Consider the following 70,136-nt stretch of genomic DNA (forward strand, 5'->3'; position numbering starts at 1 on the left):
CGCCCAGGTTAAACCGGCCGTGAAGCGTGCCTTCGTAGGAGTCATCCATGGAGGAAGCTACGAGGATGGATCGGAATCTCGCGGCGAGGCCGTTGTTTATTCCGGAGACGAGTCATCAACCGGAGAAACCGAATCTCTATATCAGCTACAAGATGGCCGTATTGGGGGCTGTTCCAATGGCGACAGTATTCCGGGCCCCTCTGATCTACCCAACCGAGTTGGAATATTCATGGCTGGCACACAAGCAGCACTCCATTCTTCGACCGCTGCGCCAATGACCTCCGGTTCAGTAGCAGCAACGGCTGCCGGGGCAGGAGGCTCTGTACGCCCGTCGGCCCAAGCTCTATCAGATCTATTTGATGCATTGGCCGTGCTCATGGCAGAAGCTAACCCGGCGGATCAGGACGCCCACAACGCGGAGATAGAAAAAGTGAAGGAACAGATCACCCAGGCCAGGGAGGTCCTGGCAGCTGAGGATGCTAGGATGACCGCAGAACGTGCCGCTTTATACGCACAAGCCTACAGGCTCATGTTGGACCAGAACGCGTCGCATGAAGTCATGAAAAGGAAGTACCAATCCCGTTTGCCTTCGGTTTTCAAGGCCAGAGACCTTTTCAACACCCCAGGAGCAGGAACCAGTAATCCGCTGGAGGTAAACCGGGCGGAAGCCCCTGCGACCGGCGCGCCGGTTCAGCCCCGTCGGACGGATCTGCCTCGTCAAAACACTGTTATACCTCAGGCTATTTCGACACCTCCGGGTCACTACTCCAACCCGATGGACAATCTCGTTGCTGCTGCTGCACGGCTGGAGGCCATTCCAATTGAAGGTGACTCGCCGCAGGCAGTAGAGACGCGATGGGTCAAGGAGCTGCTGAGGACAGCTTTGGTCCAACAGGAAGCGTACTCGTACAGCCGCGACCGGATCCACTCGACCCCCCGTCCAAGCCGAAGCTATAGCAGGCATATGGATGAACCGGCAGTGTCGAGTAATGAACGACGTGGAGCACCCCGTGGCAACAACCCGGCGGGTGGTGCTGATAATGCTCAGGAAGTGGTGGACCGGGCCCGAGCGCGCAGGGAGGCCGAGTTAGCCGCACAATATCAGGCTCGGCAGCTTACGCCGGTTCGTCCAACTATCTCGATCAAACCGGGTGTTACTTCTAGTTCTTTGGGGGTGCCTTGCCTTGTCCCCGCCTTACGCAACGTGCGCCTGCCCAAGGATTTCAAAGGCCCGCGCAAGGTACCAAATTACACGGCGGATCAACCTCCAGAGACATGGGTGGAGAGCTATGAGATGGCCATGGAGATGCTTGATGTGGATGACGCGGCGTGTGCGAAATACTTCACCATGATGCTTGAAGGAACGACCCGTACTTGGTTAAAAAGCTTGCCGGCTAATTCTATCAGTTCATGGGCCCAATTACAAGCCCGATTTATCAGCAATTTCAAGTATACATGTAAACAGCCTATGTCGATAGTGGACTTAGCTGCCTGCGTCTAGGAGGAAGGAGAATCGACAACTCATTGGGTGCGCCGGGTCTCACAAGTGTTACATTCATCAGACCGCATCAACGCTGACACCGCAGTCTTAACCCTAGAAGGCAACTGCCGGTTTGGGCCCCTAAAGCTGAAGTTGGGACGGATGAAGCGCCATTGCACTGACATGGGGACCCTCATGGCTGCTTTGGTAAAGTATGCTGATTCTGATAGTACCAAGGATCCCGAATCTGACGATGACAAGGCAGAGAAGGGAAAGAGGAACAGCAACTCCAAAGGTCAGCAGCATCACTTGGCAGGCAATGGTGGTGGAGGCAAGCGTAAAGCGGATGGTAACATGGACTTTGTGGCTAATACCAACACGCAGGACAAGGGCCAGCGACGTAGGGGTAAACCGCCAAATCTCAGTGGGGCACCCAACCCTAACCCGGACCGCCTAAACTATCTACTGAGCCAGCCCTGTCCAAGACATGGGACGAAGGAGGTGCCAGCAAACCACCTTTAGAAGGATTGCTTCATTATGCAGGAGTTCAAGAATTCTAATGCTTTCCGGTATGATCATGGCTCCGGCGGTGGCTCAGGATCAGGGCCAGGTTACGGTGGAGGAAATTCCGGTTCAGGATTTAATGGTAATCCGGGCGGACATAATAATCAAAATAATCAGAGCAACCAGGGTGGTTCCAACCAACAGCAGCAACAGTCAGGTTACCAGAGCAACCCAAAGCAGTTGAATAGTGGGCAGTACCATGTCTTCACCACTAGCTTGGACAAGCGATACCGGAAGGTTCAGAGGCGGGCAGTCAACTCTGTTGAACCGGCTGTGCCTCGTTATCTGCGCTGGTCTGAACAGCCAATCATATGGAGCAGAGAGGATCCCCCCCCCCAGGTTGATAATCCGGGTCAGTTGGCTCTGGTGGTGGCACCTCAGGTGGGAGGTTACAAGTTCACCAAAGTACTCATGGATGGAGGGAGCAGCATTAATATCTTGTACTATGAGACCTTCTGTCGTATGGGACTAACAGATAAAAATCTCAAACCATCTAATACGGTGTTCCACGGTGTGGTACCTGGCAAGTCAGCATATCCTGTTGGTAAGATAGCTCTGGAAGTGGCTTTTGGAGATGATCATGATTCCAGGTCGAAAACATTGACGTTTGAAGTGGTGAAAATCCAAAGTCCATATCACGCCCTGTTTGGGCGACCGGCCTACGCCAAGTTTATGGCACGGCCCTGTTATGTGTATTTGTAGCTCAAAATGCCGGGTCACAAGGGGACCATAACGGTTCACGGAAGCCGTAAAATCGCTTTGGAGTGCGAGGAAGGAGATGCGGCCTACGCAGAGTCGGTTTGTGCCACCGAGGAGCTGAAGTATTATAAGGACAATGTTGATCCGGCGAACATGACTCCATTAAAGAAGCCAACTACGGAGCATGATCCGGCCCTGAAGTTCAAATCGGCAGCAGAAACTAAGCTTGTTGACTTCGTACCTGGCGATTCGTCCAAGCAGTTCAGCATCAGTGCCAACTTGGATCCGAAATAGGAAAGCACACTCATCGAGTTCATCCGTGAGAATCGGGACATTTTTGCATGGAAGCCCTCTGACATGCCAGGTGTACCGAGGCAACTCGTTGAGCACACCCTTAATGTGGATCCTAAATACAAACCGGTGAAACAGTTCCTCCGCCGGTTTAACGAAGAAAGACGCAAGGCGATTGGAGAAGAGGTAGCCAGGCTCTTAGCAGCTGGCTTTATTGTTGAAGTTTTTCACCCTGAGTGGCTTGCCAATCCGGTGCTAGTCCTCAAGAAAAACGGCACCTGGCGCATGTGTGTGGATTACACAGATCTTAATAAGGCTTGTCCAGCAGATCCTTTTGCCCTCCCCCGTATTGATCAAATTATTGATGCTACGGCGGGTTGTGAGCGTTTAAGTTTTTTGGATGCATATTCTGGCTATCATCAGATCAAAATGGCAGTTAAGGACCAGGAGAAGATGGCATTCATAACCCCCTTTGGAGCCTTCTGCTATGTGTCTATGCCCTTTGGGCTCAAGAGTGCCTAGGCAACTTATCAACGGTGTGTACAAAATTGCCTTCACAAGCAGATTGGCCGTAATGTACATGCTTACCTGGATGATATCGCGGTTAAATCTAGGGAGAAGGAGACTCTGGTTGACGATTTGAAGGAAACCTTTGATAACCTGAGGACATACAAGATGATGCTTAATCTGGCCAAGTGTGTCTTTGGTGTACCGGCAGGCAAGTTATTGGGTTTTCTGGTGTCCAACAGGGGAATTGAGGCTAATCCGGAGAAGATCACAGCCATCACCTCCTTGGCTAAACCAAAGTGTATCAATGATGTTCAAGGCCTGGCGGGCTGGATTGTCGCGTTAAGCCGGTTTATCAGCCGCCTTGGTGAGAAGGCAATCCCTTTGTATCAGATGTTGAAGAAGACGGATTAGTTCGTCTGGAGTTCCGCTGCTAATGAAGCATTTGAGGACTTAAAGCGGCAATTGGCCAATCCGCTTGTGCTCGCCGCTCCCATTGACAAGGAGCCGTTACTACTATATGTTGCTGCTAATGCTCGTGCGGTTAGCGTGGCTATTGTGGTGGAGCGAAAGGAGGCAGGGAAGGAGCATCCGGTTCAATGTCCGGTCTATTATATCAGCGAGGTACTCATTGAGTCCAAGCAAAGGTATCCGCATTGGCAGAAGCTGGTGTACAGAGTTTTTATGGCAAGCCAGAAGCTTAAGCAATATTTCCAAGGACACCCAATTACGGTGGTCAGTTCTGTTCCTTTGGGGGATATCATCCAGAACAGGGAAGCGACTGGCCGGATTGCCAAGTGGGCTATAGAGCTTGGGCCGCACGGATTGAAGTATGTGCCTCGGACGGCGGTTAAGTCTCAAGCACTTGTTGATTTCATTAATGATTGGACGGAAATGCAAGCACCTGAAGAAAAGTCGGATCACACATATTGGACCATCCATTTTGACAGATCCAGGCAATTGGAAGGCTCAGGGGCTGGAGTCGTATTAACTTCCCCACGAGGTGATAAGTTTTGTTACGTTCTCCGCTTAATATTTCCTTGTACTAACAATGCAGCTGAGTACGAAGCCTTGCTCCATGGTCTCTGGATGGCTAAGGAGATGAACCTAAGTCGAGTTAAGTGCTTCGGTGACTCGGACCTCGTGGCTCAACAAGTATCTGGCACTTGGGACTCCAAGGACCCGCTCATGGCAGCATATCGTCGTGAGGTGGATATTGTTGCAGGTCACTTTAAAGGCTATCAGGTGGACCACGTGGACCGACGGAAGAATGAAGCGGCGAACGCTTTAAGCCGGCTGGGCTCTCAGCGCAAACCGGTCCCTCCCAATGTTTTTCTGGCTGTGCTGGACAACCCATCGGTCAAGCTCCCTGGTGAAGCGGATTTGGCTATTCTTGATCCGGAGGCTCAATTGGTGGCAGCTCTTCATGTTATTCCGGATTGGACGTTTCCTTACCTGGCGTACAAGAACCGGGGCGAGTTACCAGAGGATGAAACTCTGGCCCGACAAATAGTCCGGCGATCCAAGTCCATGACTATTATCAACGACGAGTTGCATCATTGCAGTGTGTCAGGGGCGTTTCAACGTTGTGTGTCTCCTGAAGAAAGCCATGAAATTTTGCGTGAGATCCACGAAGGAGATTATGGTCACCACGCTGGTTCAAAATCTCTGGTGGCTAAAGCGTTCTGCCATGGCTTCTATTGGTTAACTGCTCATGCTGATGCGGAGGATCTGGTCAGACGATGTGATGGTTGCCAAAAGTTTTCAAGACGTGCTCATGTGCCGGCTCAAGAATTAAGAATGATTCCAATTACTTGGCCGTTTGCGACTTGGGGGCTGGATATGGTTGGGCCTTTCAAAAGGTCCAAAGATAAGAAGACCCACCTCCTAGTGGCGGTTGACAAGTTTACAAAGTGGGTGGAGGCAGAACCTGTTAGCAAGTGTGATGCGGCCACGGCGGTTCAGTTCATCAAAAAAGTGATTTTCCGGTTTGGCTTTCCACACAGTATCATCATAGATAATGGTACCAATTTGTCCAAGGGTGCCATGAAGGAGTTCTGCGAACGGGAGCACATCCGGCTCGATGTTTCATCAGTGGCACACCCACAGTCTAATGGTCAAGCAGAAAGGGCTAATCAAGAGATCTTGAGAGGCATCAAGCCCCGGCTTATGGTTCCTTTGCAGAGAACACCGGGTTGTTGGGTAGAGGAGTTACCATCTGTGTTATGGAGCATCAATACTACACCCAACAGATCAACAGGATACACACCGTTCTTCATGGTCTACGGAGCGGAGGCGGTTCTCCCTAGTGATAGCCGTCATGACTCACCTCGTGTGGCGGCTTATGTTGAAGCGGACAACGAGACAGCATGGCAAGACGCTTTGGACCTGTTGGATGAAGAACGTGACATAGCAGCTGCCTGTTCGGCGATTTACCAACAGGATCTTCGTCGATATCACAGTCGACGAGTCAGAACCAGAACCTTTCAGGAAGGAGATTTGGTGCTTCGGCTCATCCAAGATCAGACTAATATGCATAAGCTATCCCCACCTTGGGAGGGACCTTTCGTGGTCAGCAAGAATCTGCACAACGGGTCATACTATCTGATCGATATTCGAGAGCATAAAGACTCACGTACATCAGAGGAGGAGACCAACAGGCCGTGGAACATAGCTCATCTTCGGCCTTACTATACCTGAGCCAATGGCTCTACTTATGTACATATTATGACGATGTATATATATATATGATTAAATATAATAAACCGGAACCTCAGCTAAAGCGGGGTATCTGTTCTTTTACATTATGTGTGGTTACACGGAGTTGTTCTAAAGTGGGCTCCGGTTTACCCCTTGAGTTAGCTTTTCAAAGCATCATCACTTGGGGGCTTGGTCGTGTCCGAACCAATGCAACACCTCTTGATAGGCGAGAGCCACCAGATCACTTGGGGACTTGGTCACGTCTGAACCAGTCACGCCTCTTGATCGACCTAAGGCCACAGAATCACTTGGGGGCTTGGTCGAACCCGAACCATTGCCACGCCTCTTGATCGACATAAATGCCACGGTTTCATTTGGGGACCTGGCTGACTTGAACCATAGCTACACCTATCGGGAGCTTGGTCGTGTCCGACCATGGTAACGCCATCTGATCGGCTCAAATAAGCCTCTCTTTTTTTACAAACGGTTTTTTATCATTGTCTTTGCTTCACAACCTTCTTTGATAGATATTTCTTTCTTTTTGTTGCGTTTTTCAAACCGACAAAGTTTTAAACCGGTTCAAATTGTCAATTGACGGAATACGGTCCATTTTTGGATCCGGAGACTATTTGCCCGGTTTAATTTTTTATTAACATCCTATTTTGGAGTAACACGGTGTTTTCTTATAACCCGGCACGGTTTACATGGTAAACCGGCATTATATATATACAGGAGCTGCTATCTCCTCCAACAGTGTGGGTTTATAAACCTCCGCTTCAAGATTGGCTAAGCCAACTTCATGCCCAACAATGGCAGATTTTTATATGGCAGGAAATACTTTGGAAAGTTCATCACCCAAAGGAAGAACAAGTTTCAGTAATTATGCACGAAGGCATATCAAAATCAAGAGTATCGGCTAGCCTATTACAAGGCAACACGGTGCCCAAAACAAGATCATTGTTTTTTTCAAAGGAGAAGCAGTTTAAACCGGCTTCCGGTTCAAGCTTGGTCACCAGCCTGGCCTGATGGTTGTGGGTCATCCCGCGCCGCTTCAACTTCAGTTTGTCTACCCAGCGGCTGGAAATCAACAGTTGTCCAGTCGATTCCCATTAATGCTTGAAAGACAGCTTCATCATGGATCAGCAACGACGGTTCAATATCGGGAGCGTAAGTATGCTTACGGATTGGAGGGATAAGATTTTCGGCTTCATAAATTGGTGCAGCTACTCGCTTGTTTTGATTGTCATATTGGGCTTGATAATGAGACAAGTCTGCTTCTTCAGCCAATTGACAAGCTAGCGGATGCACCTCCTAGTTTATTGCTCGCAGATCCGCTTCACTAAACTCTGACCCGTCTTCTTTCAAGTTGGGATAGCCCTGAGCCGCTTCAATAGGATCAAAATCCGGCACCCAAGCTTTTGCCCGGATTAAGGCATTGATCGCACCGGTTCGAGCAGCAGATTTCTTCAGCTCTTCAACCCGGGCAGGAAGCACCGACAGTTTCTGCAGAGTGTCCTGAATCAAAGTGGGCGCCGGCTTGTTGTGGAATGTAGTACAGATGATCCGTTGTGCACCAGTGTACAGTTGTTCGATCAACGTATAGGCGGCTTTCAATTTTTTCCGCACATCTGACCCCAAATGACCAATGCGTGTCCCTGAAATATCACAAAGGGTTAACAAACCGGCAGCCCTGTCAGACGGCAGAATCAATTCAGAAATCAAACTAGCTTACCAAAGATAGCAGCGGTCATGGCATGCACGTGCCGCTTTAGGCTGGTCAGTTCATCCACCACCAGTTTTAGTGCAGCCTCGGCGTCTTCTGCTCGTTTGGTTAAAACGGATTTTTCAGTAGCTCAATCCGCCTGCTCCTTCTTGAAATCCTTCTTAAGCTGTTCCATGACGCTTAAGGCGCTGGTCAACTCATCTTTTGCTTTTGAGGTTTCAGTCTGTTGGGACTTCAGATTTTCTTGGAGATCGGCGATTTGGGTCTCTTTTGTCTTCAGCTCAGCCTGCATATAGATAGTTATATGATTCAGCAAGCAGTGCAAGAATTGAAGCACCAACCACATAACAAGTTATGCACTTGGCGCTTGGGGGCTAATGCCTATTTGATCTTCATATTTCACTTGATTATAAAGTCCCAAGCTCAATACAAGTATTCAACTTGGCACTTGGGGGCTAATGGCTATTTGTTCAAATAAGTTCTGATGCGGCGATATTAATTACTTAAGTCCCGGTTTAACTACACTAAGTTGAACCGGCCCTTGGGGGCTACATTAGTGAATTTCGAGGCATTAAGATTCATGTTAGTAAGTCCCGGTTTGACAGAAGATTACAAACCGGTCCTTGGAGGCTAGGCGAGTCAGCAAGAATTGAAGCATACATGCAGGAAAGAGCATATGGAGGTTACCTCATATTTATCTTTCATCATGTTAACCAGACCGGCTTCATAGTCACAACTGATATACAGCCGGTTCAGATAGCCGGAATGGATGTCTTGGGCGTTCAGAGCAGCGTAAGTCGCCAGATCAACATTCCACTTACCCTTGCCAAAGGCAGCAAATTCTTCCTTGGCAGTATGTTTAGACAAAGCGACAGGATTGCTTGGCTCTGTTTGGCCAATGCCAGTAATAACAACTTCATCATCCTTGGCGTTGCCGGTTTGCATTGGGGCCGTCAGTTTATCAGTAGACTTGGATGGACTGGTGGTTTTCTCAATCTGTATGGGGCTTCTGGGCTGGTCAACAGGACCGGAGGTATTAACATGTCTCGCTTCAGTAATAAAATCATCATCTTGTGGTGGTGGGTCATTTGGCACATCCTCACGAATGGCCGCTTCAGGGCTGAGTACTCTGTCCGGTTCAGGAATAGCATCTTCTTCAGCTGCTTTATCTAGGCGAGCCTTCTTGCTTGGCTTAGGCTTGGCCCTGAAAGGAGTAACAAAGGTCAGTACAGTATATGCTACAAAGTAATGTACCAGAAGCATTATGATAAAGCATGGCTTACCCAAGCACCATTTTGAGCGGCGGTGGCTGGGTAGCTGATGACTCGCCAGATGATGAATGGGAAGTGACCTGATAATCGGAGTCAGACGGATTAAGAGGTTGACGAAAACAGTCCATTTTAGGACAAGCACTGACAGGCAAATTAGAGACCTCTGAATGGCGTTTCCGAACCGGACTATTCGGTAAACCGGCGGAGGTAACTACCTAGCCACTATGCCGGGTCGTGCGGCGAGCTTCGTGCTGTTGAGTCTTCATAAGAAATTTGGGATCCAAGTAAGCAAGAGGATGAGAAAATTTAACCTTCCGGTTTACCTGACGGATTTTTAGTGAAGGCAAAGGATCTAAATCGGAGGAAAGAATAATTACCTCTGCAACATCAGCATGACTGGCTTCGGCATCATCCTGACAAATATCATCATCAATAAGGCGCGTGAAATATAAGCCAAGTGAATCAAGTTCTACCTCAAGGTCTGGGTTACCCACATCGTCATCAGCGGCCGGATCAGAGGATGCAGTGGTTCTTTTCCTGTGGGTAGTCTTCTTCACAACTTTAGTCTTTTGCCGGATTGATCTTTCTAGTTTGTCTAGTTTTTGTGGTTTATCCTGCGGCAGTTTCTTGCTCCAAAACGGATCATTGCCCTGTTTAAACAGGTATTGATATTAAACAATGACCAGATATATCAATAACAGGTTCAGAAAAAAGAACAATCAAACTCTTACAGCTGGCAGTTTGTTGGTGGCACAGAAGGGAAGCAGGCCGGTTCGAGCGCAGACGTGTTCCGGTTCATTCAGCATTTTATTCACAGCCTCTGTGATTTCTTCGTCAGTAAGATGGATGTTACAATGTCACAGTGGGTCATCAACACTGCCAGTATACTCGCACATCAAACCGGAGCGCTGACTCAGGGGCAGTATGCTCCACGATATCCAACAGCGAGCGAGATCAACTCCTGTTAAACCATTGGCCATGAAGGCTCTGAGCTTGGACAGTTGCGGAGCGTATTTGCTTCTCTCCTTGGCAGTCAACCTTTGCGAAAAGGGGTGTGTATTGCTAAGCCGTTCCGGACAAAAGCCAGGCAAAGGATTTTCACCAGCAGGGGAGGTGTCTTTGCAGTAGAACCATGTTTGATTCCACTCTTTGGGGTGGTCGTGCAGCTTGGCGTGAGGGTACGTGACTTCTTTCCTTTTCTGAATCGCCACACCTCCCAATTCCGTATTGGAACCATCAGAAAATTCAGTACGGCGGTTTAGATGGAAACAGTCTCTGAACAACTCCACTATGGGTTCCTCTTGAAAGAACACCTCACAGAGCACTTGGAAGTGACACATGTTTGTAACAGAGTTGGGGCCAGTGTCTTGTGGATGGAGTTGAAAATCGGCTAAAACGTCCCGGTAAAATTTAGAACCGGGCGGCTTAAAGCCCTGGGCTAAGTGATCTAAGAAGACGACGACCTCTCCTTCTTGAGGTGTGGGAGGGCATTCTTTGCCAGGGACCATCCAATGGATGGTGTTTTTGCTGCCTAAAGCGCCAATCAAGACTGAATTGTTCAGTTGAGTCTCTGTGACACGAGAAGGAACCTAGTTGCACTCATATACTTGCTTGGCCATGATGAAATCTACAAGATAGGTGATTCCGGTTCAAGAATGCATTGATAAAAGTACACTGGCATGTACAATGTTAAACCAGAGACAACTCTATCTAAACCGGAGTTTTCTGAAGCAACAGCATCTGGCGGTTCAACAAGGGGACTAATGGTATATACCGGTTTGGCAATTTTTTCCTACAAAGTTAAACCGCCGGATCTAAGCAGTGAAACAGTTGAGATTGCGGATGGGTAAGTGTACAGAAACAGATTTCACAAGATTTCTTTACATCGACGGATCTGAAGCAAGTTCAGAAAAGACGAAAAATATTCAGGGGTCAAAAAAGAACAGTGCCGAATCAATAGGCAGAGATACAAGTAGATCTATGGTCTTGAGGCATGTAAGTGAAGGCGGATGCTAAAAACTACCGCTACACAGAGCAAAGGTTTATAGGTTTATCTAAGATCTATCATATGAGTACGAAGTAGACGATGAACACGGCAGAACTTGGAAACCCTAGAGCGGATCTACGGAGGAAAAGGTGAAGAACTCACCGGAGCCAAGGAAGAAATAGAAGGTCGCCGCGATACTCTGGAACAATCAGGGTGATGCAGCGGCCAAGGTTGGAGCAGAGGTCGTCGACGGCGGCGGAGCTCCGAAGCTGGACGACGCGAGGAAGACGAAGCAGAAGGGCACGAAGGGGAAAAAGAAATGACCCCTCAGTCCTATTTATAAAGAAAGGGACATGTGTCAGGCGCGAGAATCAAGGGGCCGCGAATTTGGAAATGGAGTTGTCGCCTTAATTGTCACAGATCTATTAAACAAGAAGGTATCATGGATAGTTTCTTTATGACAGATGACGTCACTCCGGTTTACAGCAATCGGAGAAGATGACATCACGACGGTTCACCAAACTACAAGGAGATGTTGAAGACGAAGTTTTTTGCTAAAGGATTGACATGAACCTGTTCAAATCAATCTGGGGCCTAATGTTGGGGATATTACTACTGGGCGTAAACCGGCCTACTTGGGCCAGATTAACCTCATCAGTAGTTAAGTATGTTAAAGCCCATGACCGGTTTAAAGCCCATAGCCGTAAACTGGCGTCGGTATGTAAGCTTGTATTGTAAGTTAGGAATAAGTAGAGACCAAACCGAACACGTATATGAGCCGGTGTTGGGACTCTGTAAACCGACAGGTGTCACTCGTGTATATAAGGGGACGACCCGGCGGCGGTTCAAGGATAGACAACAACTCGAGACTTAGGCGAAGCTTGTTTGCTCCCTAGTCATCGAAACCCCATCAATTCCATCACAACTAAACGTAGGCTTTTACCTTCATCGAAGGGGCCGAACTAGTATAAACTCTCTTGCGTCCCTGTGTCCGCTTTAACCCCTTCAAGCTAACCCGTTGCGATGGCTCCATGACTAAGTCCTTTCTCTAGGACATCTGCCGTGACAAAACCATGACAGAAACCATTAAGGAATGCCGTTTTGACGTCCATTTGTCATATCTCATAATCATAGAATGCGGCAATTGATAACATGATTCGGACGGACTTCAGCTTCTCTACGGGTGAGAAAGTCTCATCGTAGTCAACCCCTTGAACTTGTCGATAACCCTTAGTGACAAGCCGAGCTTTATATATGGTCACATTACCATCCGCGTCTGTCTTCTTCTTAAAGATCCATTTATTTTCTATGGCTCGCCGATCAACGGGCAAGTCAGTCAAAGTCCATACTTTGTTTTCATACATGGATCCTATCTCGGATTTCATGGCTTCCAGCCATTTGTCGGAATCCGGGCCCGCCATCGCTTCTTCATAGTTCGAAGGTTCACCGTTGTCTAACAACATGATTTCCAAGACAGGGTTGCCGTACCACTCTGGTGCGGAACGTGTCCTTGTGGACCTACGAAGTTTTCAGTAGCAACTTGATCTGAAGTTTCATGATCATCATCATCAACTTCCTCTCTAGTCGGTGCAGGCACCTCAGGAACATTTTCTTGAGCTGCGCCACTTACCGGTTCAAGAGGCAATACTTCATCAAGTTCTACTTTCCTCCAACTTATTTCTTTCGGGAGAAACTCTTTCTCTAGAAAGGACCCATTCTTGGCAACAAAGATCTTGCCTTCGGATCTAAGGTAGAAGGTATACCCAACAGTTTCTTTAGGGTATCCTATGAAGACGCATTTTTCCGACTTGGGTTCGAGCTTTTTAGGTTGAAGTTTCTTGACATAAGCATCGCATCCCCAAACTTTTAGAAACGATAGCTTAGGTTTCTTCCCAAACCATAATTCATACGGTGTCGTCTCAACGGATTTCGACGGAGCCCTATTTAAAGTGAATGCGGCAGTCTCTAAAGCATAGCCCCAAAATGACAGCGGTAAATCGGTAAGAGACATCATAGATCGCACCATATCTAATAGAGTGTGATTACGATGTTCGGACACACCATTACGCTGAGGTGTTCCAGGCGGCGTGAGTTGTGAAACTATTCCACATTTTCTTAAGTGTGTGCCAAATTCGTGACTCAAGTATTCTCCCCCATAATCTGATCGCAAGAACTTGATTTTGCTGTCACGTTGATTCTCAACCTCACTCTGAAATTCCTTGAACTTTTCAAAGGTCTCAGACTTGTGTTTCATTAAGTAGACATACCCATATCTACTCAAGTCATCAGTGAGGGTGAGAACATAACGATAGCCACCGCGAGCCTCAACACTCATTGGACCGCACACATCAGTATGTATGATTTCCAATAAGTTGGTTGCTCGCTCCATTGTTCCTGAGAATGGAGTCTTGGTCATTTTACCCATGAGGCATGGTTCGCACGTGTCAAATGATTCGTAATCAAGAGACTCTAAAAGTCCATCTGCATGGAGCTTCTTCATGCGTTTGACACCTATGTGACCAAGGCGGCAGTGCCACAAGTATGTGGGACTATCATTATCAACCTTACATCTTTTGGTATTCACACTATGAATATGTGTAGCATTACGCTCAAGATTCATTAAGAATAAACCATTCACCATCGGAGCATGACCATAAAACATATCTCTCATATAAATAGAACAACCATTATTCTCGGATTTAAATGAGTAGCCATCTCGTATTAAACGAGATCCTGATACAATGTTCATGCTCAAAGCTGGCACTAAATAACAATTATTGAGGTTTAAAACTAATCCCGTAGGTAAATGTAGAGGTAGCGTGCTGACGGCAATCACATCGACCTTGGAACCATTCCCGACGCGCATCGTCACCTCGTCCTTCGCCAGTCTCCGCTTATTCCGCAGCTCCTGCTTTGAGTTACAAATGTGAGCAACCGCACCGGTATCAAATACCCAGGAGCTACTACGAGTACCGGTAAGGTACACATCAATTACATGTATATCACATATAGTCTCGGGCTTGGGTCCATTCTTTGGCTTCTTCCCGGCAGCTTGCTTACCGGGCGCGGAAACTCCCTTGCCGTCCTTCTTGAAGTTCTTCTTACCCTTTCCTTTCTTGAACTTAGTGGTTTTATTCACCATCAACACTTGATGTTCCTTTTTGACTTCTACCTCTGCTGATTTCAGCATTGAATATACCTCAGGAATGGTCTTTTCCATCCCCTGCATATTGAAGTTCATCACAAAGCTCTTGTAGCTCGGTGGAAGCGACTGAAGGATTCTGTCAATGACCGCATCATCCGGGAGATTAACTCCCAGCTGAGTCAAGCGGTTATGCAACCCAGACATTTTGAGTATGAGCTCACTGACAGAACTATTTTCCTCCATCTTACAGCCGAAGAACTTGTCGGAGACTTCATATCTCTCGACACAGGCATGAACTTGAAAAACCATTTTCAGCTCTTCGAACATCTCATATGCTCCGTGTCTCTCAAAACGCTTTTGGAGCCCCGGTTCTAAGCTGTAAAGCATGCCGCACTGAACGAGGGAGTAATCATCAGCACGTGTCTGCCAAGCGTTCATAACGTCTTGGTTCTGTGGGACGGGTGCGTCACCTAGCGGTGCTTCTAGGACATAATCTTTCTTGGCAGCTATGAGGATGATCCTTAGGTTCCGGACCCAGTCCGTATAGTTGCTGCCATCGTCTTTCAGCTTGGTTTTCTCTAGGAACGCGTTGAAGTTGAGGACAATGTGGGCCATTTGATCTACAAGACATATTGTAAAGATTTTAGACTAAGTTCATGATAATTAAGTTCATCTAATCAAATTATTCAATGAACTCCCACTCAGATAGACATCCCTCCAGTCATCTAAGTATAACATGACCCGAGTTAACTAGGCCGTGTCCGATCATCACGTGAGACGGACTAGTCAATATCGGTGAACATCTTCATGTTGATCGTATCTTCTATACGACTCATGCTCGACCTTTTGGTCTTCTGTGTTCCGAGGCCATGTCTGTACATGCTAGGCTCATCAAGTCAACCTAAGTGTATTGCGTGTGTAAATCTGGCTTACACCCGTTGTATTCGAACGTTAGAATCTATCACACCCGATCATCACGTGGTGCTTCGAAACAACGAACCTTCGCAACGGTGCACAGTTAGGGGGAACACTTTCTTGAAATTATTACGAGGGATCATCTTATTTAAGCTACCGTCGTTCTAAGCAAATAAGATGTAAAACATGATAAACATCACATGCAATCAAATAGTGACATGATATGGCCAATATCATTTGCTCCTTTTGATCTCCATCTTCGGGGCTCCATGATCATCGTTGTCACCGGCATGACACCATGATCTCCATCATCGTGTCTTCTTGAAGTTGTCTCGTCATCTATTACTTCTACTACTATGGCTAACGCTTTAGCAATAAAGTAAAGTAATTATATGACGTATATGTTGACACGCAGGTCATAAATAAATAAAGACAACTCCTATGGCTCCTGCCGGTTGTCATACTCATCGACATGCAAGTCGTGATTCCTATTACAAGAACATGATCATCTCATACATCACATATATCATTCATCACATCCTTTGGCCATATCACATCACAAAACACTTGCTGCAAAAACAAGTTAGACGTCCTCTAATTGTTGTTGGAAGTTTTTACGTGGCTGCTATAGGATTCTAGCAAGAACGTTTCTTACCTACGCCCAAACCACAACGTGAATTGCCAATTTCTATTTACCCTTCATAAGGACCCTGTTCATCGAATCCGATCCGACTAAAGTGGGAGAGACAGACACCCTCCAGCCACCTTATGCAACTAGTGCATGTCAGTCGGTGGAACCGGTCTCACGTAAGCGTACGTGTAAGGTTGGTCCGGGCCGCTTCATCCCACGATGCCGCCGAATCAAGATAAGACTAGTAGCGGCAAGCAAATTGACAATATCGACGCCCACCACTGCTTTGTGTTCTACTCGTGCATAGTAACTACGCATAGACCTAGCTCATGATGCCACTGTTGGGTAACGTAGCAGAATTTTAAAATTTACTATGCATCACCAAGATCAATCTATGGAGTCATCTAGCAACGAGGGAGAGAGGAGTGCATCTACATACCCTTGTAGATCACGAGCGGAAGCGTTCAAGAGAACGGGGTTGATGGAGTCGTACTCGACGTGATTCAAATCACCGATGACCAAGTGCCGAACGGACAGCACCTCCGCGTTCAACACACGTACGGTTGGGAAGACGTCTCCTCCAACTTGATCCAGCAAGGGGGAAGGAGAGGTTGATGAAGATCCAGCAGCACGACAGCGTGGTGGTGGAAGCAACGGTGATCTCGGCAGGGCTTCGCCAAGCGCAGGGAGACGGAGGAGTGTCACGGGAGGGAGAGGGAGAGGCCAGGGGCTTGGGGTGCGCAGCCCTCCCTCCCCCCACTATATATAGGGTGCCTAGGGGGGCGCCGGCCCTAGGAGATCCAATCTCCTAGGGGGGCGGCGGCCAAGGGGGGTGCCTTGCCCCCCAAGGCAAGGGTGGCGCCCCCACCCCTAGGGTTTCTAACCCTAGGCGCAGGGGGAGGCCCAAGGGGGGGCACACCAGCCCACTAGGGGCTGGTTCCCCTCCCACTTCAGCCCATGTGGCCCTTCGGGATAGGTGGCCCCACCCGGTGGACCCCCGGGACCCTTCCGGTGGTCCCGGTACAATATCGGTGACCCCCAAAACCTTCCCGATGGCCGAAACTGGACTTCCTATATATAAATCTTTACCTCCGGACCATTCTGGAACTCCTCATGACGTCCGGGATCTCATCCGGGACTCCGAACAACTTTCAGGTTACCGTATGCTAATATCTCTACAACCCTAGCGTCACCGAACCTTAAGTGTGTAGACCCTACGGGTTCAGGAGACATGCAGACATGACCGAGAAGCCTCTCCGGTCAATAACCAACAGCGGGATCTGGATACCCATGTTGGCTCCCACATGCTCCACGATGATCTCATCGGATGAACCACGATGTCGAGGATTCAATCAATCCGTATACAATTCCCTTTGTTAATCAATATGTTACTTGCCCGAGACTCGATCGTCGGTATCCCAATACCTTGTTCAGTCTCGTTACTAGCAAGTCACTTTACTCGTACCGTAATGCATGATCCCGTGATTAACCACTTGATCACATTGAGCTCATTATGATGATGCATTACCGAGTGGGCCCAGAGATACCTCTCTGTCATACGGAGTGACAAATCCCAGTCTCGATTCGTGCCAACCCAACAGATACTTTCGGAGATACCTTTAATGTACCTTTATAGTCACCCAGTTACGTTGTGACATTTGGCACACCCAAGGCACTCCTACGGTATCCGGGAGTTGCACAATCTCATGGTCTAAGGAAATGATACTTGACATTCAGAAAAGCTACAGCAAACGAACTACACGATCTTTGAGCTATGCTTAGGATTGGGTCTTGTCCATCACATCATTCTCCTAATGATGTGATCCCGTTATCAATGACATCTAATGTCCATAGTCAGGAAACCATGACTATCTTTTGATCAACGAGCTAGTCAACTAGAGGCTCACTAGGGACGTGTTGTGGTCTATGTATTCACACATGTATTACGATTTCCAGATAACACAATTATAGCATGAACAATAGACAATTATCATGAACAAAGAAATATAATAATAACCATTTTATTATTGCCTCTAGGGCATATTTCCAACATATAAATAGCCGCCCCCTACAACCACTAGCTGGTTGGCTGCTCCGCGAGAAACTGACACTTTTAATTGAGAGCATCCCATCCCCCGAGGACTTTGAGCGAAAATCATCAAGTGAGAAAAACCCAAACCCAAACACCTACAAACCCAAAGTGATTGAGCATCACTGAAGAGATTGTTCCTGTGTGGAACCGACGCTTGTTACCTTTGAGGACTATGCATCCTCCAGACGAATAGGCGTCATGGTCTAGAGCATCCAAGAGAAAATTGTGGATTGCCGGGTGACCAAGTCTGTGAAGGTTTGGAAGTCACCTAAAGACTTACCACGAGTGATTGGGCGATGTCTGTGTGACCTTAGCTCAAGGAGAATACGGTGAGGACTGGGTGTCCTCAGGTTTAAATACCTAGCCGCTCCAACCAAACGTACAACTGTCACAACAGTTGGAACTGGTCTACCAAATCATTGTCTTCACCGAGCTAACTGGTTCTATTTCCTCAACCCTTTCATTTCCTCATTACTGTGTTGTGTGCTTGTTCATATCTGTTTAAAGGCTTTGGCTGAAGACTTTCTCAATTTCCTCAGTTCAATTTCTTCAGTCTGTTTGTCTTCACCTTGTTGTATCCTATGCTTACGCTTTCTGTACTATGTGTTTGTTTCCAATTCATCATGATGTCCATGCTTATGTTATGTCATGTCTGCATCTGAGTACTTATTCCGCTGCAAGTAGTTCTTCGCTTAGAAATTTCCTCACCGTGAAATTCCTAAGTGAAGAATTCATAAAAATCGTCCATTCACCCCCCTCTAGTCGACTTAACGCACTTTCAAATTCCTATCTTTTGTTCTCCGCTAATAGGAACTCAGGAGTGATTCTTCGTTACACTTTGAGGGATAATCATATGATTCAACTATGTTAGCATTGTTGAGAGATTGCACTAGCGAAAGTACGGACCCTAGGCCTTGTTTTTAAGCATTGCAACACCGTTTTTGTGCCCGTTTACTACTTGTTACCTTGCTGTTTTTATTTATTCAGATTATAAAAATATATTTCTACCATCCATATACACTTTTGTCACCATCTCTTCGCCTAACTAGTGCACCTATACAATTTGCCATTGTATTGGGTGTGTTGGGGACGAGATTTCTTGTATTTGGTTGCAGGGTCATTTGAGAGAGACCATCTTCATCCTACACCTCTCACAGATTGATAAACCTTAAGTCATCCACTTGAGGGAAAATTGCCACTGTCCTACAAAACTCTGCGCTTGGAGGCCCAATGCGTGTCTACAAGAATAAAGTTGCGTAGTAGACATCAAGTTCCGACGGCCTCATGCAATCAACAAATTCATATAAGATTACTGCATGCTTGCTAATGTGCCAAGGGGATCCTTCCCACACACAATCATGATCTCTCCGTGTAGCAAACTCAGCAATAAAGATGTTGGCCCCTATTGATTTGAAAACCAAACCTTTTGGGTTTCCCCATGCCGGGTGAAGGGCATTGGTGATGGTCTGGATATGGAGTATGTTTATGTGAAGAACCTTTCTAGCCACCATCCACTTTCGCTATTCCCTGTCACCGCGATCATCTATCACCAAAGGAGTGACTTCTTCAGCTGTGATATCAAGTTTCCCAAGTGCTTTTGCGAGTCGATCCCTCCCGTCTTATGCGACAAGGCACCCGCCTCCCTCACTCCTCGTGTCCCGATGGACCGGCCATCGAAATCCCGACAGAAAACCTTGCGCCCCACCGACCAGATTGGCCGGAGCCATCAGCACCCCCGCGTGTAACCCTAATCGCCTCGAGAAGGTTTTCGGGTTTTCCGGAGGACAAAAGGTATTGTTTGTGTGTGTGTGTGTGTGGGGGGGGGGGGTTATGTAGAAGGTAAAACCTCTTTGGAAAGGCTCGTATGTTTCGAGCACCGTTGGCGCTGCCTCGTAGGATCGTCCATGCATCAGCCACAAATTTGTCATGTGTATATAGCAACACTCATCCAAATGAGATCAGCCATTCAACCATCTGATCCAAGGTGCCACGTTCGTCCAATGTTGTATCAAAACATACAGTCTAAAAAAAGGGAATCGTTTGGCAACGGCGCACCGGCCGAAGATTCGACCGGCCGCGTCCACGCGCAAACGCGCCCACGACCCGCCTAGTGACACGTAGGATGGGGGGCCCACCCACGTGCGTCTTCTCCCTCCTGCCTTTTCTCTTCTTCCTCTCGGTTATCTCTCTCTTCTCTCTCCCTGTTGCCATGGTCAACCCGTCACCCGCGCCGGAGGCCTCCCAGGGGCGTCGCCATCATGGGAATCAGCCGATCTGGCCGCCCTCGACCAGATCCGCGCGGATCCGCATGCATCGGAGCTCTACCTACCTCGCCGGAGCTGCAACCAGCCATGACAGGACTACACCCCGCGGCGAAATTTTGCTAGAACCGGTTGTAGCAAATTCAATCGCCGGTGGTAGCAAAAATCTACTACGGTTGCAGCAAAACGGCGTCATCGTCATCGCGGGGTCGCAACTGAGATAAGAAGTTTGAAGCTTTTTTCAATGCGGTTGTAACTTTTATAACTGTCGGTTACAAGTTTTCGTTTTTCGTCCATGGCTTCATTTCCACGGTTGAAACTTTTTTTATAGTCGGATGAAGCTTTTCCTGTCACCGGTCATAACTTTTCTTGGTCATCCATAGCTCCAGTCGTATACTGGTTGAAGCTTTTTTCGTAGCCGGTTGAAGCTTTTCCTATCGCTAGTTGCAGCTTTTTTGGTCGTCGGTTGTAGCACCGGGCATCTCCCCCGGTGCTCGATTTTTTGTTGCAAGCTGCACACCGGGGATGAGCGGCGACGAGCATACCGATGAGCTTCAGTCGTCGCAACCAAAGCTACAACGGTCTCAACAAGAGCTTCAACCGCGGGGTGCGGCTGTTGCACGGGGCAAAGCAACAAGGACGATCGGCGGTGGTTGGGGCTGGTGACTAGGATGGTGGCCGGCGGGGACGAGGGTGGACGGCTGCGATGAGGACGATGGTCGGCGAGACGAGGGTGGACGGCTGCGACGAGGACGGCAGCGTCGTGGACGAGGGCGACCGGCGAGCTGGCTGGCGTATGGGAGATCACGAGACAGTGGGGATGAACAGACGACATGACTTTTTTTTTACCAGCGAAGCAATTGGGGAAGAAGCAATCGTGGGGCTATTATGGAACGTATCGTACGTCCACGGTACGACCGGCCGTATTGTTCTGCCGGCGCATCGGCGCACATCAGTGCCCCTAAAAAGACCCTCTAGATCTAACGTTCAAAATTATTGGATCATTTACTAGGCCAATTTGAAACTATGCAGCCCATTATCTTCTAATGGATCAGGCTCAGCCCAATTCTTACAGCCCGAAGCTCGCACTACAACAAGCCTCACTGCCGTCTGCTCCCTCTACCACCACTCCCAGCTCCCCACCGAAACTCTAGGGTTTCCCAACCACCCCCGCAACCGCAAACCCCCACCCAGCCACGACTCGATCCGAAAACCACCACCCCACCACCACCGGCGATGTCGACGGCGGCGGCGCAGGGCGGCGAGAAGCCGGCGCTCAGGAAGCCGGTGTTCGTCAAGGTGGACCAGCTCAAGCCGGGCACCAACGGCCACACCCTCATCGTCAAGGTCGTCAGCGCCAACCCCGTCCCTGGCCGCGTGCGCACTGGTGCGCCCGCCTCCTCCTCCGCCCGCGCCCCCCGCATCGCGGAGTGCCTCGTGGGCGACGAGACCGGCTCCATCATCTTTACTGCCCGCAACGACCAAGGTGATTGGGTTGCCACTCCTTGGCCTTGCATATGGTGCCTTTGGTAGATTTCTTAGGGCCCGGTCTTCTGGCGCTAGTCTGTTTGGATTCGTAGATGATGGTTAGGTCCTTCTAAATTTGTGTAGCTTTATAGTGGCGACGATAGGATAAGAGGTGTAAATCTTGTGGTTGTCACTTCGTTTTACAGTTTAGGCCATCTGGCCATATGTTTTATGGTGAATTATCTGGATGGTTGGTATTACAATTTTAGTAGTCAAACTGCAGATTATATTTTGGAACGGAGGCAGTACATTTCAGATGCCAAAACAGCAGAAAGGGAAAGCGCCTTTCTGTGTACAAGGCACTACAATTTCCCAGCGTTGCGAATCAGATTACAAGTTCCTGGTGAACGTTTCCTGCACGACCTGAGACAACCGCCAGGCCCGTTGCCACAAAATGCGGCGATCAGTATCTGCCCAGTAATTTATCCAATAGCTTCTTAAAAATTTCTCTGCTGAAAATAAACCAGTTTTTGTTGGCCTGTACCGATTGAAGAGAAGCTTGTCCAACATCGTCTGAGTTGGTTTGGGCATATTCAGCGCAGGCCTCCAGAAGCTCTGGTGCATAGCGGACGGCTAAAGCGTGCTGAGAATGTCAAGAGAGGTTGGGGTAGACCGAACTTGACATGGGAGGAGTCCGTAAAGAGAGATTTGAAGGATTGGAGTATCACGAAAGAACTGGACAGGGGTGCGTGGAAGCTTGCTAGCCATGTGCCAAAACCATGAGTTGGTCGCGAGATCTTATGGGTTTCACCTCTAGCCCGCCCCAACTTGTTTGGGACTAAAGGCTTTGTTGTTGTTTATTGTTTGTTTGTTGGCCTGTACAGAAAATTTATTAGGTTTCATTCTGAAGTAATTATGAAAACTAAATAGCAAAAATAACTGATGGATAGTTAATTAAAAAAGGCTGCATGCCAAACAAAAGTAGTTCACTACCATTACCTGCCATTCTACAGTTCTGCTGGCCAGTGGCCATCTGCGCAGTTGGATTGACTTGGACCTTATTGTTTTCCCAATTTCCGAAACAGCACAACACTCTTTTCCAATCTTGTATTGTGCTATTGTTTATTTGAATCCAAGTGAGGGTACTATATTTCTATATGTGCAGGTGGTGCATTCTTTTTCAGTGTCCACTTGAGCTATTATTTCACCATATATGCATGAAGTGCATCTGACAATATTTTTGATACTAGATCTTCCTTTGTCTCCATGTCTTCAACTGGAAACAACAGTCTGTCATACCATATTGATAGTACAAATTTCTTTTTCCTTTAATGTCATGCATCACAGAGAAAAGCATCCTAATAGCTTCACTTCTTTCATCTGTTAATTATAAATTGCATGGTGAACTTACAACCCAGTGGCTATTATAAGCAGCAGTAGGACTACCACCTTTTGATGTTATGCATGCTAGGAATCCTGTTTCAGTCATTTTCAGATCTTATACATCTTCTTAGTTGCTCATGGTCATTGAAGAGTATAGGGGATGGGGTCATGATTCCTACTCTATTTCATGATGATGCATGTACTATGGACTGATGGTATGCTCTTCCTGTGCAGTTGACCTGTTGAAGGCTGGTGCTACAGCCATCTTGCGCAATGCTAAAATTGACATGTTCAAAGCTTCGATGAGGCTTGCGGTGGACAAGTGGGGGCGGGTAGAAGCTACAGAACCTGCCAGCTTTACTGTGAATGAAGAGAACAACTTGTCGCAAGTAGAGTACGAGCTGGTTAACGTGGCCGAGTAATTGTTGAAGTTTCCCTGCCCTTTTCCCGCCATAAAAACGAAGCACTATGAATGAATATTGTCAAGCCGTTGGTAAGCTTGTTTATTTCTTATGGTGGTAGTAGATAAGATCAAGATTGTATCACTTGAGCTAGAATGTTCGATGGATCAAACTGAGCTTTCCATGCATCTTACTGGATTGTGATTCCTCTTGGCACTGCTTGTATTGCTGTTGTAATGGAACAAGCTCAGCGTGGCGCCATGTTGCGCTGAGCTTTAGAGATCAAACGGAATGAACTGCCATTACATGTTGTGTTGAATTGCTGTTACGTTGTGTTGATGTTATATTTGCCGTGTCCAGAACAGAATTTTCGTGGAGATCCGGTAAAACAACAGTCATCTGCTGTTCCAGACATGTTACGGCTATAAAAAGCAACGCTTATGTTGGTGACAGTTAAAAAAAGGCAAGGCCAACACTTTTGGCGAACGTGCTCTAAACGAAACTAGCGGCTGAGGCAAGGCCTCAGGCAAACATGGCTCCCGTCGCTGGTCACCGGCATCCACGGTCATCGGAGGAGGCAGAAACTGCAGCAGCCGTCGCTGCCGGACAGGATGGCGAAGAGGAGCCATCAGTGGAGGTGGCGTTCGCGGGCCAGCCGCCACCGCCGTGGTGGCGGCAGGTCACGGTGCGGTCGGTGGCCGTGAGCACGGTGCTGGGCGCCGTGCTGAGCTTCATGTCGATGCGGATCGGGCTGACGGCCGGCGTCGGCCCGACGTTCAACATCGTGGCGAGCCTCCTCGGCTTCTTCGTGATCAAGTCGTGGACGCGGCTGCTGGCCCGCTTCGGCGTCGCCTCGCAGCCCTTCACCAGGCAGGAGAACGTCGTCCTCCAGACCTGCATCATCTCCTGCTCCACCCTCTCCTTCTACGGTATCGTACGTCCGCCCGTCCACGCACACGGCCATTTCCACCAGGTTTTTGCTCAGCCGGCGGCCGTGATTTTGCATTTGCAGGTGGTTTCACGACCTACCTGCTCGCGATGACCGAGACGGTGGCGAAGTCCGCCGGCGGGACGGGCACCGGCAAGGACGTGTACACGCTGCACACCGGGAACGTGGTGGCCTTCCTCGGCCTCGTCACCTTCGCCAGCCTGTTCTGCACCCTCCCACTGCGGAAGGTGATGAACTCATTTCCGATCACTATTTTGATCCATGCCTTTGCTATAAAAAAAACTGAGACATTTCGCCATTGTTTGGCAGCTCATGATACTGGACTACAAACTGATGTATCCATCTGGTTCAGCTATCGCCGGAATCGTCAACAGCTTCCACACGCCAGCGGGAGCCGCAACAGCAAAGTAGATACAATGCCATTTTGTAACCTGCTGGCTCTTCACTATGCCGTTTGTAAGCTTAACCGGCACTAATGTTTTCTCTCCTCCCCTCCTTAGGAGGCAGGTGCTGGCCATGTCCAAAGCCGTTGTTGGGAGCTTCATGTGGGCATCCTTCCAGTGGGTTTACACGGGAGGGAGCGGCTGCGGCTTCCAAGTTTTTCCCTTGTTCGGATTGAAGGCATACAAGCAGAAGTTTTACTTCGATTTCTCCGCGAGTCTCGTCGGTGTGGGCATGATCTGCCCTGTCCTCATCAACTTCTCCATGCTTTTCGGATCTATCATTACCTCCTTCTTCCTGTGGCCAACCCTCCAGAGCAAGAAAGGGGACTGGTACAATGATCCTTCGCCGACAAATTTCAAGGGAATCAATGGATACAAGGTTAGTGACAGAATTCCATCTGAACTTCACCGTGGTTCGTACTTGATCAGATGTTTCAGTCTTCGCACTTCGCTGACCATGTTTGCTGCTTCCATGAAACAGGTGCCCATGGGCATATCGATGGTGCTCGGGGATTGTCTGTTCCAACTGGGTTCAATCACCATAAGGGCTGCCAACCACTTCCACATGAATCGCCAGCAACGGAATCCCGGCGGTACCAACATACCAGCCGATGGAAATTCAGATAAACAAACAGCTCTTAGCTACGATGAGCGTCGCAGGAACAAGATCTTTCTGAACGAAGGACTGCCGGGCTATGTCTCGGTTGCTGGCTACATCCTCTTCGCAGCCGTCTCAGCAATCTTTGTTCCACGTATCTTCCCACAGATGCGATATTACCATGTGGCCTTATTATACGCTGTCGCTCCCATCTTGGCATTCTGCAATTCATATGCTTCTGGACTGTGTGACTGGTCCCTGGCATCCGTCTATGCGAAGCTTGCTATATTCCTTGTTGGGGCATGGGTTGGTGAAGCATCTGGTGGCGCCATTGCCGGTCTTGCTGCCTGTGGTGTCATGTTGATGATCATTGGCAATGCTGCTGAGCTCATGCATGACTTCAAGACAGGATACCTAACACTCACCTCGCCGCTGTCAATGTTCATAAGCCAAGTAATTGGGACTGCACTTGGTTGCTTGATCAACCCGCTTGTCTTCCTGTCCTTCAAAAAACTTGTTGGCAAAGAGCATCTGGGAGAAGCTGGATCGGTATTCTCGGCGCCCTTGGCCACCGCATACCGTGGGCTCGCAGTTTTAAGTGTTGAAGGAACCAAGATACTCCCAAAGCACTCCATTGAGTTCTGTATAGCTTTCTTCCTTATGGCCTTTTGCTTGGATTGCCTGTCAGCAGTAGCCAAAGCAAGGAAGTGGAAGGCAAGTAACTACATTCCAAACGCCATGGCTATGGCAATTCCATTCTTAATCGCACCGAATATTGCAATAGACATGGCCTTGGGGAGTCTACTGTTAGTTATCTGGAAGAAAACAGATAAGAAAAACGCAAATATGCTCGCAGTTGTAGTAGCATCAGGTTTGATATGTGGAGATGGACTTTGGGCATTGCCATCAGCATTACTTTCAATTTTCCAAATCGAGCCACCCATCTGCATGAAGTTCTTTTCTAGTCATCAGAACAAGATAATGCGGGAGCACTTCCTACCCAAAGTGACTACCTCACGATGATACAGACAAGTACTGACAGAAATTGCTTGTAAATGATTTCAGATCATATTGTTATAAAGTTATTTAGTGCACAGCTACACATGTGAATTCCTTGAGTCGCATACTTGCCTTTTTGCCTATGTAATTTTTTTTCCAGTGTCTGTAGGAGCATTATTGAAACAATGATGTTGTACAAGATAAATGGGATTCATAAGTGAAGACTAAAAGGATCAAAATATGCTTGACACCAAGCCACATTGCCAGTAAAAGAAAGGGAACAGGCTTTTAATCACCAGATCATGCTGACAAACCAAACAAACAGATACAAAAGGTCAAGCATAGTATTCATTTTGCCAGCGATTCAAACTTCTACACCCCTAGCACGGTTCTCATCACATAACCATAATGATTCTGGTTAATGAAGATGAAGGTGGGAAAATGAAGTTTAAGCAATATCAAACATCATTTATTAAAAATTTCATCGTAGTACACATACAGAAAAAGAAAAGCATGCTTCCTTTCTTTGTCAACTCATCCTGAAAGACTAGTAATCTCCTGGCTCCGTTGGCAGGTCAGCATCATACCCCATCAATTTCAGCTGTTATCCAACAATAATAACTCATCACGATAGTTATACAAATTTAAGAAGAATGTATAAATTAAAACATTACATATGCTACTTTTCCAGGGTGTTTCATAGTACTCCCTCCGTAAACTAATATAAGAGTGTTTAGATTACTATTTAGTGATCTAAACACTCTTATATTAGTTTACAGAGGGAGTACGTCATAGCCAAATGTTAAAAAAATCAGTTTCTCTACGATATGAACGGAAAAAAACAAATAGATAAAAATTCCCTATGGAAATAAATCATTATAATACTGTATACTCTATGTTAAGAAACAGTGCCCTGCAATTTAGGGGGGGCTCAAACAGTATACTAGGTGAAAAAATCGCTACTTAAGGCACAAAGTTTCAGCGAGTTGTCCGCTTAGAACTTTTAGATATTTGTCAATTTGTTCTCTTCAATACTGCCCCAGTCAATAACTAGTAACACCTATCATCATTTTTTATTTTGCGCCCCAATGCACAAATTGTAGATCATGTAACTAAAATATGAGCATATTCATTCTTTCCGGTGGAATTAGGAGCCTTAATCACTAAGTTTACAGGAAATCCTCCAATAATAGGAACCATTATCATTCCTATGTTTTATGTAGTAATTATTATCTATCAATTGTTAAACATGGTTTTAAAAGGTGTAGGGAGTCCCAGAGAAAGTTATGATTCATATAGCAATAAGTTGGCACGGAAGCACTTCTACACATACTGGAGCAAGGTTTGGTAGTCGTTTAAGATTGGTAAGGGACATAACATTTACTCATATTTCAACGAAATGGTGGAGATATTTTAGTGGTCACCTTTCCCAAGTTGGTCTTCATCTAGTTTCGTCTTTCCCTACAACAAAGAAATAAAAAGAAAAACAGAAAAGTGGGTCTCTTTGGTCAATAAGACTGGAAACAGGACTGGAGAATGATGTTAACATGAAACTAAATGCTGGAAACACGGCCAGATAGAATTGTGGATTGCATCCATTGATTTGTGTTTGAAAGTTCATATAGTATGATGCAGATGTTGAAGGAATTGGGCGAATGATACAGAGAAATTGTTATGCGCATTTGGACCAGTGTTAACCAAGACTAAGGTAGTGCAAGTCAATGCTCTTATGCACACTGGGATCAACTATGGCAGGTTACTGCTACTACAACGTTTAGCTTGAGTTGGATTGTTGGTGACAATAGGCACACTACTGACATATGATTTATATCAAAACAAATCTACTGTATTGTCTCAATTACACCGTAACACATGAATTTATATACACATTTTTTAGACTAATGTACGAATTAATAACAGATTTGAAGGGGAAGAGTAGTTTCAGTTTCACCTTCCGTGAGCCACCCGAGGCCTCGGCCAGGCACGGCCAGCATAGATGTCATCCGCGCCGCTGCGGTGGCGCTGTGCAGTGGCAGCAGCGACTCCACGCAGAAGCTCGCCTCGACGGGCGACCTGCACAACGAACAGCGCCATTACAATCATCAGCCCACATCTGGCTAGTTGAGGGGGGCACGGTCGACTGGTGGCCGAGGTCGTACCTGAGGAGGCGAGGGGGCGCGCCCAGCGCGCGGCGAAGGGACGGCCGCGCCGCAGAGGAAGAGGCCCTCGCCGGAGCAGCGCGGAGGAGAGAAGCGGACGAGCGGAGCATCGACCTGGCGGCGGCGGCGGCCATCGTGGCTGACTTGGTGAGACGGGAGGAGGAGGAGGGGAGAGATGGTTTCCGGCTAGCTAGCGCTCGAGTCACACAAACAGACGGAACCAATGTGGGTGGGCCTTTCATAGGTCTGCTCGGTCCATTTCTTGTTGGGCTGTTTGAGATGGGCCCAATGGGCCCTTAAACGTTGAGGGTAGCCCAGTTTCATCCTGTTGTTCTACGGCCGCCGACCCTTGCTTCGTAGCGTTCTACTCCTCTCTTTTGTTTCCCCTCGACGGCGGCGGCGGCAACCAGGGTTTAGAGGAGGAGAAGCTTGCTCGGCGCAAAACCCTAGCCCCGCACCTTCATCTACGGATTCACCGCGCCTCTGCAGCGCATCCTTGCCGAGTGCCCCGCCTCGCTGCATCGGCGGTCGCGATGAGGGTGAAGGTGATATCGCGCTCGACCGACGACTTCACGCGCGAGCGCAGCCAGGACCTGCAGGTGAAGCCCTCGTTGCATTCGTAGTTTCTATTGATTGTGCTCCCGCTCATGTCGGTTGCGACTCGTTGTTCTGCATCCGGTATAATCATCATACTCGTACTGTAGATATGGTAGGATAAGAAGCGAGAGCTGTTTCCTAAGCATGGAGTGCGTTTGCGTGCAGTTACAGATGTTGGTAATACTATCATTTTATCCAGTTAAATTGATAGGCCCCCTTTCAACTGAAAACGAAAACAAAAACGGCCGAGTTCTCTTGAGGGGTCGTCAAATTGATTCCCTTCTGCTAGAGCTATTTTCCCCTTCCCCCAGGTTGGGGGAACATCTTAACATTTTATAGCCATCAGATATCTAAGTCATGTATCGACTGAATAATACTTCTGGCGGTGTGTTAGCATGGTAGCTGCCATGTAAATTGAAACATTCACAATATAGCTGTTGATGCTATATTCCCAGGTTCAAGTCTGTGTGGTCACTTGCTTAGGCCTTTTATTATATATTTTGTGCCAACAAATGACAATCTCTATTGCATTTGTTACTCCCAACAGAAAGTATTCCGCAATTATGATCCAGCACTCCGTAGTCAAGAGAAAGCTGTTGAGTACACTCGAGCCCTTAATGCTGCAAAGTTAGAGAAGGTACGTCTCATCTTCCTTATCTGCATTTATGTTTTATTTTTACTGTATATTTTCATGCGACTTATGCTGCTCCCCATTTCAGATATTTGCCAGGCCATTTATTGGAGCAATGGATGGTCACATTGATGCTGTTTCGTGCATGGCGAAGAACTCCAATTATGTGAAAGCTATGTTTTCTGGTTCGATGGATGGGGGTAATTATCATACTTCTGCACTAGCGTGCTGCTTTCGTCTCTTTGAGTGTGTTCAATGCATTTTTATTTGCTCCTTCAACGAACTAGCTTACTAAGCTCAATGCAGTAAATTATAACATACAACCTTTCACTGTTCTGCTTTTTAGTTTGCACCTCAGGGGTTGCTAAATATTGTTTTTTTTGCCCGGATGCATTATAATCTCGTATGGAGCTCAAAGTGAACTCTTGCCTCAGTCAACATGACTCACTTTACATGTGAAATCTAGAATATGACCTGTAATATTTGTGTGCATTTTCTCTGGGTTGCTAAGAATACTTTATGTTGACCAATCAAGAGTATCATCTAGTTCTAGTGATCTGCAATTTATGTGTTGTGATCCAATCGTATCTGATGGTAACACACTAAAATGGTAAATTCGTAATAAATTGTTGTGTTCTTAATATCATAGCGTTCTCAGGAATTGACATCTGGAAAGGGAATGGTTCGTGTGAATGGCAGAGTAGCCACATTGATGTTACTGCCAATTGTAGTGTTGGCACTTGTTTAGTCATTGGTTGAATTGTTCAGTTAACTCAGGATTCAAAGAGTAAGAAGCTCTAATGCTATACTCCCAAGTTCGCAGAATTTTTTTGCTTTCGGCATTAGCATTGCCCTGAAATGCATATTTGAGCACTAATTTTTTTGGAATATATTTATAAAACCTAATTTCAGTGGAAGTACTTGTTCAAGACAAATCTACACATATTGTTTTCACGTGTCCAATCTATGTGCATGGGCATATGGATAGGCAGTTTGTAATTTTTGGCTGCATGTAACCAAAATGCCAGAATGACCAGTTTATTTGAACCGGACAGAGTATCACTTTGAGTGGCGACACTTCGAGTAATAATAAATTTGTTAGTACTGGTTGAATGTTTTGGCACTGCTTTATTATTTTTACCCGTTTCTAGTGAATATATAACCCTGCCCTGTTTGTGAAACTATCGCATGGCTGCCAACCCCCTTGTATTATGCATTTGCAAGTAACATCTGATTTGTTACGCTTCAGCAGTCTGTGTGATCTGGCCACTATGTGATACCGATTTTTTGGTTCAACCTTTCTAGTATATCTTTTTTTTTATGAAAAGGGGTTTACCCCCACTCCATTTTGTTAGAACGAGGCACCTTTCTAGTATTGAAGCTGATGTTTTCCCTTCATTTATTTAAATTTACATAAAAAATTAAGAAGTCTCAGTTATGCATTACCTTATTCATCTTCTGATCAAGTTCAAATTTGTACTGGAAGTGGTAAACTGTGCCTGTTGTTTTGTTCACAGATATTCGACTATGGGACATTGCTGCAAGGTACCGCCGATGAAATATCAACTGAGCTGTTTGAAATAGTTTACTACAACTTGTGACTGTAATTTTAATTTCCTGTGCAACAATAAAAACAGGAAGACAGTCTGCCAGTTCCCTGGACACCAGGGTGCTGTGAGAGGTTTGGCAACATCTACCGACGGTGATCTTCTGATATCCTGTGGTGTTGATTGCACGTAAGTGAACTTGTGGGTGCCACTTCTTTTTGCTTATTAGACACAGATTCAATTCAAGGCATGCAACTTAACCCTTGAGGTGTTCTCTCACTGCTTATGTTTTGCATTAAGTTGGCTCTAACCCACAGGTGTATTAATGATCACCATGTCCCAGGATCTGTTTGTTATCTTTCTTGAATATATATGTGTAAGGCATTTTGTGTAGGACTTGAGCTTTATCTTAAAATTCCCACAAGATTAAGCCCCATTAAACACAAATAACAGCCCTTTTAAAATAAGTTACTCCCTCCGATCCAAATTAAATTGACGCAGCCTTAGTACAACTTTAAGTTGTACTAAAGCTGCGTCAATTTAATTTGGGTCGGAGGGGGTAATATAGGTTAAGAGCAATTCCAGTGGCATACTGACTTATGCGTTACACAGGCAAAAAGTTGTGGTAAACCATTTCAAACAGGTTTTGAAAATAATAATTAAACTTCACTTCATCAAAGTCTACTTCTTTAAAGTGTAAAATACAGAAGTGGATTTGTGAATATGTATCTGTGTCCGTGATCTTACTATGCAGTTATCCATCTATTGATTGCAGTGTTCGACTCTGGAAAGATCCTATGCGTAAGATGATGGACACTAATGATGCTATTGGAGATGCTTCCCAGGTGTGCACTGAAGGGATGCATTACATTTATTTTGCACTATCTATGTTGTATGACATCTCATTTCCTTACCTTGCCACTGTGGTTTACAGCCGTCAGCAGTCTATACATGGAAGCATGCATTTTGGTGAGAGCACTACTGCACTGCCCTGACTTATTCCAGATTCCTCTCATCTTCTTTGCTGAATGGACCATTTCTCTTCTGATGAATTTTAGGGGTGTTGACCACCAGTGGGATCGTAATGTTTTCGCAACTGTAGGTGCTCAGGTAGATATATGGGACCATAACAGGTATACTATCTGATAGCCTTTTCCCCAGCATTTTGTGTCTTTTCTACCACCACCAATGCTAATTCATTTCTGTAGGTCGGAGCCAATAAATACCTTCGAATGGGGTAAAGATACAGTTCTTTCTGTGCGGTTTAATCCTGGAGAACCTGATGTTTTACTTACATCATCTAGGTAATTTTAGAACCTGATGTTTTACTTACATTATTCTTTAATTTCCCCTAAAATTCCAGTATTTGTTGCTAATTTTCTAATGATGAATGTTGTAATCCGATATTTTGCTCCCCTTAAAACTTCTTTTTCCTACTAAAATAGGATTTATTTATTTTGCAGTGATCGGAGTTTAACACTTTTTGACCTGCGCATGTCATCCCCAGCTAGAAAGTTAATCATGAAGGTTTGTTGAATTCTCTTTATTTGTGGATCCTTGTAAAACCTAGAAAATCCAAAATAGATAGAGCATGCTAACACTATTGAGACTTTGATGCACAGAGAACATTTGCTTTGTTCTCATATGCTGTGCACATAATGCCTACCGTCTCGTTCTGATTCCCTGTGCTCAAAGTACATCAGCATTTGTTCATCACCGAACGGCATGAAGTATAAGTGAGAAAGACCAACTAAAAGTTGCCATATGATAGTGGGCTGTGTTAGTTTTAGTTCACTATTGCATGATGCTTCATGACAAATTAAATTGATAATAAGATCCTGTTGAGATCTTGGTAATGGTATTGCTTAAATTTGAGTAACTCAAGCACCGATAAATACAGTGTTTTTTAAACTAAATTATGCTTGACTTAGAAAGATTTCACATACCTCTTTCCCATCCCTTTTTTGGTGTGTAACCAGGATTTAGAACTCTTAAGCCTACTTCAACAAATTCCAAGTTGGTGTATGATTCTGATATTAATTGTCTATATGAAAGGAATGGGCCTAATACACGCAGCAAAAAAGATCCAAAGTGAGCTCTGAATAATGCATTACGTGATGATGATGTATGCTGGGTCCGTATCCCACTGGGAGTGAGGTAATTACGGTCCTAACAAAGAGTGAAGAATACAAAATTACGGTAGTTAAAAAAATAGAGAAGTGCAAAGAATATACTAGAAAATAGACAAACACTTTGTGGGAACCAACTTAAAACTGGTCAGTTTCTGGCGGGTTGGAAGAAAGAACAATGGACGGTGCATTTACAGAACACATAGAGATATCCGCTCTTCAGGAGAAATGGTTATGTGTCATTTCATATGCACTGAATTGTAAGAGACTAAGAGGTCCTTGCAAGGTCTTGGATATATTCATCTCTTGTACGTTTAAAATCTATTGACACATCTTTTTAGTTGCAACTTTGCTGTTCTGAATTAATCCTTCCTGTCTTCTGCGGACACATTAATGTCACCCTCAATATCAACATGTGATCTTGTAAACACAGTTGTGAGGAGTATCTTCAAATTCATTGATTTCTCTATTTATTCTTCTTCAATCATCTGGCATGCCAACTCATTAGAGACATTTCGCATGAACATTCCAGATTTTCAGGACCTTCTTTTAAACCAACCCATTTCAGAATCTTAAGCCTATCTTTTGTTCTGGAATTTATTATCCCTAAAAGTAACCATTTCGATCAGGCCAACACCCAATAGTGTCCAAAATATAGATCTAGCACCATCTTCTGCCAACTAATTTAATTTCTTGTAATGTCAACCATATTTGATCAGTCAAAATTTGCATGTTCTCGTTCATCATACTAACTTAGTTATTTTTAATGCTCATATAATTATTTGGGCACCTTGCTGAATATTTATTGCTTTTCTGCTCTATCTTAGTAACCACTAAGCATAGAGAGTTGGAGATGCTAATGTATTTGTTTTATGCAGACAAGGTGCAATTCAGTTTGCTGGAACCCTAGGGAGCCCATGAACTTCACTGCTGTAAGATTGAAATGTCAAATATTTTTGTTCTTGTTATATGCTTGCGCTAATGAAGCAACTTATATGATACTGTTCCAGACTGGAAGATATATGAATTTTTGTTTAAATTTGAGCTTTTGCATAGCTAAGAACTTCTGTCCTGATTCTTTTTGTTACTAGGCAAACGAAGATACAAACTGTTATTCTTTTGATGCTAGAAAGCTGAATGAAGCCAAGGTTGTTCACAAGGGTCATGTTTCAGCAGTGTAAGTATTATTTGGAAATACGAATATCTAATGTCCTGTTTAAAGTACTCCCTCCGTTTCTTTTTACTCCACATATAAGATTTGGTCAAAGTCAAACTACACAAAGTTTGACCAAATTTATATAAAAAAATATGAACATCTACAATACTAAAACTATATAGTATGAAAATACGTTTCATGGTGCATCTGATAATATTGATTTTATATTGTGAATGTTTATATTTTTTAATATAAAGTTAGTCAAACTCTATAAAGTTTGACTTTGACCAAACCTTATATGCGGACTAAAAAGAAACGGAGGGAGTATAACACATGGATGTATGTAAAGGTCAATCCCCTAGTAGAGAAAATGAGTGAATATTATATAGATCTGTATGTTAAGTGCATGTGCTAGCATATATGCATATCTCCTGTCAATATTATATAGATCTGTATGTTAAGTGCATGCACATGGACAAGTTCTAGGATATATCAACAAAACTGAAGCTGCAATAAGGATTTTATACATGTGGTGCTATTTCATTGTAGTGTCAATGTGTCATTGGACTCACTGAGATGTGCAGTTCCTGCCTTGCATTATACAATGTACATCTGAAAGCTATCATTTCATGTAGTTCTGCATCAAGCCCATTGGCAACATACAGTATTCTTTTCCTTTTGAATTTTAGAAGTCAATTCTTACATGAGTTGTGTTGTCAGGATGGATGTTGATTACAACCCAACAGGACGGGAATTTGTTACTGGTTCCTACGATAGAACGGTATGTGCCACTTTTGTAGATCCAAGTTCATACTGTACCATGTATAGGTGATTTTTGACAATTTTTTTACTGCTTTTGTAGGTACGGATCTTCAATTATAACGGTGATCATAGCAGGGAGATATACCATACTAAGAGGATGCAAAGGTTTGTTTCTATTATTTATTTTCACTCTTCCTTGCTTAGTTTGTCTACCTGATCTTAAGCCCAAACTTCAGTATGGTTCCCAACTTTTACCCCTCAAGCCTGTTCTGCTGTCGGATACCAACCAGATCAATTTAGTGTCAGATCAGTTTTGATCTATATCTTTTGAGTGTTCAGAAATCAGAATAGACTTTTCAATTCAACCAGTTTTACAGTTGAATATGTTGCTCTGTTGAGACGTATGGAGGTTTGAGAAGTACTCCCTCTGTAAACTTTTATAAGAGCGTTTAGATCACTAAAGTAGTGATCTAAACGCTCTTATAGAAGTTTACAGAGGGAGTACATTTCAACCTGATGCACAGCCATATAACCATGGTTCTTGGAATCAGCATGAATATAGCAGTTCTGATACATGGCATTTATATATTTATTGGTTTTTACCGTTAGCCATCTTGTTTATTTTAGACCCCATGTCTATCTTTAACAACTTGCTTTTATGGAATTTCTGTTCTGTTGTAACCAATTTACCCATACCTTGGCAGGGTGTTTTGTGTGAAATACACATATGATGGGACCTATCTAGTTTCTGGCAGTGATGACACAAATCTTCGTCTGTGGAAGTCCAAAGCTTCAGAACAATTGGGAGTTGTAAGTTTTCTACTGCCATCCGGTGTTTGCCAGTTGTTGCTGTCTCGTATGTTTACTACTTGCTTCAGTTCCATGCCATATGATTGAGCTCACATGGATGCCCAATGAAGTAGCATAACAATAAACGTCTGTTGTTGACATCCTCTTGTTCCTTCTGTTTAGCATCATCATATTCCATGACTAGACATAAATGATGTACTCAATTAAGAATGGCAGAGAATCAGTAGTAAATGTGAGCATATTAGTGACCTTCAAGTCACAGTTAGTTGTTGTGCTTTTGAGATTCAGTCATGGGTTAAAAAATGCTCAGCTAGGTTAGCGGGTAAAGACTTTTCCCGATTGAAACTTGATAATTGTTCATGAAGGTATGGGTTTGCCTTGTTCTCTGACACTTAGCGTTTTACTTTTGGGGCTGATGGACAAAGGTCCTAATGGTCTCACTTGTCCTGAGAAGTGTTTCTACTTGAGTGTTTAAGGTCTTCTATTATGTATAAGATGTTTTGACAAATATTTTCTGCAGATTCTTCCAAGGGAACGCAAAAAGCAAGAATATCTTGATGCTGTCAAGGCGCGGTATAATCACCTTCCAGAAATCAGGCGGATTGACAAGTAAGCTACTATTTCTTGTTCTGAAAAGTGTTTCAACTTGATGGAGCATCTTGTTTTCGTTTACCATCATTCTGCTGATGCTGCATGGATGATGTGTTGTTGCAGACATAAGCACTTGCCCAAGCCGATCTACAAGGCAGGCAAGATAAGGCGCGCCATGATTGAAGCAGAAAGCCGGAAAGAAGAAAGAAGGCGAGCGCACAGTGCTCCAGGGAGCAGGACTATGCAGCCCTTCAGAAAGAGAAGGCTCATCACAGAAGTTGAGTAGGGTGGGATCTGACCATCGCGAGGCCAAACAAAGTGGCATTACGTTGGAGTATTATTTTTGGTCGAGTGTGAGTGATGGGAAGCTGGGAACATATTTATTATGTGTAGTGTCATGTTGTTACTTGCAAACCTTGGACAACGTACCGGATTACTTTTGAGAAGGAAAAAAAGAGGACTTGTTGTATGGGCGATTCAGCGATGCTAATTTGAGTGTAAGCTCACCATGCCTTCGTCAATCAGTCTCTCTGTAAAAGTCTGTAGTGTGTGCTGTGTTATTCTCCATGGACGCCTTTATGCCAGCACCTACGATGGGTTATGTGTCGGCTGTCTCCTAGACTAGATGGCGACATTTGGTGTACGCGAACACGTGAAGTCTGATTCTGTTATCTTTGTTGTTCCCGTTATCAATGGGGAGTTTGCTGATTATATTTCTCATACAGATGCAGAGCTTCTATATTTGTCGCATCTTGAATTTATTTGCATCGATCACAAATGTGCTTACTACTAACATTTTTCGCCCCCACATTATATTTCCTGGTACAGTGTACGCGGTGTTAGTAGTACGTTTTTCACATTTGATATCATCATTTGTGCTCACAAAAATTATTACCGAAAAGCTTGTTTCTGCATGCAGATACAGAGTTTCTGTCCTATATTTGTCGTGTTAATAAAGACGTTTCTCACATTTTGCAGAAATATGCAATTGCATTTCCACACGGAGCATGCATGCATCATTGGTTATTCATTTACCAGTCCAATAATATAAGTTTGTTCCATCCCAACAATATAGACGCAGCGCTCGTGTGTGCGCACAGCGCGCACGTACACGAGAGGAAAAACCCAGAGATCCATGTCAGTGCACTCATACAGACACACCCAGGACAATACATTATTATAACTATGAGTATTAATCTACACGCGCACGCGTACGTCGACCAACCGGCCGGTCGATCAGCCATACGTATGCACGTAGGTGCAGACGGACGAGTAGTCGACGAGTTGTGTCACCCAGAGAGAGGGGGGAAGCAGCAGCAGCATGACGGCTCCGGCGCCGGTGGTGGTGGAGACGTACGTACTCTCAGGCGGCGCCGCCGCAGTTCGTTGTCGCCGCCGGCGGGACCTTGGGTATGCCTTGCTTGTGCAGCTCCGACATGACGCTGTCCAGCGACGGGGGCTTGAGCCCCAGGGGAAGCGGCAGCCATGGCTTCACTAAAACGTCTCCGATGGCTGCGTCGATGCTCTCCTTGGACTGCACAATATATATTGGAGATTAAACACATATGATTAGGGGCACGTTTGTATTTCTTGCGTGCACTGATTAATCAATGGATATCTACCTTGGACTGGAACACCGTACCGTGTCCGTGTACTATAGTGTGACTTCAGGATCAAAAGTACAGTATAAATTAATGAACCATCAGCCGTGCCTATGTACTTACCGGGTGGGCGTCGAGCTGAAGCTGCAGGCCGGCGACCTTATTGCTCTGCGGCACCGGCGACGGCGGAGGCGGGATCGGTCTGTACATAGGATGCGGTACCATCCCCGGCATCGGCGGCGCAGCAAACCTCTGCATCTGCACGCGCGCACACACACAGGTAACCATATTAGCCACGCAATTACCACAGCTGCTTCAACGTTAACGACTGGGCAAATGATTCATAGTACTAGCTACTAGTTTAATTACCATGGCCGCAGGAGGCATCGGCGGCGGAACGCACTGTGTCACTGCCTGCGGGCCCCATTTCCTGGCAGCCTGAGCGAGGAGAAAACGGTAAGCCAACGGGTTATTACGAACGCATGCCGCAAACACATGCAAAGCGAAAGAGCCTAGTCACGTGAACGCGGGAAGAGGGAGACAGAGGCGGAGCAATGTAGTAGCGCACGCACGTTGTACTGCTGGTGCCAGTAGACGGGGTCCACCGGCGGCTGGTGCGCCCACGCCGGCGGCGGCGCCAGGTGCCGCGGCCAGACGGGCAGCATGGACGGCGGCGACAGCGGCAGCGTCGCGTCGACGCCGGTGGGATGGCCCCACACGTGCAGCGGCCGGCAGAACGGCGGCGGCTGGCCGGGGTGGTGCGCCATCCCCGCGTGCGGCGGCATCGCCCCCGGGGGCGGGAACCCGACCGTCGGCACGACCCACGGGCCGCCTCCCGCCGCCGCGTCCTTCCTCGGCCCGCCGGCCGCCGCGTACATCTGCCGCTTCTGCGTCCAGCTCGCCGCCTCCGCCTCCCTCGCCATCAGGTGCTTCCTGTGTGACCTGTACTTCTGCACTTGCACGGAGGACATGTAATCGCATTAATTTCGGTTTGAAACGCAACCGCATTAACTTTGAGTCTTCCACCACAAATGCAAACTCATAGTACCTTTACTATTTTTAACCGTGTTAATAATTGTTATTTTAAGTCGAACAAGCCACACTCCCTCAAAATAATAATAATTCAAACAAGCCACACATCATGGAATCTAAAATTACACAACAATCAAGTGCTACTTTAAGCCTCCTTTGGTTTACATGAATTTTGAAGGATAAGAACTTTGTAGGAAAAAACATTTGGCCCTTTGATTTGTACTCACACCGTCCCATATTGTAAGACGTTTTTGCAAGCTCACAAAAATGTCTTACATTATAAGACGGAGGGAGTAGAAATGAATTCCTGTTCCTATGTAGGATAGAAACCAATCATTCACATTTCAAAGTAAAAAATCTATTAGTCTGGACTCAATGAAAAAGATCCTATCCTATGAATAAAATGTTATCTCTTTCCTATAGAAATTGAGATATATTTCATCTCACTTTCTATGGTTTTCCTATTCCTATTCTATGAACCAAAGAAGACATTAATTAGATGCAAAAGCATGCAGATGCTCAGTTACAAAATTGTAAATATAACGTTGTCTCAGTCAATTACTCCCTCCGTTCCTAAATACTTGTCTTTCTAGGCATTTCAACAAGTGACTACATACGGAGCAAAATGAGTGAATCTACACTCTAAAATATGTCTACATACATCCGTATGTAGTAGTCATTTGAAATGTCTAGAAAGACAAATATTTAGGAACGGAGGGAGTAGAAATCATTTTCGAGTTTTCAACTCAAAACCAAGAATTTCTCAGCCAAACAAATACTCCATTTTTCCCATCGATTCTTTCTACCGTGAGGAGCAGATACAGAATAACGGTCCTCAGAAAAGTAGACACCCCCACAAATCATATATAGATCATTTTACTCACCCCTTGATTTCATTTTCGAATAAGCCTCCACTTTTTAGTTACAGGATCATACAAATGTTAAGGTGTAGTTTGTGCTTCAAATGTTGCCGTGTTTGGTTTGTTAGCTAAACTGAAAAAATACCACGAAACTTAGATTGAAAAAGTTAGACTATCACAATTAATCCACTGTACCTCACTGGTTCACTAAAATGCATAGTAATGTAATGCTCAGCTAGCCATCTACTCCTCCGGTAAAGAAATATAAGTAGTGTTCTAAACACTCCTATATTTCTTTACAAAGGGAGTAATAATTATTTTATGAGGTGGAAGAACTTATATATAGAGTTGTATGCAATTTACAGAAAGGTATTCCCTCCGTAAACAAATATAAGACGTTTTAGATCGTTAAAACTAAAGGAGTAAGAACAGATTGCCGAGATCTGGATCTCTATCGCCTGGTGCCAAAGCGGGACGCGCGTGCACGGGAATTCGTGCGAGGATATGGCCATCTCGCTAGAAAACGGGCGTTCAGTACCGGGCCGCAGGGAGTGGGAGTAGTACATCCATGCACGGGCACTACGGCGGTGAGGAACCCGGCCAGCGGCGACATGGCACGCGCCCGCGCTGACTAGGGCAGGACCGGCCGGGGCCGCCCTCCCTCAAATCCGTGTGGCGTGGGCAGTGGTCACCCGTACGGCGTGGTGGCGCCCCCCTGCGCTGCACACCTTGGCGCCTCCCCGTTGCACGGTTTGGGCAATGGAATATCCAAACGGGAACGCATGCATGCATGCATGAGCACGGCGTACCGGATAATTTTTGTTTGAATGAATGAGCGAGTGGTTTCACTTTTGACACCCCGCGTCTGCGTGCATGTGTTTGTGAAAGCGCTGCCAAGGACTTGCATGATTCACGCATGGGGTCACATGCATGCAGGCATGCATGCCATGCATATGGCGTAGTACTACTAGTACAGTGCGTCGTGGGTACGTATGTATACGTAGCGATGATAATAATGCTGTAATAATGTACACGAGGCCGTGAGGGGCTGGGGCTGGCGGTTGCAACGTCGTCCGTGCCTGGACAACGTATGGCGACAATGCATATGGGCAGGCACAGACGTACATATGTTGCCCAGACGGCCAGATCTGACTGTGCTGCCTGGAGCTGGGGATGGATCGAGTGCATGTGTGTACATGCTCGTGTTTGTCTTTGCGCTAGCACCTAGCAGTGGCAGGCACCGCGTCCGTCCGTGTGAATTTAAAACTCGGCCGACGATTCGATCCTAAGAATACTTATGACATATTTAGATGCGTTTTAGCAAAAAGTGTAGTTAATCTGCAGAAATAATGCATGGAAAGAAACGGACCTGGAGATGGCTGGCGATGTTGTGGCGCGTGAGGCGGTACTCGTTGCCCATGAGCTCCAGGATCCGCGACGGCACCGCCTTGTCCAGCCCCAGCTGCTCCACCGCCTGCACGAACCGCCGGTGCAACTCCGGCGTCCAGTCCACCTGCCATTCATTCATAATTTGTTTAATCAGTCAATCACCAGCCATATATAATAAGCACGAATTTTATTAATCAAAGAGCATCATTTACATGCTTCAGAAGATTCAGGGCACTAGATGGAACTACTTTCCTATGAGCTTTGCTTACCCTAGAACTAGCTAGTACCGCTAGTAACAGAGAGACGTACACGCACGTACGTATAGGCAGGAGAGATCACAGACAAGACTTTTCATAGGCGCCGCGTGTGTGAAAATCTGCACCGAAATAAAGGGGCAAAGAGCAGCTATAGCTGCACTGTTTGCTGCTGCTGTGTGTGTATGCCACTGTTACCGTGCGCTTCCCGTGACGCTCTCCCTCTCTCTTTCCCTGCCGGCCGGTTGAGATCTATCCTATCAGCCCGTCGTCCCAAAAAGCTGCCTGCACGGGGATTTCCATGGCCTATTCATTGCCGCGCAACATTTCGGTGCAAACCTCCCTCCCTCCACGCGCCTCTCCTATCCACTGATGATGTTACCCAGCTTTCAACTACGTACGTGCCGACGCAGCAGCCGCGCGCGCGCGTCAAAGTCGATCAGCTGCTCGTGCTTGCTAGCTCCTCGCGACGGAGGCAATCACGAGCTGCTGATTCGCCCCGGCTGTACCATGCAGGGCCAGGGCCATGCCCCGTGCTGCTACGACGCTACAGCTAGGCCTCTCGTGATTTCTTGGGTCCTGGGTCAGTCAGATCTGCTGCCTGCCTCGCAGGAGATGTCGTCGATCGTGAGAAAGATTATGTCAGAGTTTGCGCCAGACGGGCAGCTGCAGTGGATCGTGATGTGCAGATCGATTGGACGACATAGAGTTTATCCCTTCCTTTCGTTCTTTTCCCCCAACCCCATGCGGTTAAGCATGCTTAATTATGGATATACCATGGAGCTAGGGCTAGTGAGAGAATGCAGGCAGTACCTTCACCTTCCGCCTGCCGTGGGAGCTCTTGGTCGCCGCGGCTGCCGACGCGGGCTTCGACGTCATCTTGCTGTGCCCCTCTGCCGACGCCGACGACTTGCTGTTCTCAGACCCGACCGCAGCGGAAGAATCGTCCGTCGTCACCGCGCTGCAAACCTCATCGCCCACGATGTTGTTGTTGTTGTTCTTGTTGTTCTTGTTGTCGTGCTGCTGCTTCACATCTTTCTCTTCCGACGACGACATCAAACCCTTCGTCTCGCCCTTGCCTTCTGGTAGTTCCATGTCCATCTCTGCCGGTAGGTCCGTTTCCACGGCCGTCTTCGCCTCGTCGCCATGGTGGGTTTCGCAGCCGTCTGGCGCCGGCTCTGCCGCCGGGCTCAGCACCGTAGTCGTCGCCGGCTCGTCGGCGAACTCGGCGAGGAGCTCGGTCGGGTCGACCTCGAGGTCGGGGAGGATGTCGTCGCCGTCGTCGACGTGGAAGAAGGGCATGTCGCACGTGCTGAAGTCGATGTAGTCCAGCAGGAAGTCGTCCTCCTCCACGGTGGCCTCCGGGAACCCGACATCGACATGGTGGTGGTCGCCGAGGCTGAAGACGGCCGGATTAGGGCTTTGCAGCGTGGCCACCTCAAGCATCCCAATCTCGGCGTACGTAGCTCGTAGGATCGGCGGAGACGGGAAGGAATTGACTTGGAAGTAATCTTTGCACCAAAAACCACTCCAAATCTCAGCTGGCTTGACGATGGCAGCGATCTCGATCGGTGGGTAGATGGAGCTACGGGATATATAGCCAGTCGGCTATGAACCTGGGCTTGGAGTGGTAGCAAGATCGGCAGTGCAGTGCATGAGCAGCAGGCAGGCCAGGTAGAGCTCCCTCCAATGGAGATCTCCAATGGATAGGAGGAAGAAGGGAGGAGGGACGGATGGGGAAGGAGGTTGAGAGCAATGGGATGGACTAGCTAGTTTGGTGGTGATTTGGGAGTATTAGAGGAGCGAGGAGGACGCATGTCCACCACAAACCTCCTTGAGATTTCTCTCTCCCCCCTTTATAGGGTCTCTCTCGCTCTCTGTCTCCTTTCTCTCTCATAGTCATAGGGTTCCTCCCCCTTCTCTCTCTAGCACACACGCACACATCAAGCTGCTCTGTACATTATACACCGACTGCCAGCGAATTGTATGCATGGATGGCGCATGACACCAAGACTCCGAGTGTTTATCTGTTTCACCTTATCTCAGTGACCTGCAGACTGAATTTGACTCAGAAATAATTCTCTGTTGTGCATGTGCATGCATACATGCATGCCATATGGTGCTGGCGGATTTGTGGTCCACTATATTCTACATCAGTTTTGTTAAGTCTCAGTTGATTAAGACTTCGATATGTCTTGATCGGTACTATCTTCCTTTGATTTTGCATGAACATTCGTGCAAAACAATTCTTCTCAGTTTTTCTTTTTTCTTCTAATATGCTATATCACTTGACTGAGACTTGGTTAAGTCTCAGTTGACTGAGACCTAGCCACACGCCCACACCCATTCTACATAACTTATTGCTACTCATCATTGTTAAGTACGGCAACGGTATTATTTTGGCGAGTAGCGATTTGGGGTTTTCAATTGAGGAAGATTTAACAGAAATTGGCAGAAAATGACCCTTGTCGGAAACTTGAGGGAAAAAGTCCTCTCGAAAAACTTTATCTTGTTCTTTTTCATAAAAAAGCAGCTTGCCCGACTTTAGATTACTGAAGCACTTAAAGGTTTTACCATTTTAGAGAGAAGTTCAGGCTGCAACAGATACAATACAAGCTCGCGAAAGGAGCAAAGGCCCTCAAACGGATACACGATGGCCGACGGGGCGCCGAAGCCATACGAGGCGTAGAGGAAGCTTTCACCGAGAAGAAGCTTCACTCAACAACGCCGCATGCCTCTAAGGCTCCTAATCTGTCGCTCAAGGGTCGACGAGTCAAGGTTTTGCACAACGACTTCCTTAGTTGCAAGAAGATAATTATTTTGTACAAGTTGTCAACAAGAAGTTTAATAAAAGACCCATCATTGCGAGATTAATCACAAACGTTCCATAAGGCCCATGCAAGTGTCGCAAAACCAAGCCAAGTCAGCCTCCAAGTAGTCTCTGAAAGTCCACACCGGAGAAGGTGGAAATAAACAGACTTACCTCGTGCCCAGGTACACTTAACCATTTCTTGGGGACATCCCCATAGAACTTGGGCAAGAATTCAAGTGAAAAAATGTGATTGAAATCTTCATCTTGCCCACAAAGAGCACACGTCCTATCCTCAGTGTCAGGCTGGCAGATCTTGGGCAGGGGGTCCCGAGCTGGTGACCTTAGCTAGATGGTAACAAGATGAACAAGGGACACGATGTTTACCCAGGTTCGGGCCCTCTCGAAGAGGTAAAACCCTACGTCCTGCTTCTGTTATATTGACTGTGTTGGAGTACAAAGTACATGATGATCTATCTCGAGATCGTATGTAAATGTATGATTCTCTACCCTATGCTCTAAACCCCTTGGCTTATATAGACACCTAGGGTACCTAGGGCTACATGTAGGCCGGTTACATCTAGGGTAAACACGCCGAAGATTCAAATATGTCTTGAGTATGCACCAAGTCTTCGAAAGATTCCATTTTGAGCACGCCGAGGGGCATGACAGTCTTGACCCATTCATTGATGATCCATGGGTCATCGGCCATGCTCACTAAAGAGGGGCCGACGTGGTTTGCACCCCCTAGTCCAGGACAACAGCAATAGCCCATGAACTGGTCTTCAAGCCGAGGACATTGAACTCCTCGGAGAGGCTTTGTCTTGGGTCTTCGGCTTTGTAGGCGAGTTAACAATCTTGATGTTCCATCTTGTTTACACATTCGAGGACTCCCTTGGATCCGAAGTCTCTTGTAAATTTGATAGGTTCATACTCTTCGACATCTTCCTCTATTTAACCATGTCTTTCAGTCCGAAGAGTTAGACACTTCGGTCTTTTGAGGAGGTCCAACCCATAATCCCCATGGAATGCTTTTATTCTCATCGGATCCGAAGGCTCGATCCAAGCTTCGATAGCTTAACCGCAAAGTTTTGTTGTGCTGGCATGATAGGTCAATTGGGTGGTGTTCTAAAAACTTTTAACCGAAAACAGAACTGTTGCCGCACATTGTAGAACTGAAAGGTCCCATCTATAGTCATTGTGCTGAATTTACCATGGCCCTAGGCCGTTTCCATTGGCACGTCCCATCAATAAAGGATAGTGCTCCGGATTTTCGACGATATCATTAACAAAATCCCTCAACCCATGCGCACACGTAATGCACATCGTGGTTGGGAAGCGGCAAAAATTAGCGCACGGCATGGTGCCCCTTGGTATATTTACCAGCTTATAAAAGGAGTTGGATGAATCTAATTCATCCTACACCTCCCCATTGCTTCCAGCATTCGAAAACTCTCAAGCTGCAGCGCCCAGAGAGCACAACCAAACCCCACCGTTCATCCTTTTTCTCACCCCCTTTTCCATCCCAAGAAATGTCCGGCAAGGGAAAATGCGTCGCCGCGGAGGTAGCGGAGGTGAAGGCATCCAACAAGAGGGGCCTGTGGATGGACTCCGCCGTCACCGCCGGCAACATCACCGAGCTTCACGCGGGCGGCTAACTCCCATCACCGAACAAGGTCAAGTGCCGCTTGCCCCTCGTCAGCGACGATATCTACTCCGCCTCTGGAGTCCCAGAACCTCGGGAAGGCGAGTGCATCGTGTTCATATCCCATCTCGTCTGAGGTTTGGGTTTTCCTGTCCACCCCTTCCTCCAAAGCGTTCTATTCATCTACGGGATCTAGTTCCACCACTTGCCCCCAACTCCATCCTCCATAATGCCTCGTATATTGTGTTCCACGAGGCTTTCCTTCGCATCGAGCCGCACTTTGGATTCTGGCTCAAATTGTTCTGTGTCAAAACCATAGACCAATGGCCGCAAGATCACCGAGTGCGGGGCAATATGATAAGCAAGCTTCATAATGTCAAATTTCTGCTAGTCAAGTTCATCAAAATGGTGAAACAATGGCAAGAGCAGTGGTTCTACATGGTTGACGTGAAATTGGGGAATCAAGAGGGTGTTCCCGCCTTCTCGGCAGCACCCTTGAAGAGGCTGCACTGCTGGACCACCAAGAGCCTCAACTGGGGGAACCAGGGGGAAGTCCGAGCACTCCAGGACTAGGTGAAGGTCCTTATCGGCAATGGTCTGACGCTGGTGGAAGTGATCCACATCATGCTCCACGGTAGGGTCTAGCCCCTCCAGACCCAAGCATCCCCCCTATGGATGTTTGAGCCGAAGTTTTTTCAGGGGGAAGGACCTCGAGGGATGTTAACCATCCTTGTCAAGCCCTCGACAAGGGAGAACACCTACCAAACCAAGGGGGACGACATCGGCTACTACCGAGCACATCCAGTGACCGAGGTATGTCAAGTACCCACTGTTAATTTGTGGTTTCAATTTTCTTTCTTACTCCTTGACTAAGTGACTAAGTTTTTTTTGCTTTAATTCACGGGAGTGGCGTGCATCTGCTAGGTCAGTCAAATCATTAGCACCTCAACGGGGGGATCCTTTGAGCGCCAATCTAGAGAAGTTGCTGACCGAGGACCCATATGTGGTCACCATCAAGCCAAATAAGACCAAGCCCCCCAGGAGGCCAAGGCAAGGGCCTGGCTGAAGGAAATATGCCCTAGAGGCAATAATAAAGTTATTATTTATTTCCTTATTTCATGATAAATGTTTATTATTCATGCTAGAATTGTATTAACCGGAAACATAATACATGTGTGAATACATAGACAAACAGAGTGTCACTAGTATGCCTCTACTTGACTAGCTCATTAATCAAAGATGGTTATGTTTCCTAAACCATGAACAAAAGAGTTGTTATTTGGTTAACGAGATCACATCATTAGAAGAATGATGTGATTGACATGACCCATTCCATTAGCTTAGCACCCGATCGTTTAGTATGTTGCTATTGCTTTCTTCATGACTTATACATGTTCCTATGACTATGAGATTATGCAACTCCCGTTTGCCGGAGGAACACTTTGTGTGCTACCAAACATCACAACGTAACTGGGTGATTATAAAGGTGCTCTACAGGTGTCTCCAAAGGTACATGTTGGGTTGGCGTATTTCGAGATTAGGATTTGTCACTCCGATTGTCGGAGAGGTATCTCTGGGCCCTCTCGGTAATGCACATCACCTAAGCCTTGCAAGCAATGCAACTAATGAGTTAGTTGCGATATGATGTATTATGGAACGAGTAAAGAGACTTGCTGGTAACGAGATTGAACTAGGTATTGAGATACCGACGATCGAATCTCGGGCAAGTAACATACCGATGACAAAGGGAACAACGTATGTTGTTATGCGGTCTGACCGATAAAAGATCTTCGTAGAATATGTGGGAGCCAATATGAGCATCCATGTTCCGCTATTGTTTATTGACCGGATACGTGTCTCGGTCATGTCTACATTGTTCTCGAACACGTAGGGTCCGCACGCTTAAGGTTTCGATGACAGTTATATTATGAGTTTATTAGTTTTGATGTACCGAAGTTAGTTCGGAGTCCCGGATGTGATCACGGACATAACGAGGAGTCTCGAAATGGCCGAGACATAAAGATTGATATATTGGACGACTATATTCGGACACCGGAAGTGTTCCGGGTGATTTCGGAGAAAACCGGAGTGCCGGAGGGTTACCGGAAAACCCCCGGGAGAAGTAATGGGCCATATGGGCCTTAGTGGAGAGAGAGAAGGGCAGCCAGGGTGGGCCGCGTGCCTCGTCCTGGTCCGAATTGGACTAGGAGAGGGGGGGGGGGGCGGCGCCCCCCTTTCCTTCTCCCTCCCCACTTCCTTCCCACTCCTAGTAGGAGTCCTACTCCTACTAGGAGGAGGACTCCTCCTTGGCGCGCCATAGGGCCGGTCGGCCTCCTCCCCTTGATCCTTTATATACGGGGGCAGGGGGCACCCCTAGACACACAAGTTGATCCACATGATCGTTTTCTTAGCCGTGTGCGGTGCCCCCTTCCACCATAATCCTCGATAATATTATAGTGGTGCTTAGGCGAAGCCCTGCGACAGTTGAACATCAAGATCGTCACCACGCCGTCATGCTGACGGAACTCTTCCCCGACACTTTGCTGGATCGGAGTCCGGGGATCGTCATCGAGCTGAACGTGTGCTGAAACTCGGAGGTGCCGTAGTTTCGGTGCTTGGATCGGTCGGATCATGAAGGCGTATGACTACATCAACCGCGTTGATATAACGCTTCCGCCGTCGGTCTACAAGGGTACGTAGATCACACTCTCCCCTCGTTGCTATGCATCACCATGATCTTGCGTGTGCGTAGGAATTTTTTTGAAATTACTACGTTCCCCAACAGTGGCATCCGAGCCTAGGTTTTATGTGTTGATGTTATATGCACGAGTAGAACACAAGTGAGTTGTGGGCGATATAAGTCATACTGCTTACCAGCATGTTATACTTTGGTTCGGGGGTATTGTTGGACGAAGCGGCCCGGACCGACATTACGCGTACGCTTACGCGAGACCGGTTCTCCCGACGTGCTTTGCACAAAGGTGGCTAGCGGGTGTCAGTTTCTCCAACTTTAGTTGAACCGAGTGTGGCTACGCCCGGTCCTTGCGAAGGTTAAAACATCACCAACTTGACAAACTATCGTTGTGGTTTTGATGCGTAGGTAAGATTAGTTCTTGCTTAAGCCCGTAGCAGCCACGTAAAACCAACAACAAAGTAGAGGACGTCTAACTTATTTTTGCAGGGCATGTTGTGATGTGATATGGTCAAGACATGATGCTAAATTTTATTGTATGAGATGATCATGTTTTGTAACCGAGTTATCGGCAACTGGCAGGAGCCATATGGTTGTCGCTTTATTGTATGCAATGCAACTACGCTGTAATGCTTTACTTTATCACTAATTGGTAGCGATAGTCGTGGAAGCATATGATTGGCGAGACGACAACGATGCTACGATGGTGATCAAGGTGTCGCGCCGGTGACGATGGTGATCATGACGGTACTTCGGAGATGGAGATCACAAGTACAAGAAGATGATGGCCATATCATATCACTTATATTGATTGTATGTGATGTTTATCTTTTATGCATCTTATCTTGCTTTGATTGATGGTAGCATTATAAGATGATCTCTCACTAAATTTCAAGATAAAAGTGTTCTCCCTGAGTATGCACCATTGCCAAAGTTCGTCGTGCCCAGACACCACGTGATGATCGGGTGTGATAAGCTCTATGTCCATCTACAACGGGTGCAAGCCAGTTTTGCACACGCAGAATACTCAGGTTAAACTTGACGAGCCTAGCATATGCAGATATGGCCTCGGAACACTAAGACCAAAAGGTCGAGCGTGAATCATATAGTAGATATGATCAACATAGCGATGTTCACCATTGAAAACTACTCCATTTCACGTGATGATGGTTATGGTTTAGTTGATTTGGATCACGTAATCACTTAGAAGATTAGAGGGATGTCTTTCTAAGTGGGAGTTCTTAAGTAATATGATTAATTGAACTTAAATTTATCATGAACTTAGTACCTGATAGTATCTTGCTTGTTTATGTTTGATTGTAGATAGATGGCCCGTGCTGTTGTTCCGTTGAATTTTAATGCGTTCCTTGAGAAAGAAAAGTTGAAATATGATGGTAGCAATTACACGGACTGGGTCCGTAACTTGAGGATTATCCTCATTGCTGCACAGAAGAATTACGTCCTGGAAGCACCGCTGGGTGCCAGGCCTGCTGCTGGAGCAACACCAGATGTTATGAACGTCTGGCAGAGCAAAGCTGATGACTACTCGATAGTTCAGTGTGCCATGCTTTACGGCTTAGAATCGGGACTTCAACGACGTTTTGAACGTCATGGAGCATATGAGATGTTCCAGGAGTTGAAGTTAATATTTCAAGCAAATGCCCGGATTGAGAGATATGAAGTCTCCAATAAGTTCTATAGCTGCAAGATGGAGGAGAACATTTCTGTCAATGAGCATATACTCAAAATGTCTGGGTATAATAATCACTTGATTCAATTGGGAGTTAATCTTCCAGCCAGATGATTGCGTCATTGACAGAATTCTCCAATCACTGCCACCTAGCTACAAGAGCTTCATGATGAAATATAATATGCAAGGGATGAATAAGACTATTCCCGAGCTCTTCGCAATGCTAAAAGCTGTGGAGGTAGAAATCAAAAAGGAGCATCAAGTGTTGATGGTCAACAAGACCACTGGTTTCAAGAAAAAGGGCAAAGGGAAGAAGAAGGGGAACTTCAAAAAGAACAGCAAGCAAGTTGCTGCTCAAGAGAAGAAACCCAAATCTGGACCTAAGCCTGAAACTGAGTGCTCCTTCTGCAAGCAGACTGGCCACTGGAAGCGGAACTGCCCGAAGTATTTGGCGGATAAGAAGGATGGCAAGGTGAACAAAGGTATATGTGATATACATGTTATTGATGTGTACCTTACTAGAGCTCGCAGTAGCACCTGGGTATTTGATACTGGTTCTGTTGCTAATATTTGCAACTCGAAACAGGGACTACGGATTAAGCGAACACTGGTGAAGGACGAGGTGACGATGCGCGTGGGAAATGGTTCCAAAGTCGATGTGATCGCGGTCGGCACGCTACCTCTACATCTACCATCGGGATTAGTATTAGACCTAAATAATTGTTATTTGGTGCCAGCGTTGAGCATGAACATTATATCTGGATCTTGTTTGATGCGAGACGGTTATTCATTTAAATCAGAGAATAATGGTTGTTCTATTTATATGAGTAATATCTTTTATGGTCATGCACCCTTGAAGAGTGGTCTATTTTTGATGAATCTCGATAGTAGTGATACACATATTCATAATGTTGAAGCCAAAAGATGCAGAGTTGATAATGATAGTGCAACTTATTTGTGGCACTGCCGTTTAGGTCATATCAGTGTAAAACACATGAAGAAACTCCATACTGATGGACTTTTGGAACCACTTGATTATGAATCACTTGGTACTTGCGAACCGTGCCTCATGGGCAAGATGACTAAAACACCGTTCGCCGGTACTATGGAGAGAGCAACAGATTTGTTGGAAATCATACATACAGATGTATGTGGTCCAATGAATGTTGAAGCTCGTGGCGGATATCGTTATTTTCTCACCTTCACAGATGATTTAAGCAGATATGGGTATATCTACTTAATGAAACATAAGTCTGTAACATTTGAAAAGTTCAAAGAATTTCAAAGTGAAGTTGAAAATCATCGTAACAAGAAAATAAAGTTTCTATGATCTGATCGTGGAGGAGAATATTTGAGTTATGAGTTTGGTCTACATTTGAAACAATGCGGAATAGTTTCGCAACTCACGCCACCTAGAACACCACAGCGTAATGGTGTGTCCGAACGTCGTAATCGTACTTTACTTGATATGGTGCGATCTATGATGTCTCTTACAGATTTACCGCTATTGTTTTGGGGTTATGCTCTAGAGACAGCCGCATTCACGTTAAATAGGGCACCATCAAAATCCGTTGAGATGACGCCTTATGAACTGTGGTTTGGCAAGAAACCAAAGTTGTCGTTTCTAAAAGTTTGGGGCTGCGATGCTTATGTGAAGAAACTTCAACCTGATAAGCTCGAACCCAAATCGGAGAAATGTGTCTTCATAGGATACCCAAAAGAGACTGTTGGGTACACCTTCTATCACAGATCCGAAGGCAAGACATTTGTCGCTAAGAATGGATCCTTTCTAGAGAAGGAGTTTCTCTCGAAAGAAGTGAGTGGGAGGAAAGTAGAACTTGATGAGGTAACTGTACCTGCTCCCTTATTGGAAAGTAGTACATTGCAGAAACAGGTTTCTGTGACACCTACACCAATTAGTGAGGAAGCTAATGATAATGATCATGAAACTTCAGAATAAGTCACTACTGAACCTCGTAGATCAACCAGAGTAAGATCCGCACCAGAGTGGTACGGTAATCCTGTTCTGGAAGTCATGCTACTAGATCATGATGAACCTGCGAACTATGAAGAAGCGATGGTGAGCCCAGATTCCGCAAAATGGCTCGAAGCCATGAAATCTGAGATGGGATCCATGTATGAAAACAAAGTATGGACTTTGGTTGACTTGCTCAATGATCGACAAGCAATTGGGAATAAATGGATCTTCAAGAAGAAGACTGACGCTGACGGTAATGTTACTGTCTACAAAGCTCGACTTGTCGCAAAAGGTTTTCGACAAGTTCAAGGGATTGACTATGATGAGACCTTCTCACCCGTAGCGATGCTTAAGTCTGTCCGAATCATGTTAGCAATTGCCGCATTTTATGATTATGAAATTTGGCAGATGGATGTCAAAACTGCATTCCTGAATGGATTTCTGGAAGAAGAGTTGTATATGATGCAGCCGGAAGGTTTTGTCGATCCAAAGGGAGCTAACAAAGTGTGCAAGCTCCAGCGATCCATTTATGGACTGGTGCAAGCCTCTCAGAGTTGGAATAAACGCTTTGATAGTGTGATCAAAGCATTTGGTTTTGTACAGACTTTTGGAGAAGCCTGTATTTACAAGAAAGTGAGTGGGAGCTCTGTAGCATTTCTAATATTATATGGAGATGACATATTACTAATCGGAAATGATATAGAATTTTTGGATAGCATAAAGGGATACTTGAATAAGAGTTTTTCGATGAAAGACCTCGGTGAAGCTGCTTACATATTAGGCATTAAGATCTATAGAGATAGATCAAGACGCTTAATTGGACTTTCACAAAGCACATACCTTGACAAAATTTTGAAAAAGTTCAAAATGGATCAAGCAAAGAAAGGATTCTTACCTGTGTTACAAGGTGTGAAATTGAGTAAGACTCAATGCCCGACCAATGCAGAAGATAGAGAGAAAATGAAAGATGTTCCCTATGCTTCAGCCATAGGCTCTATCATGTATGCAATGCTGTGTACCAGACCTGATGTGTGTCTTGCTATAAGTCTAGCAGGGAGGTACCAAAGTAATCCAGGAGTGGATCACTGGACAGCGGTCAAGAACATCCTGAAATACCTGAAAAGGACTAAGGATATGTTTCTCATATATGGAGGTGAAAAAGAGCTCATCGTAAATGGTTACGTTGATGCAAGCTTTGACACTGATCCGGATGATTCTAAATCGCAAACCGGATACGTGTTTACATTAAACGGTGGAGCTGTCAGTTGGTGCAGTTCTAAACAAAGCGTTGTGGTGGGATCTACATGTGAAGCGGAGTACATAGCTGCTTCGGAAGCAGCAAACGAAGGAGTCTGGATGAAGGAGTTCATATCCGATCTAGGTGTCATACCTAGTGCATCGGGTCCAATGAAAATCTTTTGTGACAATACTGATGCAATTGCCTTGGCAAAGGAATCCAGATTTCACAAGAGAACCAAGCACATCAAGTGTTGGGTTTCGTAGTAATTTCAAAAAATTTCCTACGCACACGCAAGATCATGTGATGCATAGCAACGAGAGGGGAGAGTGTTGTCTACGTACCCAACGCAGACCGACTGCGGAAGCGCTGACACAACGTAGAGGAAGTAGTCGTACGTCTTCACGATCCAACCGATCAAGCACCGAAACTACGGCACCTCCGAGTTCAAGCACACGTTCAGCTCGATGACGATCCCCGGACTCCGATCCAGCAAAGTGTCGGGGAACAGTTCCGTCAGCACGACGGCGTGGTGACGATCTTGATGCACTACAGCAGCAGGGCTTCGCCTAAACTCCGCTACAATAATATCGAGGACTATGGTGGCTGGGGGCACCACACACGGCTAAGGAATAGATCACGTGGATCAACTTGTGTGTTTCTGGGGTGCCTCTGCCTCAGTATATAAAGGACTAGAGGGGGGAGGCTGGCCGGCCATAGGAGGCGCGCCAGGAGAGTCCTACTCCCTCTGGGAGTAGGATTCCCCCCAATCCTAGTTGGAATAGGATTCGCGGAGGGGGAAAAGAGAGAGGGGGGGCCGGCCACCTCTCCTAGTCCTAATAGGACTAGGGGAGGGAGGGGGGCGCACAGCCCATCTTGGGCAGCCCCTTCTCTTTTCCACTAAGGCCCACTATGGCCCATATAGCTCCCGGGGGGTTCCGGTAACCTCCCGGTACTCCGGTAAAATCCCGATTTCACCCGGAACACTTCCGATATCCAAACATAGGCTTCCAATATATCAATCTTTATGTCTCGACCATATCGAGACTCCTCGTCATGTCCCCGATCTCATCCGGGACTCCGAACTCCTTCGGTACATCAAAACTCATAAACTCATAATATAACTGTCATCGAAACCTTAAGCGTGCGGACCCTACGGGTTCGAGAACAATGTAGACATGACCGAGACATGTCTCCGGTCAATAACCAATAGCGGGACCTGGATGCCCATATCGGCTCCTACATATTCTACGAAGATCTTTATCGGTCAGACCGCATAACAACATACGTTGTTCCCTTTGTCATTGGTATGTTACTTGCCCGAGATTCGATCGTCGGTATCCCATACCTAGTTCAATCTCGTTGCCAGCAAGTCTCTTTACTCGTTATGTAATACATCATCTCACAACTAACTCATTAGTTGCAATGCTTGCAAGGCTTATGTGATGTGCATTACCGAGAGGGCCCAGAGATACCTCTCCGACAATCGGAGTGACAAATCCTAATCTCAAAATACGCCAACCCAACATTTACCTTTGGAGACACCTGTAGAGCTCCTTTATAATCACCCAGTTACATTGTGACGTTTGGTAGCACACAAAGTGTTCCTCCGACAAACGGGAGTTGCATAATCTCATAGTCATAGGAACATGTATAAGTCATGAAGAAAGCAATAGCAACATACTAAGCGATCGGGTGCTAAGCTAATGGAATGGGTCATGTCAATCAGATCATTCACTTAATGATGTGATCCCGTTAATCAAATAACAACTCATTGTTCATGGTTAGGAAACATAACCATCTTTGATTAACGAGCTAGTCAAGTAGAGGCATACTAGTGACACTCTGTTTGTCTATGTATTCACACATGTATTATGTTTCCGGTTAATACAATTCTAGCATGAATAATAAACATTTATCATGATATAAGGAAATAAATAATAACTTTATTATTGCCTCTAGGGCATATTTCCTTCAGTCTCCCACTTGCACTAGAGTCAATAATCTAGTTCACATCGCCATGTGATTTAACCGCAATAGTTCACATCACCATGTGATTAACACCCATAGTTCACATCGATATGTGATAAACACCCAAAGGGTTTACTAGAGTCAATAATCTAGTTCACATCGCTATGTGATTAACACCCAAAGAGTACTAAGGTGTGATCATGTTTTGCTTGTGAGATAATTTTAGTCAACGGGTCTGTCACATTCAGATCCGTAAGTATTTTGCGAATTTCTATGTCAACAATGCTCTGCACGGAGCTACTCTAGCTTATTGCTCCCACTTTCAATATGTATCTAGATCGAGACTTAGAGTCATCCAGATCTGTGTCAAAACTTGCATCGACGTAACTTTTTACGACGAACCTTTTTGTCACCTCCATAATTGAGAAATATTTCCTTATTCCACTAAGGATAATTTTGACCGCTGTCCAGTGATCTACTCTTAGATCACTATTGTACTCCCTTGCTTAACACAGTGTAGGGTATACAATAGATCTGGTACATAGCATGGCATACTTTATAGAACCTATGGCTGAGGCATAGGGAATGACTTTCATTCTCTTTCTATCTTCTGCCGTGGTCGGGCTTTGAGTCTTACTCAACTTCACACCTTGTAACACAGGCAAGAAACTTTTTCTTTGACTGTTCCATTTTGAACTACTTCAAAATCTTGTCAAGGTATGTACTCATTGAAAAACTCAATATGTAAGCAGCTTTACTGAGGTCTTTCTTTGAAAAACTCCTTTCAAACACTCCTTTATGCTTTGCAGAATAATTCTACATTATTTCCGATCAACAATATGTCATACACATATACTTATCAGAAATGATGAAGTGCTCCCACTCACTTTCTTGTAAATACAGGCTTCACCGCAAGTCTGTATAAAACTTATATGCTTTGATCAACTTATCAAAGCGTTTATTCCAACTCTGAGAGGCTTGCACCAGTCCATAAATGGATCGCTGGAGCTTGCACACTTTGTTAGCTCCCTTTGGATCGACAAAACCTTCCGGCTGCATCATATACAACTCTTCTTCCAGAAATCCATTCAGGAATGCAGTTTTGACATCCATCTGCCAAATTTCATAATCATAAAATGCGGCAATTGCTAACATGATTCGGACAGACTTAAGCATCGCTACGGGTGAGAAGGTCTCATCGTAGTCAATCCCTTGAACTTGTCGAAAACCTTTTGCGACAAGTCGAGCTTTGTAGACAGTAACATTACCGTCAGCATCAGTCTTCTTCTTGAAGATCCATTTATTCTCAATTGCTTGCCGATCATCGGGCAAGTCAACCAAAGTCCATACTTTGTTCTCATACATGGATCCCATCTCAGATTTCATGGCTTCAAGCCACTTTGCGGAATCTGGGCTCACCATCGCTTCTTCATAGTTCGTAGGTTCATCATGATCTAGTAGCATGACTTCCAGAACGGGATTACCGTACCACTCTGGTGCAGATCTTACTCTGGTTGATCTACGAGGTTCAGTAGTATCTTGTTCTGAAGTTTCATGATCATCATCATTAGCTTCCTCACTAACTGGTGTAGGTGTCATAGAAACAGTTTTCTGTGATGTACTACTTTCCAATAAGGGAGTAGGTACAGTTACCTCGTCAAGTTCTACTTTCCTCCCACTCACTTCTTTCGAGAGAAACTCCTTCTCCAGAAAGTTTCCGAATTTATCAACAAAAGTCTTGCCTTCGGATCTGTGATAGAAGGTGTATCCAATAGTTTCCTTTGGATATCCTATGAAGACACATTTCTCCGATTTGGGTTCGAGCTTATCAGGTTGAAGCTTTTTCACATAAGCATCGCAGCCCCAAACTTTCAGAAACGACAACTTTGGTTTCTTGCCAAACCACAGTTCATAAGGCGTCGTCTCAACGGATTTTGATGGTGCCCTATTTAATGTGAATGCGGCCGTCTCTAGAGCGTATCCCCAAAATGATGGCGGTAAATCAGTAAGAGACATCATAGATCGCACCATATCCAGTAAAGTATGATTACGACGTTCGGACACACCATTATGCTGAGGTGTTCCAGGTGGCGTGAGTTGCAAAACTATCCCACAATTTTTCAAATGTACACCAAACTCGTAACTCAAATATTCTCCTCCACGATCAGATCGTAGAAACTTTATTTTCTTGTTACGATGATTTTCAACTTCACTCTGAAATTCCTTGAACTTTTCAAATGTTTCAGACTTATGTTTCATTAAGTAGATATACCCATATCTGCTTAAATCATCTGTGAAGGTGAGAAAATAACAATATCTGCCACGAGCCTCAATATTCATCGGACCACATACATCTGTATGTATGATTTCCAACAAATCTGTTGCTCTCTCCATAGTACCGGAGAACGGTGTTTTGGTCATCTTGCCCATGAGGCACGGTTCGCAAGTACCAAGCGATTTCATAATCAAGTGGCTCCAAAAGTCCATTAGTATGGAGTTTCTTCATGCGCTTTACACCGATATGACCTAAATGGCAGTGCCACAAATAAGTTGCACTATCATTATTAACTTTGCATCTTTTGGTTTCAATATTATGCTTATGTGTATCACTACGATCGAGATCCAACGAACTATTTTCATTGGGTGTGTAACCATATAAGGTTTTATTCATGTAAACAGAACAACAATTTATTCTCTTACTTAAATGAATAACCGTATTACAATAAACATGATCAAATCATATTCATGCTCAACGTAAACACCAAATAACACTTATTTAGGTTCAACACTAATCCCGAATTTATAGGGAGTGTGCAATGATGATCATATCAATCTTGGAACCACTTCCAACACACATCGTCACTTCACCCTTAACTAGTCTCTGTTTATTCTGCAACTCCCGTTTCGAGTTACTAATCTTAGCAACTGAACTAGTATCAAATACTGAGGGGTTGCTATAAACACTAGTAAAGTACACATCAATAACATGTATATCAAATATACTTATGTTCACTTTGCCATCCTTCTTATCTGCCAATCACTTGGGGTAGTTCCGCTTCCAGTGACCAGTCCCTTTGTAGTAGAAACACTTAGTCTCAGGCTTAGGACCAGACTTGGGCTTCTTCACTTGAGCAGCAACTTGCTTGCTGTTCTTCTTGAAGTTCCCCTTCTTCCCTCTGCCCTTTTGTTGAAACTAGTGGTCTTGTCTACCATCAACACTTGATGTTTTTCTCGATTTCTACCTTCGTCAATTTCCGCATTACGAAGAGCTTAGGAATCGTTTCCGTTATCCCTTGCATATCATAGTTCATCACGAAGTTCTACTAACTTGGTGATGGTGACTAGAGAATTCTGTCAATCACTATATTATCTGGAAGATTAACTCCCACTTGATTCAAGCGATTGTAGTACTCAGACAATCTGGGCACATGCTCACTAGTTGAGCGATTATCCTCCATCTTTTAGCTATAGAACTTGTTGGAGACTTCATATCTCTCAACTCGGGTATTTGCTTGAAATATTAACTTCAACTCCTGGAACATCTCATATGCTCCATGACGTTCAAAACGTCTTTGAAGTCCTGATTCTAAGCCATTAAGCATGGTGCACTAAACTATCAAGTAGTCATCATATTGTGACGCCCCCGATCCAATCGTACACTAATCATGCACGCAAATGTGTACGATCAAGATCAAGGACTCACGGGAAGATATCACAACACAACTCTACAAATAAAATAAGTCATACAAGCATCATATTACAAGCCAGGGGCCTCGAGGGCTCGAATACAAGAGCTCGATCATAGACGAGTCAGCGGAAGCAACAATATCTGAGTACAGACATAAGTTAAACAAGTTTGCCTTAAGAAGGCTAGCACAAACTGGGATACAGATCGAAAGAGGCGCAGGCCTCCTGCCTGGGATCCTCCTAACTACTCCTGGTCGTCGTCAGCGGGCATCACGTAGTAGTAGGCACCTCCGGTGTAGTAGGAGTCATCGTCGACGGTGGCGTCTGGCTCCTGGGCTCCAACATCTGGTTGCGACAACCAGGTAGAAGGGATAGGGGGAAAAGAGGGAGAAAGCAACCGTGAGTACTCATCCAAAGTACTCGCAAGCAAGGAGCTACACTACATATGTATGCATTGGTATCAAATGGAATAAGGCTATCATATGTGGACTGAACTGCAGAAAGCCGGAATAAGAGGGGGATAGCTAGTCCTTTCGAAGACTACGCTTCTGGCAGCCTCCGTCTTGCAGCATGTAGAAGGGAGTAGACTGAAGTCCTCCAAGTATCATCGCATAGCAATAATCCTACCCGGCGATCCTCTCCTCGTATCCCTGAGAGAGAGCGACCACCGGTTGTATCTGGCACTTGGAAGGGTGTGTTTTATTAAGTATCCGGTTCTAGTTGTCATAAGGTCAAGGTACAACTCCAAGTCGTCCTGTTACCGAAGATCACGGCTATTCGAATAGATTAACTTCCCTGCAGGGGTGCACCACATACCCCAACACGCTCGATCCCATTTGGCCGGACACACTTTCCTGGGTCATGCCCGGCCTCGGAAGATCAACACGTCGCAGCCCCACCTAGACCAACAGAGAGGTCAGCACGCCGGTCTAAACCTAAGCGCATAGGGGTCTGGGCCCATCGCCCATAGCACACCTGCACGTTGCGAACGCGGCCGAAAGCAGACCTAGCCTAGTGGCCTTCCAGTCCAATCCGGCGCGCGCCACTCAGTCGCTGACGTCACGAAGGCTTCGGCTGATACCACGACGCCGGGATACCCATAACTACTCCCGCGTAGATGGTTAGTGCGTATAGACCAAATGGCCAGACTCAGATCAAATACCCATATCTCGTTAAGCGTGTTAAGTATCCGCGAACGCCGACCAGGGCCAGGCCCACCTCTCTCCTAGGTGGTCGGAACCTGCCCTGTCGCTCCGCCTCAAAGATCCACACAGAGGGCCGTTGGGACAAAGGTCCTTTCAGCCCCCAATCCGTGAATCACTCGCGGGTGCTCCACAAGCCGACCCGTCTTTAGTCACCACGTGTATCATGTATAAAGCATATAGTATATTCCCGTGATCAACTCCCGAGTGATCACGGCCCGATAGTATAGCATGGCAGACGGACAAGGATGTAGGGCCACTGATGAAAATACTAGCATCCTATACTAAGCAGTAGGATAGCAGGTAATGGTAACAACAGTAGTAGCAAGGACAGGCTATGTATCAGGATAGGAATAACGGAAAGCAGTAACATGCTACACTACTCTAATGCAAGCAGTATAGAGAAGAGTAGGTGATATCTGGTGATCAAAGGGGGGGGGGCCTGCCTGGTTGCTCTGGCAAGAGAGAGGGATCGTCAACTCCGTAGTCGTACTGGGTAGCAGCGGCGTCGGTCTCGGTGTCTAGCGAGAGAAGAGGGGGAAGAAACAATAAATATTTAAGCAAACAGATGCATAGCGATGCATGACATGACAAGTAGCGGTGTTAGGGGTGCCCTATCGCGGTATGAGGTGATACCGGTGAAGGGGGGAAACATCCGGGAAAGTATTCCCAATGTTTTGCGTTTTCGGACAGACGAACCGGAAGGGGAAAGTTGCGTGTTTGCTATGCTAGGGATGCGTGGCGGACGAACGGGCTGCATATTCAAATTCGTCTCGTCGTTCTGAGCAACTTTCATGTACAAAGTTTTTCCATCCGAGCTACGGTTTATTTTATATTAATTTTAAAAGATTTAAATCATTTTTAGGATTTATTTATTTAATTTTAATCAACATTATCCAGAATAGTGTCTGCTGACGTCATCATGACGTCAGCATGACGTCAGCAGTCAACAGGGGCGTTGACTGGTCAAACTGACGTGTGGGTCCAGCGGGGCCCACCTGTCATACCCTGTTTAGGCTAATCAGGTTTTAGCTAAACTAATCACAGTTTAATTAGACTAATTAGTTAATTTGATTAATCTAATTATGATTAATTAACTTAATTAATTCCTTAATTAATTATTTTTATTATTATTAATTTTAATTCCTTTTTTTAATAAAACGTTCTGGGGCCGTGGGGCCCCCATGTCATTGGCACTAGTGGCCAGAGTGGTTTCGGTGTTAGCGGGCGCTGGGCACCCGCCCGAACTGGCGCAGCGGGTGCCCGTCCGCGGCCAACGGGGAAGGGGGGGGCACGGCGAGCCGGGGCGCAGGCTCGCCGGCGGCGGCGACGGCGCACAGGGCGGAGGAGGGGAAACAGGGCGCCACGGGGCCGGGCGCCGTGTGCAGAGGAGGCGGGGCACAGGCGGGTGAGGCCGGCAGGTAGCGGTGGCGGCCGGCCGCGGGCGTCGGCGACCAAAGCCACGCGCAGGCCGGCGTGGAGAGGCGAGGCCAAGGCGAGGGGAGACGAAGCGGGACGCGGGCCACGGCGAGGGAGGACGGCCGGGGCGCGCGAGGCCATGGCGCAGTCGGCACGGAGGGGGGGCGAGCAGGGAGGAGGGGTGCCCGTGCGGGCGGTTGACCAGGCGAGACGCGTCGGGACGGGGCGATGGCGCGCGGCCAGGGCGCGGCCCAAACGCGGTGTGCGCGCGTGCGCGCGGTAGAGGAGGTCGAGGCGTCGGGCGCGTGGCCTGGACGCGCGAGGGGCGCGCGGCGCACGCCGTCGGGCGCGGCGACTGGGTGCGGACGTCGCCGGCGACAGAGGGGAAAGGGAGGAGAGGAGCTCACGGGGAGGGACGCGTAGGGTCTCGGGAGCGAGCTCGGGGGAGGTTGGGGAGGCCGTCGGGGACGAGCGGGCGACGGGGAGCAGGCCGGCGGGGTAGGAGCTCCGGGCGGCGGCGTCGTTCCACGGCGAGGAGGACGGGGGCAGGCCGGGGCGCGGCGCCGTTATCCTCCCGATCCAATCGGGAGGGAGGGGGGAGAGTGGATGCGAGTGGGGGGGTGGCTAGGGTTTCGGGGTCTCACCCGGGGGGGAATAAGGAGAGAGGGGGTGGGTTTGCCAGGCGGCCCGGTGGCCTGCTGGGCCGAAGCCCAGTGGGGGGGGGAGGGGGTGTTCTCTTTTTTTTTTTCTTTTTGATTTTTTCTTTTTCTTTCCTTTTGTATTTTCTTTTATTATTTCTTTTCTGTTTAAAACATTTAATCCATTTAGCCATTTTATAAAAATATGTCTGTTGCACTATAATTACCTTTGTAATATTCGTCAACCACCGAACAATTTTATTTTAATTTTTGAAAACTTTTATTGTTTTCATCAATTTGAATTTGAACGGTTTCGAATTATTGCGAGGATAGCAACAGTAATCGGGATGACGTGCCATGATTAGCGTGGGATTACTGTAGCAAGATTATCCGGGCGTTACAAATCTCCTCCACTACAAGAAATCTCGTCCCGAGATTTTAGGAGGTAGAAGGAAACAGTGCAGGGTATTCATCGCGAAGACGATCCTCGCGTTCCCAGGTGGCTTCGTCTTCAGAGTGATTCGACCACTGGACCTTGAGGAACTTGATCGCCTTTTGACGGGTGCGGCGTTCAGCTTGGTCGAGAATGCGGACCGGATGCTCTTTATAGGAGAGGTCCTGTTGCAATTCGAGCACTTCATGGTCCACTGCTCGGATTGGGTCCTTGAAGCAGCGTCGGAGTTGTGACACGTGGAACACATCGTGAACCTGAGAAAGGTTCGGCGGAAGCTCCAGTTGATATGCCACTTTTCCACGCCTTTCGAGAATAGTGAAAGGACCAATATAGCGGGGAGCTAACTTTCCTTTGATCCCGAAGCGGTGTGCACCCTTCATTGGTGTAACTCGAAGGTAAGCCTTTTCGCCAGGTTGATAGACCATGTCTTGGTGATGACGGTCATACTGACTTTTCTGACGTGACTGAGCAGTCTTGAGATTCTCGCGAATAATGTGGACTTGTTCTTCGGCCTGTTGGATAATATCCGGACCAAAGAGTGGACGCTCCCCAGTTTCTGACCAGTTCAGAGGGGTTCGACACTTTCGTCCATATAGCACTTCGAAGGGGGACATCTTCAGACTAGCTTGATAGCTATTATTATAAGAGAACTCGGCATATGGAAGAGATTCCTCCCATTTCTTGCCGAATGAGATTACACAAGCTCGAAGCATGTCTTCGAGAACTTGGTTGACACGTTCAACTTGCCCTTGTGACTGAGGATGGAACGCAGTACTGAACGACAGATGAGTTCCCATAGCTTCTTGGAAACTCGCCCAAAACCTTGAAGTGAATAAGCTGCCACGGTCTGAACTGATAACCAGTGGGATACCGTGAAGTGAAACAATTCTGGCCATGTAGAGAGTAGCAAGCTGACTAGCAGTGATTGTCTCTTTGACCGCCAGAAAATGGGCAACTTTGGAAAGCCGGTCAATGACGACAAGAATAGCATCATTACCTTTCTGCGATTTGGGAAATCCAGTGACGAAGTCCATTTGAACATGGTCCCATATCCATTCAGGAATAGAGATAGGTTGCAGAGTTCCAGCAGGCCTTTGATGCTCTGCTTTGATTCGGCGACAAATGTCACACTCAGCAACATAACGAGCAATGTCCTGCTTCATATTAGACCACCAAAATCTTTGACGAATATCCTGGTACATCTTTGTACTACCAGGATGGATGGACAGAGGCGTATCATGGGCTTCTTGCATAACCCTTTTAGTCTTATCCAGGTTTTTCTTCGAACATGGTACCACTAAGCGGCCTTTGAAATACAAGGCGCCATCGTCGGCGATCGTGAAGAATGAGGGCTTTCCCCTTTTGAGGTCGCGCTTAATCTTGAGGACTTCATCGTCACATTTCTGTATCCATTTGATGGTGTCCACAAGATCTGGTTTCGCAACCAGGGTATTGAGAGAACCCTTGGAAACAACATGGAGGTTCTGTTTGGGGAAACCTTCGGGAGGGGGAGCGAGTGATCCCGGAGGAACAATATGGAGGTTCAGCCTTCTAAATTCTTCGGTAAGCGAGGGCTGAACTTTATGAACCTGGAGGTGGTTGCAGTAAGACTTGCGGCTCAAGGCATCAGCCATCACATTAGCCTTGCCGGGGGTATAGGATATACCCACGTCAAAGTCTGCAATAGTCTCCATCCATCTTTGCTGGCGTAGGTTCAAATCTGGCTGAGTAAACAGATACTTCAGACTTTGATGGTCGGTGAAGATCTCGCAACGATTACCGAGAAGGTAATGTCGCCACTGCTTCAGTGCATGAATGACAGCAGCAAGCTCGAGGTCGTGAACCGGGTAGTTTTCTTCGTGAGGGCGCAATTGACGAGAGGCATAAGCAATTACTCTGCGCTCCTGCATTAGGACACAGCCTAATCCTTGACGGGAAGCGTCGCAGTAAATGACGAAGTCCTTCTTAGTATCAGGTGGAGCAAGTACGGGGGCAGAAGTCAACTTGTCTTTGAGCGCCTGGAAACTTTCCTGACACTTGTCTGTCCAGTCAAACTTGACACCCTTATGCAACAGATTAGTCAGAGGCCTAGCAATCTTGGAGAAGTTCTCGACGAATCGACGGCAATAGCTGGCGAGACCGAGAAAACTTCGGACTTGCTTCACATTCTTCCGAGGAGTCCAATCGAGAATAGCCTGAACTCGTTCAGGGTTGACGGCAATACCATCTTTGGAGATGACATGCCCAAGATAGGTTACTTCGGGAAGCCAGAATTCACACTTGGAATACTTAGCATACAGCTGATGTTCTCGAAGCTTCTCTAGCACAAGACGCAGATGTCCAGCATGTTCTCCCTCGTTCTTGGAAAATACAAGGATATCGTCCAGATAAACCACGACGAACTTGTCGAGGTAATCCATGAATATATAATTCATCAGACGAGAGAAGGTGGCGGGAGCATTTGTTAAGCCGAATGACATGACGGTGTACTCGTATGATCCATACCGAGTCACGAAGGCGGTTTTTGGGATGTCCTCCTCACGAACACGGATCTGGTGGTAACCCAACCTCAAGTCGAGTTTGGAGAACACTGATGAGCCAGCCAGTTGATCATAAAGATCATTGATCCGAGGAAGAGGGTATTTATTCTGAATGGTAGCTTGGTTTATAGGACGGTAGTCTTGGACCAATCGGTTTGTCCCATCCTTCTTCTTAACAAAGAGAGAAGGTGCTCCCCAAGGAGAGCAACTTGGGCGAATGAAACCTTTGACAAGAGATTTGTCGATTTCCTCCTTAAGCTCAATGAGTTCATGCGGCGGCATCTTGTAGGGTCGTTTAGCTATAGGGGTAGTGCCGGGTTTCAAGTCGATGATGAATTCGACAACTCTAGCAGGAGGAATCCCTGGAAGTTCTTCTGGGAAGATGTCTTGGAATTCACGAATGACGGGAATGTTTTCAATGCCCTCGAGTGGTGCAACGTTCAACGCATTCAAGGCATAAAGTCGTGCCTCGGCGTTCTGAACTAGATGAGCTTGGTAAGCTATTATTTCGTCAGAAGGGTGTAGCAGATGGACGACCTTAGTGGCGCAAACTATAGAAGCAGTATGCGCTTTCAACCAATCCATTCCCAGAATGAGGTCGATGCTACAGGACTTTAGTATGATGGGGGAGGCAAGGAATTCCAGTCCTTCAATTTCAACGGGGACGTTGTGACTAACCATAGAGGTTTGACACTGGCCCGCAGGAGTGTGTACCACAATCGCAGTGTTCATCTCTTCGTATTTGATGCCATGCATGAATGCAAACTCAGCTGATATGAAAGAATGTGATGCTCCTGTATCAAATAAAACAGATGCTGGTACTGAATTTACGAGGAGTGTACCCATCACGGTAGCAGGCTGGTCTAGAACTTCATTGAGATCAACATGGTTGGCATGAACACGACCATAAGACTTGGCACTGTTGTTGCGAGGCTGGTTGCTTCCACGGCCAGTTGCTGGAAGGGCCAGTTGATTCTGTTTCTGGTTGCATTCCCTAGCACGGTGCCCTGGTTGTCCACACCTGAAGCACAATCCATTATTGGGAGTGGGAACAGGAGTTTGTGGTGGTGGAGCTGGGAGTCTTGGCCGCCTAGTCGGAGGAGTAGGCAGACGAGGTGCAGCATAGGTCTGCCTTGGGGTAGGTGCATCCGGCTGGTACAAGCTATTGGGAATCCATATCTTGCGCTTCTGCGAGGACGGGCCCGAAGATGAGCCCGTGTCACGGTTGCGCCTGTGAGAGCTCTGGTATTCCTGCAGACCAGTTTCGACATTGATGGCTTTGTTCACCAGAGTGGCGAAATCAGCAAAATCATGCACTAGAAGTGCGAGTTTGATGTCAGCTTGAAGGCCATCCCGGAACTTCTCCTGTCTGCGTGCATCAGTTGCAATGTCCTCTTCAGCATAGCGGGACAAGTCCAGAAACTCCCGCTGATAAGCTTCCACAGTTTTGTTGCCTTGGGTGAGGTTGCGGAACTCACGCTTCTTCCGGTCCATAACTCCCTGAGGAATGAAGCGAGCACGGAAGGCAGCTTGGAAGTCTGGCCAGGTGATGATTGTTCCAGCTGGCAGAGTACGCCTGTGGCTATCCCACCATTGAGCCGCGGGTCCTTTCAGGAAGAAGGAAGCAAAGGTGACATAGCTGGCAGGGGCTACATCAGCAGACTCCATCTCATAGGTGATGTCACGGAGCCAGTCATCAGCATCCAGAGGCTGAGTTGAGCTGCGGTGCACAGTTGGGTTCAGGCGCATGAAATCCTGCAGAGTCACTGGGGTTGGCTGCTGGTTCATATTGGGGCGAGGAAACTGAGCCATCATATTCTCCATGAACTGGCGATTCATCTCAAGCTGTTGGATCATACCAGCCATGTACTCAGGCGGTGGTGGGGCGTTGCCACCACGACCACGACCACCTGGTCTAACCATCCTGCTAATATTTAACAGGGGTAGTTCAACATTGAGAAATTTGCAAAAATAACAAGAGTCATTCATGATGAAACATGCACAACGAAAGCAGCACGATAGATACTACATAGTAGTCGGCATATCTTACAAAAGAGATCATGCATGGAGTTCGTTACACAGAGTTTCTGGTACATAGACTAAGACATCATAGGCGGCACGCAGGCTCGCGGCGAATGCATCTAACACTAATAAGCAAGTCTACGTCAGTCCCATGCGGTACTGTGGAGGTAGGTGTAGCCCGACAGCTGGCAGTGACGCGAAGGGAAGACCTCCACGCGAGTAGCCTGGGGTCCGCGGATACTCTGGTGCGGAACCCGACGCGCAGGTGGCAGGAGAGGGCCCAATGCAGGAGAGTAGCCTCCCACATCTGGCCAGCCGACGCCCTGGGGCATCACGGTCCTGGCTGGGTAGATAGCAGAACGTGACAGCTCCCCAGATCCGACGAAGGGGTGCAACATCGTCAGAGCACGGTAGAGGTGCTGACGAGTGGTGTACAACTCGTGGCGAAGAGCTCGGTTAGCTCGATCCAGCCCATCAGCATGCAGAACCAGGTTCTGATGGTAGAAGGGCTCTCGGGTGATAGTGGAGTAGGCAGCAGTGTAGTAACCCTCCGCACCAACATCGGATGCGATAGCAATGTGCCTGAAGGGGGAGGTGTCCAACTCCTGATACTCTCCACGAAGACGTGTCAGAGCAGCATAAGCAGCATCGTGGACCGCCATATCGATAGTCACTCCAACACCATGAGCAGTGTGCAGCACGGTAGTGGAGTCATACTCCCGAGAGTAGAGGTGGACGATGGCACGGTACTGCTCCTGGTTGAAGTCCTGATACTCCTCATAGACGGTGTACTCAGGGTGCCAGCGATAACCCAGATAGGTCATCATCTCAACCAACACAGCAGGTGACCCTGAGGCACCAATGGCCGTCGTGTGGCGCACGACCTGCCTCGTGGGTTCCATCTGAAAACACAGATGTTTTCACAGGAGTCAAATGACAATGTGGATAATGTTCAAATACAATTCTAAAGAATAACTAGGGCTTATCCAACTTTGGGGTGAATGTCGTAACGGGATCCTAGTGTCAGAGTTAGTAAATTCGTTTAACCCGAGTAGAAGAGAGTTCAGAGTCCCAGAGTAAGGATCGAGGAGTAAAAGATCCTAGTACCACCCGATGGCGACGTGGGCCCGTAAGGTACACAGCCAAGTTAGTAAAAGTTTTTGCAATGTCTAGACTCGACTTCGGCCAAGGAGTGTGGAAGGGGGGTTCCTACAGGCAGTCGGCTCTGATACCAACTTGTGACGCCCCCGATCCAATCGTACACTAATCATGCACGCAAATGTGTACGATCAAGATCAAGGACTCACGGGAAGATATCACGACACAACTCTACAAATAAAATAAGTCATACAAGCATCATATTACAAGCCAGGGGCCTCAAGGGCTCGAATACAAGAGCTCGATCATAGACGAGTCAGCGGAAGCAACAATATCTGAGTACAGACATAAGTTAAACAAGTTTGCCTTAAGAAGGCTAGCACAAACTGGGATACAGATCGAAAGAGGCGCAGGCCTCCTGCCTGGGATCCTCCTAACTACTCCTGGTCGTCGTCAGCGGGCATCACGTAGTAGTAGGCACCTCCGGTGTAGTAGGAGTCATCGTCGACGGTGGCGTCTGGCTCCTGGGCTCCAACATCTGGTTGCGACAACCAGGTAGAAGGGATAGGGGGAAAAGAGGGAGAAAGCAACCGTGAGTACTCATCCAAAGTACTCGCAAGCAAGGAGCTACACTACATATGTATGCATTGGTATCAAATGGAATAAGGCTATCATATGTGGACTGAACTGCAGAAAGCCGGAATAAGAGGGGGATAGCTAGTCCTTTCGAAGACTACGCTTCTGGCAGCCTCCGTCTTGCAGCATGTAGAAGGGAGTAGACTGAAGTCCTCCAAGTATCATCGCATAGCAATAATCCTACCTGGCGATCCCCTCCTCGTATCCCTGAGAGAGAGCGACCACCGGTTGTATCTGGCACTTGGAAGGGTGTGTTTTATTAAGTATCCGGTTCTAGTTGTCATAAGGTCAAGGTACAACTCCAAGTCGTCCTGTTACCGAAGATCACGGCTATTCGAATAGATTAACTTCCCTGCAGGGGTGCACCACATACCCCAACACGCTCGATCCCATT

At 46.6% G+C, this 70,136-nt stretch overlaps 5 protein-coding genes across 9 annotated transcripts; 3 read left to right on the forward strand and 2 right to left on the reverse strand.

The window, feature by feature from the left end:
* Positions 1-21,353: 21,353 nt before the first annotated feature.
* LOC125543415 (uncharacterized protein At4g28440) lies at positions 21,354-23,836 on the forward strand. Of its 3 annotated transcripts, none has more exons than XM_087546689.1 (4): positions 21,354-21,752; positions 22,017-22,210; positions 22,331-22,478; positions 23,351-23,836. In XM_087546689.1, the coding sequence occupies exons 1-4, from the start codon at positions 21,503-21,505 to the stop codon at positions 23,536-23,538; spliced, it is 780 nt and encodes a 259-aa protein (XP_087402815.1). In that variant the 5' UTR covers positions 21,354-21,502; the 3' UTR covers positions 23,539-23,836. The 3 variants fall into 3 exon arrangements, 2 of the variants coding, with proteins under 2 accessions (XP_087402815.1, XP_048562703.1); XR_015618490.1 differs by having other exon boundaries at positions 21,355-21,752; positions 22,336-22,478; XM_048706746.1 differs by lacking the exons at positions 22,017-22,210; positions 22,331-22,478 and having other exon boundaries at positions 21,371-21,752.
* Positions 23,837-23,905: 69 nt separating this feature from the next.
* Positions 23,906-26,728, forward strand: LOC125543412 (putative metal-nicotianamine transporter YSL1). Its single transcript, XM_048706741.2, has 5 exons — positions 23,906-24,446; positions 24,530-24,693; positions 24,776-24,873; positions 24,967-25,288; positions 25,391-26,728. Exons 1-5 carry the CDS (start codon positions 24,050-24,052, stop codon positions 26,528-26,530), a joined length of 2,121 nt encoding a protein of 706 aa, XP_048562698.2. The 5' UTR covers positions 23,906-24,049; the 3' UTR covers positions 26,531-26,728.
* A 45-nt stretch (positions 26,729-26,773) lies between these two features.
* Positions 26,774-28,883, reverse strand: LOC125543416 (protein NUCLEAR FUSION DEFECTIVE 6, mitochondrial). 2 transcript variants are annotated; one of them, XM_048706747.2, is made up of 4 exons: positions 28,666-28,883; positions 28,458-28,579; positions 27,931-27,967; positions 26,774-27,107 (listed from the first exon to the last, which is right to left on the reverse strand). In XM_048706747.2, exons 1-3 carry the CDS (start codon positions 28,797-28,799, stop codon positions 27,948-27,950), a joined length of 276 nt encoding a protein of 91 aa, XP_048562704.1. In that variant the 5' UTR covers positions 28,800-28,883; the 3' UTR covers positions 26,774-27,107; positions 27,931-27,947. The 2 variants fall into 2 exon arrangements, with proteins under 2 accessions (XP_048562704.1, XP_048562705.1); XM_048706748.2 differs by lacking the exon at positions 27,931-27,967.
* A 132-nt stretch (positions 28,884-29,015) lies between these two features.
* Positions 29,016-37,409, forward strand: LOC125543414 (WD repeat and SOF domain-containing protein 1). The gene is made up of 17 exons (XM_048706744.2): positions 29,016-29,264; positions 29,810-29,899; positions 29,982-30,093; positions 31,411-31,438; positions 31,531-31,629; positions 32,216-32,285; positions 32,375-32,409; positions 32,499-32,573; positions 32,649-32,744; positions 32,904-32,967; positions 34,448-34,501; positions 34,661-34,746; positions 35,446-35,506; positions 35,588-35,652; positions 36,192-36,297; positions 36,818-36,906; positions 37,012-37,409. The coding sequence occupies exons 1-17, from the start codon at positions 29,199-29,201 to the stop codon at positions 37,172-37,174; spliced, it is 1,359 nt and encodes a 452-aa protein (XP_048562701.1). The 5' UTR covers positions 29,016-29,198; the 3' UTR covers positions 37,175-37,409.
* A 449-nt stretch (positions 37,410-37,858) lies between these two features.
* Positions 37,859-43,867, reverse strand: LOC125543413 (putative transcription factor GLK2). 2 transcript variants are annotated; one of them, XM_087546688.1, is made up of 6 exons: positions 42,844-43,867; positions 41,751-41,894; positions 39,062-39,439; positions 38,859-38,927; positions 38,613-38,747; positions 37,859-38,422 (listed from the first exon to the last, which is right to left on the reverse strand). In XM_087546688.1, the coding sequence occupies exons 1-6, from the start codon at positions 43,468-43,470 to the stop codon at positions 38,252-38,254; spliced, it is 1,524 nt and encodes a 507-aa protein (XP_087402814.1). In that variant the 5' UTR covers positions 43,471-43,867; the 3' UTR covers positions 37,859-38,251. The 2 variants fall into 2 exon arrangements, with proteins under 2 accessions (XP_087402814.1, XP_048562700.1); XM_048706743.2 differs by having other exon boundaries at positions 42,838-43,862.
* Between the last annotated feature and the right edge of the window lie 26,269 nt (positions 43,868-70,136).

The sequence above is a fragment of the Triticum urartu genome, chromosome 3A (assembly GCF_056163025.1).
Source record: "Triticum urartu cultivar PI428250 chromosome 3A, HENAU_Tu73, whole genome shotgun sequence".
Taxonomy (NCBI): Eukaryota; Viridiplantae; Streptophyta; class Magnoliopsida; order Poales; family Poaceae; genus Triticum; species Triticum urartu.

Excerpts from the sequence above, each read along its gene's own strand:
- LOC125543415 (XM_087546689.1), top strand. The coding sequence starts at position 21,503 with ATGTCGACGGCGGCGGCGCAGGGCGGCGAGAAGCCGGCGCTCAGGAAG. Across the intron at positions 21,753-22,016 it reads TACTGCCCGCAACGACCAAG|ATTATATTTTGGAACGGAGG; the intron begins GTGATTGGGTTG and ends GTCAAACTGCAG. Across the intron at positions 22,479-23,350 it reads CACGAAAGAACTGGACAGGG|TTGACCTGTTGAAGGCTGGT; the intron begins GTGCGTGGAAGC and ends CTTCCTGTGCAG.
- LOC125543412 (XM_048706741.2), top strand. The coding sequence starts at position 24,050 with ATGGCTCCCGTCGCTGGTCACCGGCATCCACGGTCATCGGAGGAGGCA. Across the intron at positions 24,447-24,529 it reads CTCCACCCTCTCCTTCTACG|GTGGTTTCACGACCTACCTG; the intron begins GTATCGTACGTC and ends TTGCATTTGCAG. Across the intron at positions 24,694-24,775 it reads GCACCCTCCCACTGCGGAAG|CTCATGATACTGGACTACAA; the intron begins GTGATGAACTCA and ends ATTGTTTGGCAG.
- LOC125543416 (XM_048706748.2), bottom strand. The coding sequence starts at position 28,799 with ATGGCCGCCGCCGCCGCCAGGTCGATGCTCCGCTCGTCCGCTTCTCTC. Across the intron at positions 28,580-28,665 it reads GCGCCCCCTCGCCTCCTCAG|GTCGCCCGTCGAGGCGAGCT; the intron begins GTACGACCTCGG and ends TTCGTTGTGCAG. Across the intron at positions 27,108-28,457 it reads CCTCGGGTGGCTCACGGAAG|CTGAAATTGATGGGGTATGA; the intron begins GTGAAACTGAAA and ends GTTGGATAACAG.
- LOC125543414 (XM_048706744.2), top strand. The coding sequence starts at position 29,199 with ATGAGGGTGAAGGTGATATCGCGCTCGACCGACGACTTCACGCGCGAG. Across the intron at positions 32,286-32,374 it reads CTATTGGAGATGCTTCCCAG|CCGTCAGCAGTCTATACATG; the intron begins GTGTGCACTGAA and ends TGTGGTTTACAG. Across the intron at positions 32,574-32,648 it reads GATATATGGGACCATAACAG|GTCGGAGCCAATAAATACCT; the intron begins GTATACTATCTG and ends TCATTTCTGTAG.
- LOC125543413 (XM_048706743.2), bottom strand. The coding sequence starts at position 43,470 with ATGCTTGAGGTGGCCACGCTGCAAAGCCCTAATCCGGCCGTCTTCAGC. Across the intron at positions 41,895-42,837 it reads ACGGCAGGCGGAAGGTGAAG|GTGGACTGGACGCCGGAGTT; the intron begins GTACTGCCTGCA and ends AATGAATGGCAG. Across the intron at positions 38,423-38,612 it reads TTCAGCTCGACGCCCACCCG|TCCAAGGAGAGCATCGACGC; the intron begins GTAAGTACATAG and ends TATATTGTGCAG.